Below are 72,089 nucleotides of genomic sequence, written 5' to 3' on the forward strand. Positions count from 1 at the left end.
GCTGAATAGTTTTAGGTGGTCCTAAGCTTTTCTTTGTGTTTAGGAAGGAGCAAATGGGACAATTTGTAACCATATAAGCCATAATGAACTCACACACACAGAGATGTTACATTCAATTAAATGTGAAATTTTTCAAAGTACATAAACAATGGGGCAGCTAGGTGGTGCAGTGGACCTGGTATCAGGAGTACCTGAGTTCAAATCCATTCTCAGACGCTTAATAATTACCTAGCTGTGTGGCCTTCAACAAGCCACTTAACCCCATTTGCCTTGCAAAAACCTAAAAAAATTAAAAAAATAGAAATAAAAACAAAATACGTGAACATCTATATTTTAGAGTTCTAGTTAGAATTATGGGCAACTTCCATTTTCCATATTTTCCTGTGATCAGTATGAATTCTTCATATGTTCTATTCTTAAGTGTGGGGGGGGGGGAATTTTCCACATAAAGAGTTAAATGTGACTTCCAAAGTATCTCTGGCTTCAGAAGTCTTTGGGGGAAAAATTTCACAATTCTATATCCCAAGACCTTTTCCACCCAAAAGCAAAGATACATATTGTCACTTTGCCATAGTATGGTCTCATTTTGAACACAATTCAGTGACATCACCCTCCAAAAACACATTATAGTCCCAATTTTAGTGTAGCGTGTTAGTGTAGCAGAAATATAGAAAGGCAAGTCGATTTGGCAAGTAGATTAAGAGCTAGTCAAAAAGGTTGAATACAAGTGTTGTTATGAGGATAGACAACTGATTACATAAGTGGGGTGAGAAACAGGAGTGAAGAATAACACCGCAGTTACAAACCCTATAATGGTGCCCATTTCAATAGAGAGTAGGAGGGAACAATGAGTTATGATTTGGAAATGATTTTCAGATGAATCCAGGTAATCTTGTTTGAAAATATTCCATAGAGGGCGCTAGGTGGCACAGTGAATAAAGCACCGGCCTTAGAGTCAGGAGTACCTGGGTTCAAATCCAGTCTCAGACACTTAATAATTGCCTAGCTGTGTGACCTTGGGCAAGCCAATCAACCCCATTACCTTGCAAAAACCTAAAAAAAATATTCTATAGAGAGTTGATAATTTGGAACTGATATTCACAAGAGACGATGGAGTTGTTCATTAAGATCTATGAGTCATCCCCATAGAGATGTTGGGAGAAGATATGAGGATAAAAATAAGATTTGGCACTAGATTGGATATGTGAAGTGAGAGAAAGTGAGAAGTTAAGAGATATTGTCAAGGTTACAGACTCTAAGATTGGAAGTTGGTGGTCCCTTTGATTACCAAAAGATATTCCAGTTTGGAATTGGGCAGGGATTGAGCAGGAGAAATAATAAAATGTTTAAATAAGTTTATAAAGGCAGAATATAAAAAGGATAAAACATGACAGTATAGATCAGCAGGACCAATCAACTCAGGTTTTCAACCAGGAAAAGCCAGTAAGGTCCCTACACATTTAAATAAGCAGTTTCTTTTTTAAAGATGGAGTTGGAACTATCCCTACACCATTCTTTCTGATACTTTAACAACAAAAGCAACATAATCAATAAATCAATCCAAAGACTTTACACCAAGTGAGAAAAGTCTTTGAAAGCTACTGGATGAAGTAAAATTAATCCAGACAGACACTGTTTCAATAGTCTGAGAAAACTTCTTCATACCCTTGGATGTCATCTACAAATTATCAAATGAGTTGAGAAAGGATTCATTCAAGAGTTTGGAACAAGTATGGAGTTCCAACACACTTCTGAAGGAAAACTGCTTGGGGATGGTTTCCCTCTCCTCTGGCCTTAGTTTCAACCTTAGCCAAGTCTTCTCCCCATTCCCCCTTGTCTAGAGAAGGACCAAGTGAGCTAGCTTCAAAGGGTTTGAAAATTTTTAGACTTCCCATTAGTGTTCAAGCAGCATTTTCAGATCATCTGGCATCAGGGTCTGCCCTGATATCCAAGGAGAGATGGAAACATTCACTGAGCTTACTTTTCTTAAGTACCCATGAAGTGGAGAAGATGACTATTAGCAAACAATAGCTGTGAGTTATTCCTTTACTACAGCATAGATTTCTAACTTGACCTCACTTTCCACTGTACCAGGTATGGACTTGTATAAATTCTGTCACCCAGACATTTGGGAGAAGGAGAGAATATTTTATAACAGTTTCTACTGTATCATTGTAGTAAATAATCCTTTCTAAGGTATGCTTATTACTAGTAGACTAATATTCTTAGCTGATACTCTTGTATGGTAGTACATCGGTGGGGGCTCCCTCTTGACTCTTGACTCTTCTACGTTATCCCTATAGAAAGGGGGAGATATACATAGCCAAGCCCTAAATATCTGATGTTATAAGAGTGGGAATTGGGATGAGAATCCTCAAAGCTTACATAGACACACTTTTTTAAAGAGTATTTTCATTTTAATATGGTTGAGTTGATCACATAAGTTTGAGTCTAAGGAGAACTATTTGTCTATTGTCTGAAGACTAACTATTTTTTGAGTGAGCTGATGACCAGTTTGGCCACAAAGGGATCAGTATTTCAGTGATAGAAAAGTCTTGAAATTCTTACAATCAGATTAAGAGGAATTGCGATTTATATCACAAAAGGGAACATCTAGACTGGCAAAACTGCACTTGAATTATTAAAGTGGAAAATTCAATACATTTGAAGATTGCTAGAATATAAAGTAAATTCATGACTATTTTTAAATTGCTTAAATTCAGAATTCTGCTAAGCAAAAGATATCTGGAGCTTTAACTTAGCATCCAAGAGAAAAGCATTTTCCAGATCAAGTGAAAATTTCCCCTTGAATTCCTCAACAATAGAAGAATCTATTTCAGTAAGTAAGAATATTGTCTTTTCTGTCAGTGGTGGCATACCACAAATTACTGAGAAGTGATCTCACAAAAAGATCTTGGGATTTTAGTGGACTATAAATTTCATACAAATTGCATAATGTGACATCTAAGAAAACGAATGCTATTAGATTTAATTGGCTAAATTAAGAGAACATAACATTCTGCAAGAAGAGAGTGACAGATCACATTTGATCTTCTGTCCTATGTTCAATTCTAAAGAACACATTTTAGGAAAGATAATAAATAAGCTTAAGAATCATCCAGGAAAATGATGGTGAAGGCACTCAAGGACACTCCCAAGAACTTTAAAGGAAAGTTTCAAGGAAATTTTCATGCCTTATAATGAGTATAATTGATGAAGTTTAGCCTAGAGAAGAGAATCTAGAGAACAATATATTGTCTTCAAATATCTGAAGGACTGTCCAGTGGAAGAGAAAATTATTCTGCTTGATGTCCCAGAAGGCAGAATTCAGTTTAGTGTGAATAGTGGGGTTAGTGGTACAGCCTGATACCCTGTGCTGAATAAATGTTTGCTGTTGGGTCAATTGATTGGTTGATTGAAACTAAGACCTAGGAGTCAAATATAGACTTGATATGAGGAAAAAATTTCCTACCAAAATTAATGAGCAGTTCTCCCCATCAGAAAGACTTTTGTTTAAGATCTGCCTCTGAAAAGTGCTGGCTATGTGATCTTGGAACCTTCTCATCATCCTAGGAGACTTCTTAAGACCAGAAAGTTGCAGAGCAATTGCATTGGTGAAGGAGTTTTCCTCATTGAAATTTTTCTGTACCAATGAAATCACCAGTACGGTCAAAATGCCCTTCCTCCTTCCCCTCAAAAGGTGGGTTCTCTGTCATTGTTTTTGCAATCAAAGGCTGAATGACTGCTTCAAATACATTGTAGAGAAGATGATTTTGGATTAGATGACCATTGAGAGAACCCTTAAGATTCTGTGAGAAATAACAGGACTAAAACAAATTCTGGGTTACATGGAGACCACATCAGTTATGTTGACCCAAGTATAACTAAAGGAAAAATTAGTCTAATTGCAACCCCACCATATGGATCAACCACACTCCTTTTATATTGTAAAATATCTGCAGAGCCTGAAATTGTCTCTTTTTTGCAGTTAATAATGTATAAAGTGTTTTCAGATCTATGCATTTTTGCCAGGTATGAATATCAATGCCATCCTTTATCCTTGTGTGTAGAGTCTGCAAACCATAGAAGTGATAGCAGATCCATATGCTTCTTTACCCTTTTTTCATACAGCAAAGTCCTATAATCCATACAGTAAGAGAACTACTATAGAAAACTAGGTAGTCAAAATTCACTGGGGGAAAAAATTGAATTCTGCAGTTAAAACTTGATTATTTCTCCATGTTTCCTAAGTGCTTATGAGTCAGTGTCCAGGTGGGGAAAAATAGTCAAAGAAAATGCTTGCAATTAGTGCAGGAAAACATGTGAAGTAGATTTGGAACAAAAATCATAAACACCGTCATTTAGGACCTAGATGTAAAATTCAAGATTCAAAGGTTGCAAAATGTGACCATAAGTAGAGAAAGACCTGAAGCCAAGGGCAGGATCTGCTTGCAAGCTAGGCATTTTGCTGAGAAAGTTGGGCATAGTTAATAGGTTAATTTCTGCTTATTGAATAAGAGCGCCCGATGCTGATGGATCTTGTAATTTCAATGTTGGCGATGGCAAATATTTAGCTCATTATCAGTTTTAATAGCATTTTGCCGAACAAGCCTTTTCTTGACATCCAGAAAATACTATTAAATTTCCCCACATAGATACATTGTTATGACATGCAATAACTACTTGAATATAAAGGGGATTAATAATTTAAAAGGTGTTAACAAATTAGGGCCATCATTAAAAATAGACTTTGAACCATTTTGTAGCAAAATCAGATTGAGGTAATGCTCTGCTCTTATGATAAAGAATTACTGCATTAATTCTGCAAAGTGAACTTATTGCTCCTATTTGTCTCCAAAACCCTGGAGCATTCAAAGACAGGAAGAATGAAATGATCACTGCGTGGCTTTTTTTTCTTTTCTTCTTTTTTTTTTTTTTTTTTTTGCCAGGCACCACAGCGCTAATATTTCCATCACAGTTTCACAACTTGGCTTGCAGAGTTGTGCTTAAGAGGAAACAAAACAAAAAAAAAAAACTCACAAATGTCATCTTTCCCCTTCTGTTTGCTTTAGCTGGTACTATAAAATCAGGTCAAATTTTTTTAAGATAATTTATAATAATAAAGAGGACAATGTTTAGCTTGGATGGTATTAGTGTTGAATTTGGAAATCTAATTGTATTTTGTACCCAAATTCCTTAAATTTAGGATGAAATTTTAGGCACTGTCTGTCTACTCCTGGCAAAATATCTATAAATAGAAATATTTTGCTTGCTTACAAGATGACTAAATTCTTTGAAGAAATAAGTTTATCAGTTGAAAGATGGGAAAAAAGCATTATTTGGGGACTTTAGGAAATGCAAATAGGGAGGTAATAAACATCTATTTTGAATGTTATCTTTGACCAGGCCATCAATAGAAAATATTTCTTTCCCTTCACCATTCTATTTTTCTTAACATCAACCCTTCTCTGTTACATGAGATTCTTATTCACAGGACCCAGAACTCAGATTATTCTTAGTTCATATTTTAAGCAAAAGGAACTTTTGGAAGTTGATCTGGGAGTCTTAATTTATAAAACACTGTTCCAAACCAACAAGTTACAAAACCTCATTATCTGGGGATTTAACTTCCATAATTAGAGATACGTGGCAGTCATCAATGAGACATATAGGCATTTCACTGACAATCAGCATTTCTCTCCCCAAGCTTTAAAATAAGAGAGTTGGATTAAATTATTTCAGGTCCCTCCTAGCAATGAATCCTATAATCTATGATACTGAATAATACTGCATTCTTATCTCAAAATACAATGGAGATTTACAGAGAATCACTGAAAGACATCTAGAAATTATCTGATTAAGCCTTCTAAATGAACATCCAGGAGAGATTCTTTTCTTTTTTTAAAAATCTTCAGGGAACAGCACTCCATAACCTCTTCTGCTAGAGCCAATCTCATTTGTTCTTCCATGAAAATGAAAAACAACTAATCAGCTACTACTTTCTCCTCCCTCTTAATTAGAACTTTCTGATACACCTGAAGAGTGAAATCTCTCCCATTGGTCTATGTTCAACAGTCCCAATAATATTCATTGTTAACCCTAGCACATATTTTCTAGCCCATCAACTATGTTTGGTTCTTCTTTCTGGATACTCTTGGTTTGGGGTTTTTTTTTTTATTTTTAGTTTCTTTTGGCAAGGCAGTGGGGTTAAGTGGTTTGCCTAAGGCCACACAGCTAGGTAATTATTAAGTGTCTGACTTTGGATTTGAACTCAGGTACTCCTGATTCTAGGGCCAGTGTTCTATCCACTGCACTATCAAGGCTTGGGATGGAAGTTTGAGTACTTTGCAATGCTCAAAGATTCAGAACTAGCAAGAAAATGATGGGGAAGGCTGTCTTATTTCCTTGTTCCCCATGAGACAGTTCTGGTCACTTTCTAATATGAAAATATGAATTCACAGTAAGTACAACAATGTAAATGAGGTCACTAAAGGATGTGGAACTCTACACAAATGAAAGAACAATAACAGCCCTGAAGAACAAAATAACGAAGTCTTCATCCTCAGAATTTTCTAAGAGTCGAATACGATGCTGTCCACAGTGTCATTTTTAACAATTGCTTTTGTTTGTTTTTTGTTTCATGAGAGTATTCAGTCTGAAAATAGAATAAAAGGAACTTTTTAGACATTTTTATTGTTCAGTCATTTTTCAGTTATATCCAACTCTCCATTACCCAATTTGGGGTTTTCTAGGCAAAAATACTGGAGTGGTTTGCTATTTCTTTCTCCAGCTCATTTTCCTGATGAGGAAACTGAGGCAAACAAGGTTAAGTGACTAACCCAGGGTCACACAACTAATAAGTGTTAGAGGCCAGATTTGAACTCACAAAGATGAGTCTTCCAGACTCCAAGTACATCACTCTCTCCTCTGTTCCACCTTTATTGTGATGACAAAAGACTTATCATTAAAAATAGTATAAATGAAAATTTAAATAACATAAAAGAATAATGCATTTGCTTTACTCTTATGTTGAAAAGTACATTTTGAAGCTTTCAATATAATTTTTTTAAATATTATAAACTATTAGGAAAGGCCCCTTAATCCTAGAGTCTTGATTCCCAGAGAATTTTTAAGCCACTATTAAACACCATTAGAAAGAGCATTATAATTAGGACCTAACAACTAATTATAGCAAATAGTCCAAAAAAAATGCCTATGAGGAAAAAGTGATCCACAGAAGCAGAATATGGTAGAGAATGCCAGTGACAAATGTGATAAGTTTAGATGATATGTTAGGTGTTTTTAAGTCACCTAACACAGAGATTCTGTCAGAAGCATATAATGTGTTAATTTTTTTCTTTTTTTGTTGTTTTTGTTTTTTTAGGTTTTTACAAGGCAAATGGGGTTAAGTGGCTTCCCCAAGGCCACACAGCTAGGTAATTATTAAGTGTCTGAGACCGGATTTGAACCCAGGTACTCCTGACTCCAGGGCCGGCACTTTATCCACTACACCACCTAGCCGCTCCATGTGTTAATTTTTTCAAAGATGATATTACAGTGAGGATTTTTGAGTATTGCTGAAAAGAACAGACGTGTAGGCCACTATGACAGTAAACAGATGGTTTTGTCCATTTTTTATTGCTCCCAGCTTGTAGATAGCTCCATTTTTTGGTTAAAAGCCCCATTTCCAAATTAAGGGTCTTTTCTACTTATTATTCAACCTAACTTTGAGTTTCTTTCACCAGATTTGTATTATTGATTTTTTTTTTGTACTTTTCAGGGTTTTTTTTTCAAGGCAATGGAGTTAAGTGGCTTGCCCAAGGCCACACATCTAGGTAATTATTAAGTGTCTGAGGCTGGATTTGAACTCAAGTACTCCTGACTCCAGGGCCAGTACTCTATCCACTACGCCATCTAGCTGCCCCTATCCTGTTTTTGCAAAAAAAAAAAAAAATCAACTTATTTTAGATCTTTTATATTCCATTCTAATTATACTGAATATTGATGATACTACATAAATGTAATCTTGGATAAATAATTTAATTTCTCAAGGCACATCATTATATGTTTATGGTTGGACTAAATGATCTCTAAGATTCTGATAACTCTTAACATTCTATGACCCTATGAATCTGATTAACTTTGAGTCAATTGGTCAATCTTGGATAATTCATTTTGCTTTATTTTGAGGGAAATTTTATGGGATTTTTTCCCCGACTGAATTATCTCCAGAATTTCCTGACTTCTGTACCTCACATTGCTGGTTCAAATACTGATTAACAATCAGTGAGCTTTCAGGCTGAGAATTAAATGAGGGATTAATGAACTGGCCCTATACATAGGGCTGGCTCTCCAAAAGAATAGAATCATATAGAATTAACTAAAAATTTGTATTTGAATATAAAAAACTCAAAGAAAAGTGATTTTTATTCCAGCCATCTGATAGGATTGAATAGAACATTCATAAGCCTTACATACTTTAATAAAGGTTTTAATTCTACCCAGTGAAACATGGCTGCATCCTCCAGCAGTTATGGCTCCTATTGGAAAGAGAACTGATGCTGACAATGATGATGATAGCTGACAATTCTATAGAACTTTAAAGTTTGCAAACTGTGTTACATATAGCACATGATCTTCAAAGGAGGTTCTATTGTTATCACCATTTTATAGGTAAGAAAACTAAAGCTTAAAGTGACTTGCACAAGGTTACATGTATAGTTTCTGAGTAGGAATTTGAACTCAAGTCTTTCTCATTCCAACCACTGCACCACTATGTCAAGTTGGCCAGTGGATCTGACATTTTATGACTTTCCAGCAGTGACCTGGACCCCTTAAGCCCACCTAAGGGATTCCACACTTTCTAATTTCACTCAGTATTAAAAATATTCAATGTGTCCTTTGACTTTCCTTTGTCACAAGAATCAGGACCCTGGCCAGCCCTGATTGGTCATGCCAGAAACTAAGCATTCCCTGGAGAGATATGCTTAGACAACATTTCAATCAGCTTTACAGAAAGCCAATTCTTATCCTTTAAATTTGCATTTATGAGATCAGGCTCCTCTTCCTAGCATGGAGTTTCATCCCCATTTAAATGGTAACTCTGGGTCCCTGCCAAAATTGTCCTGACTTCGTGAACGCTGTCTGTCGAATCAGAGAATTCCACAGGGTGCAATGCACCGTACCAAATGGACAGAGAGCCAGAGTGCTTAAGTGGAAAAATACACCACCCCACATCATCCTAGACCGAGCAGATAGTCCTCATCAAGAGATGCTTTCAGGAGAGAGTCAAGATTTCTATACAAATGCTGTGAATTCAGTTACCATTCTAGCACCCCTTACTTCCAAAGTCTTATCCCAATATATGCGGCTAAAAACTAAAACCTGAAATGTAGATTGTATGTGTTGTGTATGTGTGTGCCATGTGTGTAGGTGTAGATACCTATCTATAGATATCTCTCTATATCACAAAATCCATTTCTAAATGTTGAGCTTATTATGCAAAGATTCAGTCATTTTAAATATATATTTACTATAAAAATAGCTTTCTCTTCCCATGTTCATTTGTCATTTGGCTTACTTTTTTCCTAAAATTAGAATCTAAAGTCTAAAATAACAAAATGATATTATTTGTTGGTTTTGTTTCAAACCTGTGATAATTCATAGCAGAGTGGAAACTCTTCATTGATGCCAGTTGGTATCTAGGTTTCCTAGAGACAATAGGAGATCTCATTACTTGCCTATGTGCTCCTCAGACAGTATGTCAGACACAAGACTTGATCCCCAGTTCTTCTTCATTGCAATGTTAGCTCTATCCACTATACCACCCTGTCTCCTTCCTCTCTTCATCCATCTCCTTGGAAAACATAGAAGCCTTAAGTTAGAGAAAGTTGGTCATTTGGAGATGAAGTCCCTAAAAATCATCCAAACCCTTTCATTACCTTTTTGATCTACAGAAGGAGGATAGTTTGTTGAAAGGCTGACTTTCAATTCATAATTATTAGTAAAATTTAAAACATATATATATATATATATATATATATATATACACACAGCTCTATGGGAAGGGGAAGAGAGAGAGGGAGCAAAGTAGAGGAGAAGATGAGAGGGGAGAGAGAGAGAGGGAGAGTAGGGATAAAGAAAGATGAAAATGAAGGAGAGGGGGTGAGGAAGAGAGAGAGGGAAAGAAGAGGGATGAAAAGAGGGGGGGGAGAGGAGAGATGAAAAGAGGAGAGGAAAGGGGAAGAAGAGAGAGTGAGAGGAAGGTGGGTGAAAATGAAAAGAGGGAGAGAGAGAGAGAGAGAGAGAGAGAGACGATAAATAGCATTTGCCTGAAGGCCAGACTTAAAGTCAATGAGCCTGCTCATGAAAAATAAAATAATGTATCTAGTAAACGAGACGCTGATGATCTCTAGAAGAAAAATCTCTAGATTCTACCCCTTTTAGCAGGAAACAAGGGGGGAAAAAACCTACAGAGTGGCATCTCAGGGTTCAGTCGCCCTTTTAGAGCTGAATTTGTTCAAGTTACCCTTTTGTTCTTCAAGGCTCTATCTCCAAGCACTGCTTTAGCACAAATCAGAAGGTTCCAGGTCTGGCAGTCATTCCTTTATTACATTTTGATTATCTTCATATTAAATGTCAGGCACAAGTGATATAATAGAAGCAAATGATGCTTGTGTCTGAAGATGATCAAAAGAAAAGATGATTTGTTGAATAAACCAGACCCAGGCCTTTTCTACTCTCCTAAATGTATTTTTATTCTTTAATCCTTTTTATAAATTTCTTTTAATTACTTGTCCTTTTAAGATGGCTTGTAAATTCATTAAAGAGGGAACCAGATGTCAGTAGGATGACTTCAAGAATGCTACTTCTAGGGGGCAACTGGGGCTGGGGAGGTAGGAGTGACTCTGATACCTCCAAGCCCCAGGAGAGGGGATGAAGGCAGCTTCTCTCCTGAGGAGCCCCCGGAGGCTGGCTTGGAGCAGCATGCCTTCTTTGGAGGAAGCTGTCAGCCCTCTGGGCTACAGGAATACGAGGTTTTTAATAAGTAGATACCAGGGGGAGGGCTACCCTGGGAAATGTAGGTGATGTTAAAAACAAAAGATATCAATAAAAACTATTTAAGAAAAATCCATGGCCTGAGTCAGTTGCTATAAACGAGGACCCGTTTTCTCTCCCACATCCCTCTTAAAATTGGATGGATCACAACAGGCAAGCTGGCTTAGCTTAGACTTGACCAAAGAGTTGAAATCCATGTGTTAACCCACAGAAAAGGTGGCTCAGCCGGACTGCCTTTGAGCCGAAAGCTTGCCCTCAGCCGCAATGCATAGCTGCATTGCCATAAAGGAGAGGGCTGAATGGTGAGGCCGAGTTCAAGAAGCTGTCATCATTGTCCTCCCCTCTGGCTTAGCAATAACCAACCATGTTATTTAGTGTGATCTTTTCTCTAGAACAAAGTTTAGAACTTGCATGGAGGCGGCCTATAAATATTAATGTCCCATATTTGAAAAAGGAAAAAGTCACAGATTGAAAAAGAAGAGGCTTTCTGCCTTGGAGTCTGTTAGTACAGCAGCCTTGGAGGTCATTGTAAGAGACTTCCACTTTCAGGACTCACTTTAGATGGGATTAGGATAAAGAAAAGTGATATAGGCTTTATTTCCCAGTCTTCATGTTCCTCCTCTCTCCCCTCAATCAATTAGCCACTGAAGAGTTAGGTGCATTGGGTGTAGAGAAGTATGGGAAAATGTCACATACATACACACACACACACACACACACACACACACACACACACACACACACACAGTGTGTGTGTTTGTATATCACATAAATAAACACATTAAAAAGTTATTAGGTATAGCCGCCTATTGTAAGTGCACCAAATACAATTTGGACATGCTCAGTAGCAGTCTTTAAATTTGTAACTGAGAAAAAATACTTTTTAATACTGTGCCATAATGTATCTTCTGCATTACTGTCCATGTGCATCACTTGGTGAAATGCCCTTTGAGTTAGACTTCGTGACAGAGTAGAGTAGCCCATCAGGAGACTAGGAAGATTCCTCATCCCTTCCCCTAAGAATAAATGTGGCTGTGACGACTGATAGCAAAGGAGGAATGGAAAAGAGCTTCTGGATGGAAAACCAGAGAGGATAAAAGTAGTTGGGAGCAAACATCGAAGGATATAATTGGTTGGACAGAGGATAACTATAGGTCCTAACAAGCTCTTAAAAACTAAATACAGTATTGGCCCCATTCTAAATCAAAGTTCCAAGGAGGTACAGATTTAACCCTGAATATCTGGAGAGGTGGCCAGGACTGATCTTTTTAAAAGGAGAGACAGAAACAAGAGCAAAAGGAGGTGATGAGAAGATAAAGAAACCCACAAAAAAAAAAAAACCTGACCCTTTAAAATAACTATACACAAAGCACAGAAATAACTTTTATCTAATTTCTGCCCCGAAGATTATAGTTTTATTTTGATTGTTATTTCTAACAGTTGACCTTGATTGAAGGGCAAGATTTTGTACAAAAAAAAAATGGTCCTGAAATTGTTTTAGTTAAAATAGCATCAGATAGAACAGAGCTCTAAGTGCAGGTTTTCGCACTTGAAGCGACACCAACTGGTTGCCCCAGGAAGTGGCAGGAAAATCAACTTAGGCTGTTATCATTCTCAAAGAGAACCAATGACATCAGACACAGAACCCAAGAGGAGCTGCCTCCAAAAACAGGAGGGGAAAAAAAACCCATCTGGCAGATTCTTACTTTACCTAATTCTTCCTAATAATTAAATGCTAAACTCTGGTACTTTAAGGATTTGGGGTATTTTCAGAGCCCACTAGCTTCATCACCCTACAATGAAGCCCCAATTGCTCCATTCTCCTTATTTCTTTGAGTTTTAGAACAAGTATTCCAAGTTGAGAATTCTTAATGACCCCGAATTCCCTTCATGATGACTTTTCTTTGACTGAATTTGCTCATTTGCAAAAGGATGTATATGTGGAATCAGCATCCAGATTCTGCAGAGCAACATATCTTTAAATATATATATAATATATGTTATATACATATACATATATTTGCTTTTATGTTTATATGCACATATGTATTATATGTGTTTATATTGATATATATGTAAGTAAATACATGCAAATTCACACTGATCTATTTACATATAAACTTATATGTGCATAAATGTGGCTGAATTCCCATATACATACAAAGGAAGTACTGCGGTGGTAGTATTTTTAGAAGGACAACTTTTCAGGGGAAAATAAAGCAGTTCAAAAGAAATCATCCCATATCCCCCAAAGAGGCAGAGCAGTAACCGATTAACCGGTTGAAATAACATGTTTTCCTTAGATCCAATTAGAGCAGACTGAAGTTAAATAAATCCTCTTGAACGCACACAGAGTGAGGAACCTTTTAATAGAATTAATGCTCCTATGTATTTAGCACTTGTCTTCTCTCGGCCTCATCGAGGGAGTTGTTCCTTTGTTTAGCCTAAGTAGCAGTGGGATCCCAGTAAAAGAGATGGCTAACCCTCCTTGGCTGTCTGCAGAGTAGATTGCCTTAAGAGACATGGAGACTAGCAGAGAGAAAAAAAAGAAAAAGAAATTACACTGATCCAATAGATATACTGCTGAGAGGTTTCTATTATATTCCTACCTCAGACGTTGTACCACCATTAAATTCACACATTCAGGCCCTGGGAATCAGGCCAGCATGACAGAGAAGTTGGGCTAAAATGAATCTACTATATTAGTTTTTGTGAGAATGATTAAGCTCGATGGGTTCAAGATCAGTCCTATTTTTCAAATAGTCAAAGCATTCTGAAGCTAGGCAAATAAAGCCTAATTCAAGAGCAGAGGAGAGGAAAGAGAAGACAGGCAGAGATAAAATCAAATAGCCAAGACAGCTACTGGAATACCAAATCTCAACCAGAAAACAACACAAGGTCATTTATTTGGCATAGTAAAAAAAAAATAAATGACAACTCAGCTAGCAGGCATTTTTTCTTTATATCTTTTAAGGAGCCTGCCCATCCCAGAGCATAATTATAATCAGAATTCCTAAAACGTTCCCCAAATTCCTAAAGGCAATCAGCTCCACTCAAATTAGTAACTCAGATAAATCACCATTAATTAGCTAATATAAGCCAGCAGGTGGTTTTGAGCCCAGAGACATTCCCTAGTTATTTAAATTATGTATACAACACTACCCAAAGATGGAATAAGTGAGAGAGGAGCAACAGATAACAAGTCTATACTTTAGAAAAGAAAAAATAATCCTGTTTATAAATAATGCCCAACTAAAGTCTCCAACACTAACAGATCTTACCCAAAGGACTACAACACAGCATTTGACCCTCTCCCAAGACCACTCTCAGCTCCAATCAGATCATTCCACATCCTTCTATACCCCTATCACCACAATGATTATGTATGAAGTGTACAGACTATGCAGCAGAATCTTACATGAATATATTTATCCTAGAAAGATTACCAGTTACAAGAGGATGGGTCCAGGAGAATTCTCTATGTTGATGCCTCATTTCAGAGGACATAGGAGAACAATTTACTCACATTTATATAATGGAGGTTTACTTACTAAACTACATTAAGAGATAAACTGGCCTACCTTATAAATCAAGCTGTTACTGTTCCTACTAGCACTGGATTTTGAAGGTGTCTAGAATTAAAGATGTGTTGTTTTGATAGACATTCTGTTTGACCATGGATGATGCCAACCTTTTTTCAACATCACGGAGATTGTGTCAAGCTTATATTTATAATAATGTTGAAAACCTTTGGACAAGCAACTCACAGGACAATCACCAATCAAGATATATATATAGCCAAATACTTATCTTCATTCTATTTTTATTTATGCTTAGCTAATTGAATTTTTTTTAAAATTTCACATTTGCACAGCTCTTTAATTCTCTTGTAATGGCTAATATAATACATACAATATGATACAACATAGTAAAATGTGACCAATTGAATTCACTCCTAAGAGTTAACCTGAGAGCCATTACCTTTATCTAGCTCCTAAGTGGTTCAATGGACAAGAATGGTTGAGTCAGGAAGGGTTGAGTTCAAAATCTTTCCTAAAATACATATTTGCTGTGTGACCCTGGGCAAGTCACTTAACATCTTCTTCATTGTGTTTCCTCATCTATAAAATGAGCTTTACATCACAAGATAGTGTTGAAAATCAATTGAGATCACTGATATACAGTACTTTTCAAACTATAGAGTTATATAAATGCTAGTTAGTTTACTATTCTCCTATAAAAAAGAAAAAAAATTATAAGGGTCCTATGAAGGACATAAAGGAACATGCTAAGTTTTAAAAAATTTAGAGAAAAAGTTATATGATAAATACTAATCAAAAAATCATAATGCATGAGCATAATTACAGTAGGGGTTGACTACACAGAAAATTAAGACTTTTAATTTCATAATTTAAGATTTTAATATGCTACTCCTAATCACTTTATTAATGCAAACTGTAATGCAATATTGCAAAGCTGATTACAAGGCTACATGGAATTGACAAAAAGTGTATTTAAAAGTTGGGATATTTTAATATCAAAGTACTACTCCCTTCCTTTTTTTTTATAAAATCACATCAACCAGTCATGGTATTACATGTTACTCAAAGCATGTTGCCTTGCCCTTTGATTTGGGGGGGGGGGGTAGTAGAGGATCTTGTAATAATTCTATGACTGCTGCTGCTGCTGCTCACAAATATTTTAATTTAAAAAAATCTTCCTACTGGGACAGCTAGGTGGCAGAGTGGATAGAGCACCAGCCCTGGAGTCAGGAGGACCTGAGTTCAAATTTGACCTCAGACACTTAATTGCCTAGCTCTGTGACCTTGGGCAAGTCACTTAACCCCGCTGCCTTAAATTTACAAAAAATAAAAATAAAAATCTTCCTCCCCAGGGCTAGTCTTGATGATCTATATGCTGAAGGCTAGTCAGTAAATTCTGTTCACTCTTGGATAATAACATCAATGATTGATATTTGATGATGTTTGTCCTTCATTCTTGAAGAAGACCATGACATTGGGGAGGTAATACCACTACAAGCACTTGAATTGGACTAAAGTGAGGGTGTGCTGTGCTAAGGTCACCAACCTCACTTTCTTTTTCCAGAGCCATCTGGGTTCAGTGACCAGATAGATATTTACTAGCTGTGTCTTCCTAATTCCATTACATGAAGGAAAAGCATCACTCTTTGAATAGCTCGACCTTTATCTTCCACAATGTGATGTCACCATCACTTCCAGTGATGGTGAACTTGGCCAGTTCTACAAAGAACTATCAAATGGATACTGATGATTAGGAATAGACTAGATTAGTCTCCATCAGGAGCAGAGCAGGACAGGGTCAGAGTTGGGAAAACAGAAAACAAAAAGCAAGCTACGTTGAAAAGAAGCAGAGATGTGGGGCAGCTGGGTGAATGTAGTGGATAGAGCACTGGTCCTGGAGTCAGGAGGACCTGAGTTCAAATGTAACCTCAGACACTTAGTAATTGCCCAGGTGTGTGACCTTGGGCAAATCACTTAACCCCACTGCCTTGCAAAAACCAAAAAAAAAGGTAAAAAGGAAAAGAAGCAGGGATGAAATCCAAAAGACTGAGGCATATTGCTAAGGCTAGAATTCAAACTCAAGGGGTCTGTGGCAGTTCTGGAAACCAGAATTTAAGTGCCAGTAATAGGATCATTTATATGACTCAATTCAATTTCCCCAAAGCATCAGACTTTTTTCTAGCAACTACTGCCATCCTTGCTCCCCAGCCCCCAAATGCTTCCTGGAGCTGACATGCTGATGTCATCTCTTGCTTCTTTAATCCCAGAGAAAAAGTTGGCTAATTTGGAGGACAGAGTGTGAAAAAGGGAGCAAATGTCCAGTTAGGAAATATAGTAGTTTCCATTGGATTCTGGAGGCAATAGAAAGTCACTGGAAGTCAAGTAGTCAGACCTGTAACTTAGGGAAATTCACTTCTGAAGCAATGTGAAAATGAACTGGAGTGGAGAGACTTGAGACAAGGAGATCAATCAGGAAGCTGTTGCAATACACTGGATGAGAGGTAATGAGGTCCTGGACCTTGTGAAAGAGAAGGCAGAAATCACAAGATTTGGCAACTAATTAGGGTGGAAACTGATTAGGGGTGCTGACTGAAGGAGAGTAAGAAGCCCCAAGATTATGACTAGGGAGACTAGAATGATGGTAGGGGTCTTCAGGGAAGTCTGGAAGAGGGGAGGATTTAAGGAAGGGTCTAAGGTATCTCCAAGATTCTAGTTTGAGATATCCTACAGACAATTGATGTGATATTGAACTCAGGGAACAGTCTAGGGCAGGGTATATATATATATATATATATATATATATATATATATATATATATGTCCATCTATGCAGAAATAATGGTTAAATCATCAATGGGGTCCAAGTCCAAGGTTCTTGTGTCCACCATGCCACCTAGCTGCCAAAATAAAAACTCCACAACACATAAATAACTTACCATTTATAATCAATAAAGGAAGTAGAGTGATAAATTCCTCAATATTTTACTGTGATTTTGTTGAAAATTGTTTAAATAAACACAGCAGTGCTTTGCACTGTTGTCTAGTAAAAAGAGCATTGTCCCAGGAATCAGAAGAGATGGCTTCTCTAAAAGTCAAGTAATCAAGCATGTATAATGATCTACCATGTAAAAGTCACTGTGCTAAACTCTAGTGATAAAAAGAAAAACCATGAAGTTAGCAAGCTGTCCTTCCCCATGACCAAATCCCTAGCTATACTATACATTGCTCAGAACTCCTTTTCTAGTTTTATTTTCTTTTTTCCCCTGCACCTCAATATCCAGAAGGTATCTATTATATAGAATTCATATTCTACCTGGCAGCCAAGGTAGACTCCTGTAGACAAATACCCCTCCACTACCTGTAGGTGTATTTTTTGCCATTCCTTTTCCCGCTGACTTAGTTTTGGGCAATTGTTCTCTCTTCTATTTCTTCAAATTCAAGGAATAAGTCCTCTCCAACACACACACACACACACACACACACACACCTTTCTCCAGCTCCTATTCCTCCATCTCTAGCAACATGCCATTTGTTCCAGTGAGAATGTAGGATACACAGCGCTCCCCCCAGACATTGTTTCTCCCTATCCACCACTCCCAACTCTCTGCCTGAGCCATCAGCATGACCTGGGCATCAAGGAGGAGCCCGTCTCCCTTCCACCCTTAACAAAGTAGAGTCAATTCACAACTGGCAGTGCCCACCTATCCTGTCCCCTAACTCAAGGGGGATGAGAACCAAAGTAGATGTTTATTTATAGAACCCTGGTGAGCTCATTAGGATCATTGAATTCTTTGTCTTTGTTATACACTGCTCTCCTCTATACTTTACTCATCAGCCTGGAATAATTTGTCACAAATTCTTCCTCATTTAGGATGAGTCACAACCCCAGTTTCTGTTCTAAACTATCTCATAGGCATTACCAGAATCTCAGGTTCCCAAGTATTGAAGCTGATCAAGTTTCGATTCTCCTAAAGATCTCATATTTTCAGTTTCATCTCATTTCCTAATTCTTGGTCAAATAACAAAATAGCTGATATAACAGTCTTCCATCTTTTTTTTTTAGGTTTTTGCAAGGCAAATGGGGTTAAGTGGCTTGCCCAAGGCCACACAGCTAGGTGAGGCCGGATTTGAACCCAGGTACTCCTGACTCCAGGGTCAGTGCTCTATCCACTGCACCACCTAGCCGGCCCCAGTCTTCCATCTTTAGAGAGACTCAAACATTATAGTAGTCTTCTCCAGTAGACTGCTTCTCAATCACCCCTTCCCCCCCCATGTGGTCAATCTCCCCCATCCTTCAAACATGCTCAAACATCCCTCAGTCTTTAAGGAAAAAAAGCCTTCAGAAGACATTAACCTCTCAAGCTATCATCCTACATTCTCTCCTCCCTTTCTCAAACCAAACTCCTTGAAAACTTATGCTCACTGCTTCCAATTCCCCTGCTCCCACTTCCTCCTCAGTTCCTTTCCCAATCTAGCTTTCAATCTCAAGTTTCAACTAAAACTACTTTCTACTCAAGTGAACAATAATCATCTTAATCTGATGACCCTGGACCCTTCTTAGTCAGCTGCTTTCTCTTTAACATAAGAGAATCCTCACCCCCATACCATCTCATCTCTGGGCTTTTGTGCATTAAACCAAATTTATTATCTTTTCCTGCTAAAATCTTATCCATCTTCCCTATTTCTGTCAAAGCCATTCAAGTTTTTCTAGTCTCCCAGGTGTCTACTCTCAATAATATCTTTTGACTCTTCACTCTCCCTCACTGTATCCAATCAGTCACCAAATCTTCTGATTTTTACCTTCACAGTAGATTTGACATCCAACCCCTTCTCTTCTCCCCATTCTCACAACTACCACTTCTGTCAAGCCCTCATCATTTCTCTCTCCTATTTGGTCTCCCTGCCTCAAGACTCTCCTTATTCCAATTCACTCTACTTCACAGTTCAACCAAATTACTTTTCCTTAAGTGCAGATCTGATCATGTAACTCTTGAAACAACTTCCATGGCTTTCTATTCCCTCTGGGATAAAACAAACTCTTCTGTTTAGCTTTGCAAGCTCTATAAGAATATCTGACCCCAATCCATCTTTCCAGCTACATTGAACATTATTACCTATCCAAGCTCTGTGAGATCAAGCCAACTTGGCATTCTCTCTTATTCCCAAACATCACATTCCATCTATCATCTCTGTGGCCTTTACCTTGGCCAACCCCTCCTGCTTGGAATGCACAGCATTCTCACCAACCCCTTCTAGAACCTCCTCCTTTAATATGCAGCTCAAACACCATCTTTTTCATGAAGCTTTTGCTGATGCTTTTCCTCAATTGCTGGTGACTTTTCTTCCAAAATATCCTATATTTAACTATTTTTTGTATATTTATATTTAGGGACTTTATTATTTGTCTCCCTCAATGAGAATTTTTATTTCCTTCACAATGTTTGTCACATAACAAGAACTTAATACTTGCTTGACAGCTCTCAAAGAGACTTGTAGGTCAGGGAAAATGCTATAGATCTAGCAAAAACATTATACCAAAACTTTGACAAGGATAGCATCCTATTTATGAAAGAAATATACAGATAGATGGCATAGTCAGATGGATTAAGTTCTGCTTGAGTGGCCAGACCCAAAGAGTAGTCATTAATGGCATGATATCAACTCAGAAGGTCTCTAAGTGATATGTTCCCAGAGATCTGTCCTTAAATCTCATTTTATCAATGACTTGGAATAAAGGAGTAGATTTTTGTAAAATCTGTAGATGAAATAACTGGGAGGCATAAAACCCTGAGTGACAGAATCAGACTCCAAAAGAACTTGACAGACAATAGAGACAAATATAACATTTTGTGTGTTTGAGTAAAACAATTTTACAAGTAAGATGGAGGAATTTTTACTGGTTTATCCAATAAAGGATCTATATGCTTAAGATGAGGCAATGATGTGACTGATCAACAAAAAAAAGGCAAATGTGGGGGAAAATTACTGTGTTGATATGTGCAAGGAGAGAATCTAAGAACTAAGGAAGATCAGTTCTGGAATGTTCTATTTGGCTCTGAGCACCATATTTTAGAAAAGTCATTATGAAACCAGAGGAAGTTGAGAAGATAGTGACCAAGATGGTGAAAGACCTCAAAAGCATTTAATATATGAGATTAGTGGAAGAATCTAAGGATATTTAGCCTAGAAAGAAGAATTGAGTACAGAATAACTAAAGGTCAACAAAGTGTGTGTGTGAGAGAGAGAGGGAGAGGAAGAGAGGAAGGGAGAAGAGGGGAGGGGAGGGGAGGAAAAAGAGACTTAACTTGTTCTGCTTGGTCTTTAGAGGCAGAAAAACCTACAAAGGAGGAAAAGTTAGAGAGGGATAAATTCTGGCCTAATATAAAGAAAACCATAATTCAAGCAGTCCAGAAGTGGAATGAATAGCCTCTGTAAGGGATAGATGTCCCTTCATTAGAAGTCATCAAATAAAAGCTGAATGACAACATGTTTTAAAAGGGATTTATGTTGAGGTATGGGTTGGACTATGAAATGATCCCTGAAATACTTTCTAATTCAGATTTTGTAATCTTGGTCTATATATATATATATATATATATATATATATATATATCCATTTTGACTATCTATGCTGTCAAATCAATTAAAGAAATTGAATCCCTAAGTGACTTGCCCAAAGTCATACAGGTAATAAATGGAAATCAAATAATATATACAAAAATGATTGATAAACCATATAAATTATCTCACTAAAAAGTTGGGGCAAAAGTTATTATATATTATATATTATATCCTTTTTGAAATGGGGAAACTAAATCTGAGAGTTAACAAAGTTTAGAAACATGGAATTTTTAGAGCTGGAGAAGGACTTGGAGGTCCTATCTAATCCTTCCTCCCATTTTACAGATGATCATAATGAGACTGCCACCCAGAGTGATGAAGTTAATAAATGGCAGAACCAAGATAAGAACCCTTCACTCTACTAGTGACACTTAAAATATCTCATTCCCCTGGTCTTGTCTGCAAGTAAAATTGGAAAAATAGAGATATTCCATATTAACTAAGCTCACCCCTTTTCTAAATGGTAGGAGTGTGAATAGACAACCTTTTCAATACGATCCTGTGACTGGGGGATGAAAGATCCAAAAGCCTTCTGAAGATTCATAGAAGCGTGAAGGGCACTGCCCACCACCACAGCTGCCAAACTTAGCTCTGACACTAGCTGGGTGCCATATAGCAAGTTCTATAACCTCTCTGAGCTCAATTTCCTCCTCTTGTAAAGTAATAAAGTTGACAAGATTAAGGTCAGATCATAAGAGTATGACTACTGCCTAGACAGCTGGCACCCAAATTTTTTTTTGAGATCCCTTTGAATAAAGTTTTAAAAGTTACGGGAATTGAAGGAGCATTTTGAAAAATGTTCAAATACTTTAACATCTTATTTCACCTCAACTTTCTACAAATGTTCATCTATACATGTATCTTCTTATAGTGAATAGGTGCTATAGGTAATAAAACACAAGACCTGGAATCAGGAAGACCCAAGTTCAAATCCCACCCTTGGGTATTTACTAACTAGGTGACCCTGGGAAAATTAGTTGATCCCTCTCTCAGCCTTTATATAATAATTTAACACTTACTTCAAATGAGATAATATCAGCAAAGGAATGGTGAGAAAAATCTCAATGTGCAAGTATATGTTCCCTTAGAAAACCACATTATTTTCAATTTTATTTTTATTTGATTTGTTAAATGTTTCCAAATTACATTTTAATGTGGTTTGGGCTTCACTTAGGAATGTTGCTTGGATGTTTGATGCTTCATTATCAATATAATACTCTATAAAATAATAGCTAACTTTATCCTCATGGATCTTCTGTCTCTTCCCTTTGATAGAAAACCACACAGTGCACATTCTGTGGTGCCATGGAAAGAGAGTTGGATTTGGAATCTGAGCACATGAATGCATATACCAGACTAGAAAAGCAGGGGGAGCCAGCTTATAAAAGACTTTGAATGGCAAAAGAGATTTTGATCCAGGAGATATTAGGGAATAAAGGGAATGGGAAAAACATAGTTATACCTGTGCTTTAAAAAGACTATTTTCACAGTTGAGTGAATGCATGCAGAGTTATCCAAAGTGACTCTGGAGAAGAGCTGAGATCTAAGGTTTTCTGAATCTGGCACAATTCTTACTATCTTATCACCAGATGTCATATCAGCTAAAAAATTAAGTAACTGAGTCTTTAAGTGACTTGAATCAGATAATATAACCAGATGTGCTTGATAAACCATAAAGTGATACATAAATGTCAGTTCTTAATAAATGCTCACCATTACTATCATTACCCCCATCATCCATTCTCAGCAGCCTCTAAAACACATAGGAAAAGGAAAGAAAGAACATGAGGATGGTAGTTAGACAGTGTGACTGGTTCGCTCTTGAATTCGTTCACTGTAAACCATCCACTTCTAATTCAATCTGACACGGCTAATTTTGGCATTAGAGTTTGGAATGAAAATCAATATCCATTTTGAGCTCGAGAAAGAGTTACTGTACCTTGGGTCGAGTAGGGCATTGCATTTATTCTCAGGGATCTGAAAAGGATGGCAATAGAAATTCTTCAATTGCTCTGCTTTAAGAAGTTGAAATGATTATTCAGATTAAATTTTTATCATCTTGAGGAAATTCCAAGAATCAGGTTGAGCACTCTTCCAAACCTCTGTAAAAGGCAGAAGTTGACTCAGGGGTCAAGTGCTGTTGTTGGAGTCAGGAAAACTTGAAAATCTGTTCTCACTTACTAGACTATAACCCTGGTCAAATCACTTAACTTCTGTTTGCCTCAGTTTCATCATCTATGAAAACAATGCCATTATAAGGATCAAATGAAATATTTGTAAAGAGTTAGAATAATGATAGTAGGTATTTTATAAATGAGAATTCCCTTTAAAATATTTCTGACTATGCTGTTTTTTTAATGTTATTGAATAAGTTTTTCACAAAGTTTAGAGACGTTGACTAGTTCATGCTACTGGTCTGCAGGTAGATAACAAAAAATGCTCGGGGCTTAAGAATTGATTTCTCTTAAGTCAGACCAAAACTATCAAATGATGCTCTTAATGAAAGCTTACTAGGGGAATTTGTTTACCTAGTATTTATTTTTTAATTCTTGTTTATTCTTATATAGTAAAGAGTGCTCACTCTAGAATTCAAGGACCTTCTTTCCAATTTGGTCTCTGTCACTTTTATCTCTGTGACCTTGAAACAGGTCTCTTGGCTCCCTTGATGCTGTTTCCTCCCTTGTAAAATGAAGGGAATGAAGCTAGATTCACCCTATAATCACTTCCAACTCTATATGATTCTAAGAACTGCTTTTTCATCCAATCTATACTCATTAAATCTTTGCTTAAATTAATTATCTAAAACCAGCATCAGTACAATGAACACACAAAGCACCTACTATGAACAAAGTACTTGGGCTTGTGATGACAAATATATATATATATATATATATATAGTCTGCCCTAAAAAGGCTTGTGTCCTTCTATACATTCAAGGTGTCAGCTCAACCTACTGGGTACCCACTTCTAGTTTTCTTGAAATTGCATAGATAACAGTAGAATTCATGGTCCCTCCAGCAGTCTTCACTAAAAAACCAAATTTCCTTTTCTAATCATCAAATATCCTTTCTGATACCTTTTCATGCACTACCATATACAAATGTATACATGATACAACCATTTAAAAGCCTTCATAAACAAGTCTCTCTCTTCTTAGATTCCTTTGGTTGGCATCACCCAACCTTTTTAAGTTTTACCTCACTTCCAAGCTTCAGACAAACTGAACTCCTAACCATCCCCTATGCAGGCTTTCCATGCTTTTTTGCTCATTCTTTAATCTGTCTACATACTAAACTCTAAATATTTTAAGTATGTGAATATGCATGCATTCAACTAAATATATATTAAAGAAAACCAATTCTTTTGATATAGTTAACCAGTTCTCAGGTCATGAACCCTTGCATCTAGAATATCATTGCTCTTACCCATCCTTTAAAGGCCAACTTTAGTGTTCCTTCCCATCCATAAAAGCCTTCTCTGAGTTCCCCTCAGAGTTCATAAGGCATTTTGCTCTTTACTCCTATAATTAGACATGGGTCAAAGTCAGCTCTTCCAAAAATAGATTTACAATTCAAAAATCATCTATCAGAAACAAATCAGGCTTTATTGTTTTGTTTTTCTCTGCTTAAGAAAATGGAAAAAACCCTAGTAATACAGACTAAAAAGTGTGTCATAGATAACTGGTTCATTCCCAGCACACCATTACCTCTAAATCATTTATCATTGATTGCTTATAGTCAAATGTATTGGATGTTCACTGTGTAAATATTGTGAACCCCACTGGAGAGCTGAGAATGTGCCTTCTCACGTTTGCTTTTTTCCAAATCCCTATCATCACACTATTCGCTCTTTTACAAAATGGTTGTCTAATAAATGCTGGCAAAACTGAATGTGTGTGTGTGTGTGTGTGTGTGTGTGTGTGTATAGAAATAAGTCACTCAAGGAAGTTCTTTTAAAAATAGATTGTGACCATTAATAAATTGTGACCTAGAATGGTGGTTGGGAGAAGGCTAAGAAGGGGACAGATTACAACTCTATCAACAAGACTTGCTGACTAACAGGATATGTGGAACATTTGAGGGATTGAGAGTAGACAAGTTCCAATAGGTCCCAGTGGTTTAGGACTTAGAGGTTTTTCACTAAAGTATATTATAGGCCAGGCCAATAAAGCTTAAAGTAATTTTTCTTAGAGGAATTCTGGGTGAAGGGCATGGGGGAACTGAAATCATAAAATCATAGATTTAGACTGAGTGACTATAAGAACATAAAATCTCACTCACAGCTAGACAATGTCTGAAACAAGATTCAGTGTCAATATTTTTGAGTTTTTGAGCCTTGTTGCTGATCAGAGCTAAATTTTCAGTAAAAAGTAGACTTTCTTGTATAGGGGTAGGATATTGTGTCTCCAGGGGAGTAGAGACCTGAAACACTAGCTTCCCATGGACAGAAACTAGAGGACATCCCAAAGCTTCTGCCAAAAAGGCTTTGACCCATGAGAGCCCATTAGGTAGCTCCCTACTTAATGTCTCAATAATCAGGTACACCAAGGTTGATTGTTTCTTCATATTCTGCACCTAAACCTGATTTCTAGAAGTGGAATGAGGTTGGAACTCTTTCAAATAATAGTCAAAACCACTCCCAAACCCTTTAATTTTCATGTTGAAGGCAGTCTATATTAAACTCTGACAGAAAATGAAACAAAGGCCCCTATATATACTATATAAGAATAAACAAATATTGAGAGAAGGAAGCCAGGGCCAGATTTCAGCTTCTTTCCTCTTCCCTAAGCCGGGTCCCACTCACTTTAGCAATAATGCCCCTCTCTCTTCATTTAGCTAAGGAACCCCATGAGAGAGAGCTGCGGATAGATCCATTCCTGATTCCAATCTTGTCACTAGCTCTATGCTATCTTCAGATCTCCCCACATGTTCTACCTTTATGAAATACAGGTGAAGCTCATCTCAGCCTCACCTGCCACCTACTTACTGCCTGCCGTCCCTGATCAGGTCTATCACCAGTCCTTTAAATGACCCATGAAACAAAATTTTTTCCCTAGAATCACTACAATTCAAAGATAAGGAGGGAGAAAGGGAAGTCAGAGGGTAGTTTTATAGAAAGGTATCTTCTATAGAGCTTGACCTATACAATCACCCCTCTTAGTCAGTCAGTGGAAAAACAGTTGGATCCTTTCTCACCCTCACCCTAGGGCAGTTTGGTTTTGATAGGGAGGGAAGAGTTTTGAGTTTTTATTCAGTCATATCTGGTTTTTATTCAGTCATATCTGGTTGTTTTCTCATTTCTGATGTCACAAGCATCATAAGGGAGATGCAAGATGTCATTAGGGAGACAACTGTTCAGGGTTGGTTGCCAAGGCAAGGGTCAAGTTATGTATATATAGGGAGGATGAAAGTTTCTAGAAAGGGGAAAGGCAGAAATAATAGCTAGTAAAAGGAGATTTAAAAAATCAGAGATAACAAAGGAGATAAAAGTCAGCTTTTCACAAAAACTCAGAGGTCACCAAATCCAGAGAATTATTTGGATTCTCACAAGATTAAAAAAAAATTCTAAATAGTTTTCTATACCAAGATTCATCCTGTCTGACTTTAAATCACAGTTCTGGAGAAAATCTTTCCAGATAACCTTATATGTAAACAATTCCAGAAAAGTTCAAAGTTTCCTTATTAATCATCCAAAGATAATTGTAACATATTACGGCTGTAATTTTTAACATTCAATGAAAATGCATCCTGCAATCTGGTAAACCTAATCCTTTTAATTTTATCTTCAATGAAAATGAACACATGAGTACTGTCACCTCTGTAAGTCTAGCCTTAAAATTTTTTGACAAAGAATTTTAAAACTAAAAGGGACCTTAGAAGTCATCCAGTGCAGTGTTCCATTGAGAATACTCCCTGTTCATCTTAAACTTTACTAAAAGTTATGACCCTATGGGTAGTCTTTTCCCGCCATGTGGGCAGTTTTTTTTGCCCCTATGTGGACAATCTTTTTTTTCCTCATATGGCAGTCTCCCCCCAGCCCATGGGGATAGTCTTAAGGATTTGGGATGGAGATAATACTATATTTGCTCTTGGATTTTGATTCCAATAATGTCACCATCAGTTTCTCCATTTTGATTGACACCCCCAAATCACTGGAGCAGCCTAACTGGAAAAGGGGGATTGTTGATCAAGAGTAAATTATGCAGCAAATAATAACACAGAAGGAATATTGCTACTTGGGCTCAAAAAATATTTCAACCTGACCTGAGTAGAGGTCATTCTGCAAAGGTGGCTATTTTTTTCCTTCATGAAATGTTTAAGCCATATTTAGAAAGGATCCAGCCCAACCATAATAACCTTCTTCACAGAAAGGTTGAGATATATCAAAGGAATATTGCAATGAACTTATTTTTTCTTTTACATGTGGAAAAAGGTGGTTGGCTGAACGTGGATTCGTATGAAGATCTGAACAAGGTCAAATAAATCTCAAGCTTCACACACTTTATTTAATGTTTCTTTAACTAAAAAATGCTGTATTCCAAATGTGAAATCTTATTATCTTTCCACCAAAGCCAGCCTTCTCCTCCTTCTGATTTTGATATGACTGACAGCGGCACTATCATTCCCCAGTCTCCATGTTTGAAACCACACTCCTATCTTTCATTCTTCCTGAGTATAATTAGAGATTTGGATCAAAGCCCTTGAGTTCAAATCCTGACACTCATATTAATAGCCATGTGATCATAGTCATTTAACCCATCTGGACCTTGTTTTTCCTATCTATAAAATGAGGATTTCAGTCTAGATGCCATCACTTAGTTTTCTTCTATGTCTAATTCCTATTTCCCTTTACCCTCATATTCAATCATTTTCAATATTATTCCAAAATATCTGTCATCCAGACTCTTATATTTATGTCCTTATCACCACCACCCCCAGACTAGTTTCCAATTCAAATAGAAAGGGGGAAGGGTGGAACTTTTGAGGATAAACCATACATAAGAATTCCTATGAGCCACCATTGACTTAGTTTTAAAATACATTATCTTTGCTTAATTGTGTATTTATTTTGTTAAAATATTTTCCTGTTATATTTCTATCAGGTTTGGACCACTCTGGGGAGTGCTGTGGGCTCTATGTGATCCAAAGGCTATGTATTTGAAACCTCTCTAACCTAGACTACTTCAGTGCCCTCCTACTACATCTTCTTACCTCCAATCATCCTTCTTAATGCTCATTCATAGCAGATTGATCCTCCTTATGCATAGACCTGAACTTGTTAACCCTCTTCCCCAAACTCTGCAGAGCTCAGATAGCCTTCCAAATCAAGTTATACCCCTGTTATTTATTCAAGGAGCTTTACAATATAGTACCATTTTGTATTTCCAATCTTATCCCACATAACTTAGCCATATCTACCCCATATTTTTCAGTCTCCATAATTTTTCTTATGTCATTCCTTATGCATGAAATACTTAACCCTTCCTCCATCTGATTTCCTAACCTATCTGGGAAGCTCCAACTTATCAGCCATTTTCTCTATGAAACCTCCTCTGATCAACCCAATCTGTAATGAACCCCCTTGCCCTTAGACACTTCACAAAGCACTTTGCTGACACCTGACCATACATTTGGATAAAAATTTAAATATCAAATTCCTTAGCCTGTCTAAGATGTATTCAAGTTATTTGTGTTTGGCTCTTATCCTTTTGGAGTGTAATGTCCATGGGGGTAGGAACCATGTGTTTTCTCTACTTTGAGTCATCCCCAGTACCCAACACCATACTCAGGACCTGACCCAAGTATTTAATTAGTGCTTTTCAAATTAAAATTGTTGGATTCTCAGTAGAAGATAATGATGAGAATTGGGGGGGGGGGGGGGTAGAAGGGAGAAGCACAGGTCATGGTGTCATTTTAACTGTAGACTCAAAGAAAGCATAAAGAACATGGAGAAATGGTGTGTCCTAGAGATGAATTTAGAAACATGGAAGACTATGTTTGAACCCCAGCTCTACCTTTTCCCAGAAACCTCGGGCACTTGAGCATCAAGACTGTCATTCTCTATGAGCTTCAGTTTCCCTTCCTACAAAATGGTGGTGTTAATGTTTCCATTACTTGGATTGGGAGGTAATAAAGTGCTTGGAAGACCTGAGTTTGAATCTGTCTCCAATACTCAATAACTATGTAACTCTGGGCAAATCATTTCTTTTTTAACCTTCATCTATAAAATGGATATAATAGAGCCTATCTAGGGTTGTTGGAAAGTTCAAATAATTCAGTATATGTAAAGGTCTTTGCAAATCTTAAGTGCTAGCTACTGTTATCTTATTAGGACATTTTAGGACAGAGAAAGCAGGTTTTAATATTAAATTTATTTAATAATATATAATATTTAATGACATTAAAAAGGAAAATCAGATTTCAACAACTATATTGCCTATTCATTTAATGAGAATAACAAGTTAATACCTAAGTCTGAAAGTTCTATTTTACATTATATCTGTAATTTTCACATTTAGTTTTCTATAAAATCTAGGCAAGTTTTTATAAGAGCTAGTAACTCTATTCACTATTTTAAAAATTAAAATACTATGTTAATCATCTGGGCATATTAAGATCAGATTAAAGTAGCCAAGTAGGGACAATAGGGATGTTGTGAGGAAATTGCTTTGTAAACTGGAAAGTCTTAGGACATAAGTGAGTTTTTATTATTAAAAACTATAGAATAATTCATGCTTCCTTTGCTGAATTTAATTCCTTCATTTGCAACTATTGACTCAGTGTCTGCTATAGACATGAGATAGCACTAGGCTCAGTGGAGATCATGAAGAAGTAGCTAAAGCATAATCCCTGAAGGAATTATAATCTAACAGAGAAGATAAGATGTATAGAGAAAACTTTAATATAAAAATAATAATAACAGCAAATATTTATATGGTGTTTTAAGGTTTGCAAATGCTTTTACTTCTATGATTTTTTAAAGAACCTTGGTTAACCAATGTGAACATGAGATACTAGAAGATATCATTGGAAGAAGAGACCCTCAAACTTTAATGATTATGAGAGACTTTAAGAGAGTTCTGAAATGATAAGGATGTGTTGTTGTTGTTCAGTCATTTCCATCATGTATGACTCTTTGTGATCCAGATTGGGATTTTCTTAGCAAAGATACTAAAATGGCTCATTTTACAGATGAGGAAACTGAAGCAAACAGGGTGAAGTGCCTTGCCCAGGACCACACAGCTAGGAGGTGTCTGAGGTTGATTTGAATTCAGGAAGATAAGTCCAACACACTTTAGCCCCCACCACTTAGCTGCCATAAGGCTATGTAGTTTCCCAAAGATGGAGATTGAGGGAGATTTTAGTTGGATTCTCAAATAGCTATAGTTGCATGAGGCATTCAGTAAAGATGGTAAGGAGGCAGAAACTGTGTTTGGAGAGGGACCATTAAACCAAGTTGTGTGAAATGGAGGATGGATACTGTCAATGAATAGCAGGAGATATGTTCAGGAGCAGAATAATGAAGAGCCTGGAAATCCAGGCTACAGAGTATGGTTTTTTTAGTTCTGCAGATGAGGAATCATTGGAGGTTTTTAACAAAAGTACAAACATTATCAAAGCAATAGTTTGGGGAAATTATTCTGGCAATAAGTAGTATGACGATTAGATGAGAAAGGGGAAGAATTGTAAACAAAGACATCAATGAAGAGGTTATTGCAAAAGGAAAAGTGCTCAAGGCTGTAGCTGGTGTGTATGATCAAAACCTACACACTAAGAAAATTATTTGTTTTAATTAAAAACCAGCATATTTTTCCTGTGCAAATATAATCCTTGATTTAAACAAATAATACTACAGGTATTAGGGGCATTACAATACTTTATACATAAAGAACTAGTTATAGAGTTAACAATCAGAGAACTCTGATTAACTGCTCTTTCTTACTCCTTCAAAGAGACCTCAGTGAATGTCTCCCTCTTTAATAATGCTCTCTATGTAAAGAGACTGTGCTCATTTTCCTTCCTGCAAGTTCGGAGTCCTTTACTAGACCTAGTTTATATTTTATAGTTCAGTAAAGGTGGCCTCAGAGAGCCATCATTGATATGCATAAAGCACTAGATTCTCTTTAACACCATTCAAAATATGTTGTTTGTATAGCATCTTAATGAAAAGTATCACTCAACACCAAGCAAGATAACAAGTGCCAAAGAGAAAAGGAGAATTTTATGATGAGATTTAAAACAAGGAAACAGGTCAGCAAGAGGGAAAGAAACTAGGGAGCAATCAATTCAAGGGCATAGTTGAAATCAAGTGTCTTAGAGCCAGAATGTCCTTCAATAGATTATGGAATATGGAATCTTTTGGCATTAAAATGCCTTCTTTATCCATACACTGGATTTATTTTATTTATTTTACCTATACTAAAAATAAATCATCAGAAGAGGATTATGGGATCATAGACCTGAAATTTTAAGGGAACGTGTACAGGGTGTGTGTTGGTAAATATTTAACGATCAGCTCTTCTTGGGGGGGGGGGGAGAATTGTGCACATGAATTTAAATCACATTGTTAACATTTTCTTCATTATTTTAAGTCTAGAGAGGAAAAAACCATCAAGCCTTAATTTATAGCATTTGCCAATTTCTTTTTTTTTTAGATTTTTGCCAGGCAAATGGGGTTAAGTAGCTTGCCCAAGGCCACACAGCTAGGTAATTATTAAGTGTTAAGTGTCTGAGACCGGATTTGAACCCAGGTACTCCTGACTCCAAGGCCAGTGCTTTATCCACTATGCCACGTAGCCGCCCATCCCTGCCAATTTATTAAACATAAATATCGATGGTGAAAATTTAGTAATAGACTTTAGCATCCAAGAAGTGCTTAGAAGTCTTTCTGGCCATCTCTACTGCATGCCTTTCCCAATTCTATCCCCACTGGAACCCTGTACTTCATTCCCTGGAACTACACTAATTTCTGATTGGTGAGTTTCCACCTTATCTTACCTGGATCCAAGCTTCTACTGTACTTCAAAATCATCTGTAGAACATGTAACTATTCCCTATTCTCATCTCTTCTCTCCTTCCCTCTTCACCTTTACTCTCCTTTATATGCTATCACCTCTTCTCAGAATGTGAGCTCTTTGAGGTCAGGGATCTTGCTTGTTTGTATCTGTATTCACCTAACCCCTTAATAAGAATTTAACAAATGCTTTATCTGTTTGTGTTCCAAACCCTATCCTTCTAAAAAGTCCTGGAAGTATGAAGGGATAAGATTTGACTTAAGAATCTCTGATTCCAAGATCATCATACTAGAAAAATGTAAAGTATATTGATTTCCCATTCAGTATTCTAAACTAGGTAATGGTGAGTATCTGAGAATATTCACATAAATGGATTTTTGAAGATTAGTCAATATTGCCATTTCTTCAAGTTTAACTTACTTAAATAGTATAAGCCATGAAAATTGCCTTTTCTTTATCCTTAGTTCTCAACTGGTGAAGAAATATGTCTATTTTGATATCTTGATAGTCTGAAAAAATTTATTAAGGGCTTGATAAAACAGGAAGAGATGTCAAAACCAGGAAGGTATAGATTCAAATTCTTCCTTTGATGCATATTTCCTGTGTGACCCTAGAAATGTCACTTATTCTCTCATTGCTCTAAGCATCTCTCTAACACTGTAAATTACAAAGAAGGTGCTGACCTTCCTTGGTGCAGGGAGATTCCTCACTTGGAATTTCCTTATCACAAAGAAACCGCAAGTTTAGTACCTATCCCCCAATATGAGTATTTTTGAATACTCTTTCTCCATTTCCTCTTTCTACTACCATTATTGACTCTACAAAAAATTCAAAATTCCACTAAAAGCTCACCAGTACCCTTTAAACAACACATACAATTTTCATCCAATACATCCAATTTTCAATGAGTCTCATCCTCACCTCCCCCCCATGACCAATATAGATTTCCACCCTCTTGGAACTACCCTAAGGGCTTGGACTCCCTCTCAAAAAATGAAAGGGGCTGTGGGGTGCTAGCAAAACAACCTCTTTTCATTGGACCTGCCCCAACTCAATGACTCATAGTTGTAGCCAAGGGAAGAATCTACAGTAATAGTTTTTCCATGACAAGGTCCTCCAATTCCAAAGTCACATATTTGAGAGTTATTCTCTTGAAGAACTCATCACTGTCCAGATATTCTCTTTCCCATCTTTCTATAAAGCTTGATCCTAGAACATGCTAGATACTTACCATTCTTCAGGAATACCACCTTCCTCCTCCCTAAACTCTATCCATATAAGCAAATAATCAATTCATTTTGAGCAAATCCTCAATTTGACCCCTTTACTATGGTCAGATAAGTGTGTTACTAGTGTAAGGTGTTGAGGCTCAGTAAGTACAAGTTGAATGAATGAATGAACATTGAGTGGCAGTCACAAGATCAACATCAATCAACCAATTAATTAAACATTTATTAAATACCTACTGAGGATAAATCAGTACTGAGGATTTATAAAGATGTAAAAGACAGTTCCAACCCCCAAGAAGCTTACATCTAATGGAGGAGATATCATGCAAACATATATATACAAAGCAATCTATATGTAGGATAAATAAGAAATGATTAACAGTGGAAAGGCACTAGGATTAAGAGAAGATAGGGAAACCAGGAGAGATCTTTCACCATATTCCTTGTAAAACAATTTCAATCAATGACATGTCAGTGACATCAAACATTATCAATTCTGTTGACATTGGGTTATAAACATTATATTAATATTCTAAGATCAGTACCTTAAGATAACTGTCTCCAAAGCTTCAATTTATTAATCATGAAGGGAGGTCAATGATGGATAAAAGTTCATTCAGAAAGTTAAGAAAAAAAGTGAAGTGACATTTCCCCTTGAACACCTGGGTTGCTGATAAGGCTCTGCAAAGTATGGGTAGTAATGACCCAGGGCAGATCTAAGATTTCAGGAAACTCTTAGTGTGTGGTTTTTATTTCTCATTGTCCTCATCTTCCTGGAGAAGAATGACGGATAGCCTTTCTTCATAGTATCCTGGCTTTTAAGAGGACAGTTTTATTTATTTTTTATGAGCAAACTCACACTTGTTAAGTGTAATTTTTGCTTTATGTAACATAAAAAAGCACATCTGTGAGACGGGGGCCCCATGAATTAACAAGAGTGGCTGGACATAAGACAAGAAATCTTTTTTAAAATGAATGTCTGCATTAAATACCTTGGATAGGTCAGCCTTCTGGGGATTTTTTTTTAATGAAACCCCAAGCACACCGTTTCTGTTCTTCAGAAATAGTTTCTCTCAGGTTTATATTGAGCTTGTCTAACGGCATATTACATAAGTAAAGGCTTAGTTTGGACCTTAGGATTTTATATACTGGATGCTTCTTAAATCCTTTTTTTGATCATTTTGATTTTGAACAGATCTCTATTGATTTCTTCTACACATGTTTATGGTATTTATTTTGATATATCTGGGATAAAAAGGCAAATTAACAAGCATAATCAATTTTCTTGGTGATAAAGAATAACCTCCTTAGAAACATTCTTCCAAGGGGAAATACACACACACACACACACACACACACCAGCAACAATAACAACACTAAGGAGGTGTTGTAATAAATGGATCGATTTATTCAATCTTTGGATATAAAAACATTAGCCCTGGGAAAGAGCTTTCCTCCAAGAGCTTTAGCGGGTCAGTTTCACTTGTGTGGTACCAAATGATTTGCATTTTTAGAGAAATTTCATGTCTGCAGTGAGCTCTGTTGAAAACATGAATAAATTGCTTTCTTTCCCTCTTTTTCTGACTTTATGAAGCTGAATCCATTAGGGGTTGAGTCAAAAATATAATGAAAGGAAGGCAAGAGAAGGACTAATGGAAACCCTGAATTCGGCTTTGTCCTAGTTCAAAGCTCAGCTATTCTCCAGTTGAAGTTTCAAGTTTGTGGTCATGGGAGAAATGGGGTCCCCAGGTACAGAGATTGGGGAGGAAAACATTTTTTTAGCTATTAGATTAGAAACATGTCTCAAAAGCAACCAAAAATTAAATAATAAACCAAAGATTAAGAATTAAATAGACCAGCAGCAAGCAACTCCCCACAGATTAAAACTCCGGTGCATTGGTACTGCCTCACTTGTTAATGTGACACAGTTGCCTAACAGGCTCTTGTGTTTCCTCACCTTGCTTCCTTTGTGCATATGGAATTATCCTGGTGTCTCAACTGTACAGAAGACAGGTGCTGACTGATCTTGTTACCAAACATGCTGGTAGGCTCTTTTGTAAAGCAGTCAGTGGAAATGAACCAATACACATATCACCCTGGTAGAGATTAGTCTAAAGATCATCATTTCTTAGGTCCTATTTTCCTCCTTTTATGTTTGGAGCATGAAAGACTTTAGAGGTCATCTTGGACAGCCTCATTTTACAGATGAGAGAACTGAGGTTCAGAGAACTTAAGTAACTGGCCCAAGATTACACTGATATTAAATGACAAAGTTTGGATTTGAACCCGGGTCTTCTGAAACCTAACTCATCACTCTTTCCTGTCATTATCTTTTTTGATTGCCTCACATCCAGAGCCATCTCCAGTCATCCTGATTCATATCTGGCCACTGGACCCAGATGGCTCTGGAGAGAAAGTGAGACTAGTGACTTAGCACAGTCCCATCTCATTCAAATCTAATTCACTTGCTTAACATAGCATCACCTCCCTGATGTCATGATCTTCTTTGAAAATGAAGAACAAAAAAAATCTTTATTAGATTCATTTCTATGAAAAATTAAATGGAGGGAAAAGTAACTCACCTGGGAGCCAAGGATACTGAAGGAGAAGAGGCTTGAGCTAGAGTCCATGCTCTACCACTAATCAATTGTGATCTTGGGCAAGTCACTTAGTCTCTCTCTAAGTCTCAATTTCCCCTTCTGTTAAACTGAGATGTTAATCCTTACCTTGCTTATCATTATAAGGGCAGTGCTTCATAATGTCAGCATTACACCATTTATGTCTATAACTTAGCAGATTTTTAAAACCACCTGAGAATCAGAGGTTAAATTCCCAAAGTCACTCAGAAGCAAGACTGGAACCTAGATATTCCTGACTTCAAATAAAGCACTTCATCTCCTATTCTCCATTATCCCCACTGTCTCTCTTAAATTGTTACCTCAAATAAATAAGCACTTAGGCCCTTGGCAGAAAGTATGTTTGCATAGCTTGCTTCATTTGGGACCGAATAAAGTAGTCATCTTACATTTCTATAGCACCCTTTATCTGAAGCACTCAAGGGACACTGGATAACTCAACAACTATGCTCAGATAAATCCAAGAGATCCATGATCTCTCATTACAGATCAGTATACCTCTACATCTGCCCATCCTATGCCTCTTTGCCTATGTCTTCTCTTATATTCACCACCTGGAGATCCATCCACCCACATGTGAGAGACCTTCCTCACTCTTTCTTGGCCTTACAATAGAAAATGTGGATTGTCCAACATAATTATCCCTTATCATGTGACCAACCCATTTTTTCTCACACTTTTCTTCAATGTCATCTTTTACTGTTCTTCAATTAATTCCCCATTTATATTATTTAATAGCCTGTATGTATCCACTGTGAATTTCCTCATCATTTCTTGGATGATTTTCAATTTGCAACCTTTGAAGAAACTCCTAAATGGATAATAATAAGCACAGTGCTCCTAAGAAGTTCAATAAACATAAGAGATGAATATGAAATCAGTTTTACTCTTTATCCTATTCCCAAATCCTATTCTCCTCAAATAAATGAGGCATAAAAAGGGTGAGCCTTAATGGAATTTCTCATTATCTTATACAACTTCTTTTTTTAAGATCACTGAAAATATTTCAAATGAATCTTTCTTTCTTTGTGTTCTAGGTTTTTATTCCTTGCACCTCAAACAATTTAATAAATGACATAAATTCTCAGGTCAAGGATGATGAGAATGACAGGTCTGGATCCCTCCATACAACTAGGGGGAACAATGGATATGGATTCAGGAAGACCTGAGTTCAGATCAGCCTAAATGCTAGTTTGTTGTTATGATATTGTTGTTATCATTATTGCATCTATTCCAAATCAGTTTAACAAATACATATAAAGTACTCATCATGAGCCAGGCTAGACAACTGAGATCCAAGGACAAAATGAACAATTCCGCTCTCAAGGTTATATGCTACCAGAAAAAAAAAGTATATAGAGTAATTTAACTGGAAGCCATAGAAAGCATTAACAAAGGGGAAGGAATCAAGAAAGGCATCATGTCCCCAACTGATAAATGGTCAAAAGATATGCAAAGGCAATTTACAGAGGAGGAAATCAAAGTGATCCATAGTCATGTGAAAAATTGCTCTAAATCACTACTTAGGTACCACCCCCACACCTCTCAGATTGGCTGATATGACCAGAAAGGACAATGATCAATGTTGGAAGGGATGTGGGAAATCTGGGGCACTAATACATTGTTGGTGGCACTGTGAACTCATCCAACCTTTCTGGAGAGCAATTTGGAATTTCACCCAAAGGGCAACAAAAGTGTGCATACCTTTTGATCCAGCAATACTACTACTGGGCCTATACCATGAAGAGATGATGAAAAAGGGTAAAAATATCACTTGTCCAAAAAATATTCATAATGGTTCTGCTTGTGATGTCAAAGAATTGAAAATTGAGTGAATGTCCATCGATTGGGGAATGGCTGAACAAACTGTGTATATGTTCATTAAGGAACACTATTTTTCAATTAGAAACCAGGAGGGATGGGAATTCATGGAAGCCTGGAAGGATTTGCATGAACTGATGCTGAGCAAGATGCTGAACCAGAAGAACATTGTACACCCTAACAGCAACATGGGGGTTGACCTTGATCGACCTTGATGGACTTGTTCATTCTATCAGTGCGACAGCCAGGCACAATTTGGGGGTACCTGCAATGGAGATACCATCTGTATCCAGAGAAAGAATTGTGGAGTTTGAACAGAGGCCAAAGACTATCACCTTTAATTTTTTTAAAGAATCCATGATTATATAATTTTACTATCGCTTATACTTTATTTTTCTTCCTTAAGGATATGATTTCTCTCTCATCACATTCAACTTAGATCAACATATGCCATAGAAACAATGTAAAGACTAACAGACTGCCTCCTCTGGGGGGGTGGGGTGGAGAGAGGGAAGCAAGATTAGGGGAAAAATAGTAAAATTCAAAATAAATAAATAAATAAATTTTAAAAAAAGAAAAGATAGCATTTCTACAGCAATTAAAAAAAAAAAAGAAAAGGCATCCTGGAAGACAGTTGAACCTCTTTAGTCACAGCGTAAAACCTATGGATCACTTCTCAGAATGAATTCTTTTAATTTACAATGGAAGGAAATACTAACTTTCAGTTAGAGGTTAATGAGAATAAAGATGACTTTTTTCTTTCTAAATTCACAAACCACCACCCTCCCTCCAAAATCTATCCATCCCAGGTTAAGAACTCTTGTCTAGGGGGCAGCTAGGTGGTACAGTGGATAGAGCAACAGCCCTGGAGTCAGGAGTACCTGGGTTCAAATCTGACCTCAGACACTTAGTAATTACCTAGTTGTGTGGCCTTGGGTAAGCCACTTAACCTTATAAAAACCTAAAAACATTTTAAAAAAGAACTCTGGTCTAGCAAAAAACAAGTTGGAACCAGATTGCAAAGGGCTTTAAATGACACAGAGAAGTGCTTTTATTTTATCCTAAAAACAATGAGCCACTGATACTTCTTGAATAAGTTGTGGATAGTTCTTCCTGACATGATCATACCTGTCCTCTTTTTATTTTATTTTTTTTAGGTTTTTTTTGCAAGGCAAATGGGGTTAAGTGGCTTACCCAAGGCCACACAGCTAGGTAATTATTAAGTGTCTGAGGTCGGATTTGAACCCAGGTACTCCTGACTCCAAGGCTGGTGCTTTATCCACTGCACCACCTAGCCACCCCACCTGGCCTCTTTCTTTTAAAAAAATTCTTTTTCAAATGTCTTGAATGTTTTTGAGATACTAATTGTAATCAAGTCCTAAAGATGTATTCATTTCTGAACCTTTTTCTTTTCAATCAAACTAACCACAAAGGAAAGAATGACAAAGACAAGACAAAGAGTCAGCATAACAAAAAGTTAATTTTTTTCCATTTGGATTATTGTATCTGTCAGTTTTGAGATAGTGGGGGGGGGAAGCCCAGAGATGGCAGTGTGTGACAATCATATGATCCAAGATTTATAGGGTGGCATTAGATGGCAATTCAGGGGATGGGATTTGGACTCAGTCATCACTAAGTACACTTTCTCTTCTAAATCTATAATTCTATGAAACAGAGGAGGAAGAAAGTCTAGAGAAGTGAAAGGGACAACATCAAGATCTCTACACTCCAGTTAGTGCTTAAAAAAGCTTCTAAGGCTAATGGGGGAAATTTGTAATGGGTTTTCTATTTCTTGCCTTCTCAGGGGATAAAGAAAGGAATGGGAGAAGGGAGAGAATTTGGGAATGAAAATAAAATAAAATCTATTAGTAAAAAATGTTTAATTAAAGATTTTTTTAAAGATAGCTTTCAACCCTATGGAAGCTACAAGAAAAATCAAAATGCATTAGGAAATTCTTTATGGTTTTAAAGTTTCAAGGACACAATAAAACCAATCCCATTAGAGTTTGTGGTTATCATCTCTCAGATGATAGCACTAAAGGAATCTAGCAGTCTTGCTCCATTTGACCTGTTTTATATCATAGGTACTTAAGGTAGCAAATACCTATAATTTCATCTTAGGATGTGCTTCTGGTCCTCTGGGAAACTTGCAACTTAGCAGGGACAGAAATCTTTGAGACAAGAACTGCTATGGGTTATGTATGTATGCAAGCAAACAAGAACCTAAAACAGCTCAGAGTTGGTCAAAACCTTGGAAATGAAGACCTGCCTAAAAACAGATCAGCCTGTGCTTATAAATCACAGTTATTCAAGCTCCTTTGCAAGAATCTTCAGACAAAAGAACCTCATTGCCAAAGGAAAGGAACTATATATATCCCACCTTCAGACAGCATCATTTTGCATGCAGTTACCAGATGTAGAGCTAGTCTAAAGACCTACAGATCAGGTAAGATCTGTCTTGACAGCTTGGAATTACCAATAAGAATATCCAAGACCATGTTCAACCATCATTGTTGCTTACATAAGTGTTAGATGATGTGTTTTTCAGTTGTTTTCAATCATATCCAACCAACTCTTTGGGATGCCATTTATGGTTTTCTTGGCAGAGATACTGGAATGATTTGCCATTTCCTTCTCAAACTTATTTTTAGATTTTAGATTTTTTTTAGAATTAGATGAGGAAACTGAGGGGTTAAATGATTTGCCCAGGGTTACACAGCTAGTAACTATCTAGGGTTGGATTTGAACAAAGGTCTTCCTGACTTCAGACCCTGCATTTTATCTGCTGAGTCACTTAGCAGATAATGATGGATAATGTCTGGTGATGCCAAATACACATCTGTGGTGAGCTATCAAAAGAGAAAAGCAAACAGAAAACAGAAGCCTTCCTGTCAATTGACTCATTGAAGTCAGATGAAAAGTTTGGCCCTGCTTGGTGGCTTGATAAGAGTGATAAGTGTTAATTCTGTCAAAGCAATTTGGAACTATGCTCCTCAAGTCAACCAACTGTGCATAGCCTTTGACCTGGTGATATACTACTGAGCCTATATCTAAAGAAAGGCAAATAACCTACATAAACAAAAATATTTATAGCAACTTTTTTGTGATGGTATCAGTTGGGGAAGGATTAAGCAAATATAACTGCAATGAATATTGTCATACAATAAGAAATCACAAGGGGATGTTTTCAGATAAATCCAGAAAGACATGTATATACTGAGGCTGAGTGAAGTGAGAACCACCAGGAAGACAATTTAAACAGTAACGATAATATTTTAAAGACAAGCCACTTTGAAAGACTTCAGAACTCTTTTCAATGCAATGGCCAATCACAATTCCAGAGGACCAATGACAAGTGAACTTTTTGTTTGTCCTTCATTCTCAAAGAAGACCCACAACATCAGGGAGGTGAGGCCATGAAATTAATGTTTGTCAAATTAATTATATAAGTCCCATGACAAACACATGAATTGGATTTGAGTGAGGGGGACTGTGCTAGGTCATCAGCCTCTCTTTCTCCTCCAGAGACATCTGGGTCCAGTGGCCAGATAGGAATCATTATGACCAGAGATGGTTCTGGAAATAAGGCAGTCAGGGTTAAGTGACTTGCCCAAGTTCACACAGCTAGACAGTGTTGTGTCTGAGGTTGGATTTGAACCTGGGTCCTCCTGACTCCAAGATTGGTGCTCTATCCACTGAGCTACTTAGCTGCTCTGAGATGCAGAACATTCCCTTGCAACAAAGAAAATCATTTTAGGAAAGTGAAGCAATGCAATTGCACATTGAGTCATATTCTTCCATCTCTATACTAAGAAGAGGGAAGTGTGGTTCATCATCTCTAGAACTGTGATTAGTCATTCCAATCAATAAATCTGATAGCTTCTTGAAATTATGTTCCTTTATATTATTGAAGTTATTGTGAATTTTTCTCCCCAGTTTGGTTTCCTTTGCTATACATCAGACTTTGTAAGTATTCACAGTTTTCTGAATTCAGTTTATTATTCATTTCCTTCCAAGGTAATAATAATGTGCTATAATTTGTCCAGCTCTTCTCTAATCTATGGGCACTCACTTTTTGCAAGTTTTTAAGTAACTTTATTCTTAAAGGAGCATGAAAAATATTTCACCTATATATACTTCTAAATTTCAGAATAAGGAACATAAAACTATTCCATAAATAAAACAATGAGACATTGTCAGACATGGCTAATTTGGACCCATTTTTTTTTTTGCTTAACAATATATGTTACAAGGAAAGGATATTTTTTTAAATGAAGCAAAGGGAGATGGTGAAAAAGTAACCAAAAGAAAAAAAAATCAAAAAGGCATCAGTTTTTCCCTCCCAACAGAGAGAAAAGAGGAAAAAAAGGAGAACAGAAGGGGTAAAAAAGGAAGAACAGACAAGCAAGACTTCTTTGGAAACCATATGTTGTCTTTATTATATATTTTTTTAAAAAGCAAACTAAATATGAGATCTACAGCTTCATGTACAATCTTTTCCTTTTCTACTATGATATATATATACATACATATATATATATATATATATATATATATATATATATATATATATGAAAGTATTCTATTTGGTGTTTAGGGTCTAAATAAAAATTAAAATAATCTTTAGAAAAAGTGAGAAAGGACTGAACCCAATCCTTGGCCAGCCAGAGAAAAAAGAAAGGATTATCACTAATCCATTACCACTCCTAGAAAAACTAGTCCACAAGTGCATTCCTAATTATTAGGTATTCACCATTTTCATTTTTTACATTTTTACACCATTTATATTTTTTTTACATTTAAAAAATCAGCTAACATTTCCAAATCAGTTGATCACTTCTCAAAATATCTCTTTATCTAAAGGTGTACTTTGATGCAATTATTTATTTATGATAAAATAGGGTAGGATTCATACTTATCCATCCTAGCTTAGGCATGCAAGTCCCAGGAGGAACAGGATAATCTCCTGTTTTTCTCCTCCTGATTTCTTGACAAAGCATGAATTCTTTGGTAAGGTGTGAAATATCCTCATCCTGGGTCCTTGTTAAAACCCTTTTGACATGGTCTTTTGTTTTGCCCTGGTTGGGATAGCCCCACACTTAGTAGAAAGGAGACTGAGATGAAGCAAGCAAAAAGAACAAACAAGAGATAGCAAGTTTGTGGATGCCAAGGAACAAGAGGAAGAAGGTGGCATCAAAGGCTATAGAATAGAATGAGAACAGAAGGGGGAAAGCCAGCAGATTTAGGAGAGCGTTCTGATTGATTGATAATGCAGGGTCCAATAGAGTATAAACTTTTTGAGGTACTTTTTTTTGTCTTTACTTGTGACTGCATTTAACATAGTATATTTTACAAATTAAGTGTTGAAATTAATGTTTGTCAAATTAATTATATAGGTAACTAGGGAGATGGAAGTAGAGGTCCAACAAAGTGGGAAGAGGAATCATCTTGACTGTTTATGAGCTAGGGTATGAGACCATTGCATTTTCTGCTGAGTTAAAAGGACTTGTCCTATATTTGATTGTTTGTTAGCCTGAGTGCTTGCATGGGAACTAAGGGCCTTAAAGAGACATTAGCCAAATTACTATGTTCCCAGGAGAAATCCTAAATAAAGGCATAAGCGAAAGAGATTTTGAAAGGAAGTCATCAAGATCAAACCCACTTATGATAAAGAATATTATCCAGAGTTGAAAACAAATTGAAGCAGACTTTTTTTTTTCCACTTTATTTTTTCTTGTGGTTTCTCCCTTTTTTTTAGGGGGGGGGGGAATAATGTTAACTTTTACAATATGATTATTGTGGTAATGTTTTTTCATGACTACAACTTTTTAACCTATATTAAAGTAACTTGCTTTCCCATTGAGGGAAGAGTGGGGTGGGAGGGAAAGAATTTGGTACTCAAGGTTTTGGAAGTGAATGTTGGAACCTGTTTTTGCATGTAACTAGGGGTAGAGGGGAAGATCAAGCCCAGAATTCATAAGTCCATAGCATACAGGTCATACTAGTCATACTTAAAATTGATAATATACTAACCTCATTCCTCATATGTTTTTCCATTGTTGTGATTAAACCAGTGAAACTATATGGACAATATCTGAAGAATAAACCAAGTTAAATATTTATTCAGCCATGGGAAATAATTTTCTAATTATCAACCCCACTGACAGGTTTTCCTCAAAATAAAGCTTGGGGTTTGGGATTTGTTTTTTGGATTTTTTGTTTTCTTTTGGAGGACTATTGTTGTTGTATAGCTGTCTTATAAAGCCTCTCTCTAATTAGGCTGTTCTTGGAGCATTGATTTACCATCATTGATATATGGTGCCACTTTCCAAAGAGATAACATAAAGTGATTGAAATACACCCAGAAAAACCAACTTCAGAGAAGAGTTCTTGAGACTCTTCAGCTCTCGGCAAGGGGAGGTATCGTTCTGCTCAAGTAGAATCTACTGCTCTAAATAAAATCTCAACTACAAAACTAAAATCTAATCTCACCATTAATACCAGCAGCATGAGGCAAATAGTTAACATTTCTTTGGTGTAGTAAAAGTGTATTTGCCCCATAATCAATTTCATAGACCATAATTTGTATTTTACTTTTGTTAATAATCGCCCTCTGAATCATTGTGATAAGGTTGGTGAAAAGTCCAGGCTTTTAGCAATAGGTGATCAACTTTTTGACAATAGCAGGGCCCAGCCTCACTAATGGAATAATAGCCTGCAGGGTCCAGCTAAATGATATACGGATATAATCAACCTCTGTGATGACTATTCAAAAGTAATCCCTTTAGCTTCCAACTGCAGCATATATCTCACTGAGGCAAAACCACACAAAGTCTCTGCAGACCTCAGGGATACAATACAGCCTTCATATCTCTACTCTATGTATGTGTGTGTTGTGGGGGGGGGCATGAGTTTTAAATTTAAGGTAATGGCCACTGTATATTCAAGTGAGCCTAGAACAATACCTTTGATTTGTTGGAGAAGTGGGAAATTAGCTACCAAGGGCCCTATTCAGTAAACTCTGATGCAGCCCTTATATATGGTTAACTGTTTGCACTGCTCTGGGAGGAGGCTGCTCAAAAGGCTTTACATGGCCAAATTATAAAAATCTATTCATCTGAACATCTGCTAAAGCCCCAAGGAATATCATCTCACATGTCATATAAACATTTTTTTTTCCTGATGGCTACCTGTGGTTTCACTGGTGTGAAGAACTAGCAATAAACATTCCTTTTGATATAGTTCTGCAACTTTTAAGGAAGCTGTCTTGGATCTCTGAGAGACTAAATGAGCTAGTCCCATTTACTAGTGTCTGAGGTAGGATTTAAATCCAGATCTTCCCATCTATCTTCCAGTCTTTTACAATACCCCCATGTTTCCAGGTCTCCCAGTTGTACCTCCTCACTCCTTACTGGCTCACCTCCTTTTCTGGTGTCAGAGAATCAGGTTCTCAGAGTGGGAAGTGGCTGCTGAGATCATCTGATCTAACCCTTGCTTAGGACCCCATGTCTCCAGAACTCCACTGTTGCATCTGAAGAACGCAGTGTTAGGAAACTTTTCCTTATATGCAGTTCTCTGACTCCATCCACCACTCACAAGTTGCCTGGCTTCTATGCTAGTTCTCAAGGACAACTCATTAATGACAAGGTTCAACCTACATATATCCAACTTGCCCTATAGGTTACTTGCCATTCTGATTGAAACCAAAGTAGCTTATAACCCAAAGAACACAATTTTTAAGATGAGGTTACTCAAAGGTATAACTGTATTACAGAGATGTAAGCAAAATGGTATGTGAGGTCCAGAGAGTGGGGGAAGGAGGAGAGGAGGAAGAGAGAGAGATCTTTATTGACATGGAAGAGAAGAAAATCATTATATAAGGGGAAACATTTGACTGGAGCTTTAAAGGAAGGGTAGAAATTCAGTGGATATAGAGGCAAGAGATCCAGGTATAGGGAGTAGTATAATCAAAGAGGTTTTTAAAAAAAGACATTTTTGTGAGACAGTGAATTCTTAGTTTGATTAAAGAATAGAGTAAATAAAGATGAGTATTTTAAGACTAGAAACAAATGAATCAAGGAATTAATGAATCAGTGAATCAATGAATGAATAGTATTTATTTAAGCATTAATGTCTAAAGCATTAGAGATGCAAACAAGAAAAGGTACTCACATTTCAATAAAAGGTTTGCATGGCAAATAGAAAAATTCCATCTTTCTTGGGGTGCAGAGGCAAAGCAGTAGTACATTATCTCCACTGATATCTGTTTTTGATGGTGAACCATTTGACAAAGCCAAGGAATTTGGTGGCAAAAACTTTCTCTTCTGGGTCTTCAACAGCCCTCCAGAAGCACTTGCTCATCCACATCTCCAAGAGGAGTTTCTTCCCAGATGATGGCCAGAACCAGTAACAACAGTCAATCACTCCCAGGGTTCCTGGGCTAAGCTACCCCAGGACCAGTTGCTCAGCAATAGGTGCCTGGTGATAATGAGGGAGATGGTTGCCTTCTCTACAATGACTTCTTCCCTAATGACTGTGAGGGCCCAGGAAAGAAGTAAGACTAGAAGTCTGGAGTTACATCCAGACCTCTTAGCCTAGATCTCCTGTGGGATCTAGAGGGAAGTGGGGGTAATTTGCTTCAGCCATGCTGCCTCCTGGTTGGTTAGCAATTGATGTTGATGACTGGCCCCTTCTCAACAGCTTCCCAATGATGGTTTCAGGGCTGGTGGTCTACTATTCTCTAGACTCTTAGACTCAAGGTCCTAAACTACTCAGAATATCAGGGAAGATAATGGTAGAAGTTGTCACCTATTTTCTCCTTAAGATGACTTGCTGCTTCAGGATAGCCTTGAATGCTAGGATGAGACTGAACTTTTTACTAGTCAGATAATGAAAAGTCATTGTGGGACTTTAAACAGAAGTGACCAACTCTTTCACTCACCCCTCAGAAAGGTTCATCTAAACAATGGTACAAAGTATTTATTTGACATGAGAAAGAATGCAAGAGAGCAGAAATTAGACATTATTACTAAATTAGAAGGCAGTAATGAAGCATTATAGGAGTGTTGTAGCAATGGAACTTACAAAGAAAGAAAGATATATGGTAGCAATATTATGAATGTGGAATTAATCATATAAATTCAGTGGGATATCAATGGAATATGATGGAGGAAGAATCAATGATACAAAGAACTGAATATTTTGCTCTGAATGATATTGTACTGGCCAAGTAATAAAGGATAAGCAAAAATATCCTTGCTGAAATCAACTAGAATACAAACTAAAACCACCTTTAATTCCACATTGATTTAGATCATATTTCCTAGATTTGCTTGAATTACAGACCAAAATTCTCCAGAAGGGGGAATTTCCAGTTTCCATTGTTTGGTGTTTACTTTCTATTCACAAATGACTATGATTTTGGCAAACCTTTAAATGTATTTAAATGTCAACCTCTCTCTCTCTTAACAGAGCAGTCTGATGACCCCAAAAAGAAAACACATCCTAATGTACAGTTGACCCAGGAGTCTAGCAGTGAAAGGTATGGCCCTGCTTAGGAAAATAAAAAGAATCACCAGGTCTTTATTAAGCATCTAGTGTGGACAAAGCAGAGTTGGAACACAGTCTTTGTGTGATTTAGGCACTATTCTTGCATTGTATCCTTTCCTTCCCGGATCCCCAGCTCTTTCTGAGGGACACTGAGAGATAACATTTTTCACTGTAAGACATATGACTTCCTTAGTATAATAAATATATTCACATCATGAAGATATTCTAGCACTTAAAAATGATGTACCTAATACTGGTGGAGGCAGTCCTAGGCAGCTGCCATATTTGCCTATCATAGCCCCAGCTCTGAGGCAAGGCACTGTATATTCTCATCCTCCAAGTGCCAGAGAATCAATCAGTTTGATCTTGTATTGAAAAATTGATCCCAATTCAAGATACTTTCCTTTAAATAAGGGTTCTTAGCCTATGTGCCATGAACCTTCTTGACAGTCTGGTAAATAATATAGACACCTTTTCCAAATAAGATTTTTAAATGCTTAAAATAAAAATATATAAATTTGGGGTGGCTAGGTGGTACAGTGGATAAAGCACCGGCCCTGGAGTCAGGAGTGCCTGGGTTCAAATCCAGTCTCAGACACTTAATAATTACTTAGCTGTGTGGCCTTGGGCAAGCCACTTAACCCCATTTGCCTTGCAAAACCCCTTAAAAATACATAAAGTTACAAAAGAAATCAATTATACTGAAATATAGTTCTCAAAAAAAATTTTTAAGCTTATCAATCCCCAGGAAAGGACCTCTTTTCTAAAAAGAACTTCAAACACATGTTTACTTTCAAACACACAAAGCAGGAAGTTTTTACACAATAGCTATTTTTTTTAATTTTCTAAGACACCTCAGAAACTGGATTTTTAAAAATCATATTCAAAACAAGTCTTTTGCTTAATGCTTCAAAGTAAAATGAACTCACATAATTTGTTTTTCTTTCAGATGTCAGGAGTCTAAGGAATGTGATTCTTGAAGTGGCTTGAACAGCCTAAAACCAAGATGAAGTAAAATCTTGAGAATTTCCTTAAAAATATCAGTGTAGGTATTGACTGGCACAATAAAATCCATCTGATTATGTTTTTATACAATTGTGTAATTCATAGGAATCACTAATATGGTAGTCTAGACTATTGAAATCCAGGAAAATAAAATTTCCCTCCCCCAAAAATATTTAAATTAAGTTAAAAAAAAAAGAAAATGCCCCCAAAGATTAGGGGGGAAATGTCTTCTAGCAAGAAAATGAAAGACTTAAATTTAAGCTGTCATTTTTTTTCTTCTGTCTCAAGAATAGTGATACTAGGAATAAAAGTTTAGTTAGACTGTTTTAAGTAGCAAAATAATCATAAACAGATCCATTTAAGACTTCTTCTAAACTTAAAAAAAATAGTACTTGCTAAAATTCCAAAGATGTTTTTCTGTAAGGAATGAATCTTTTTGTAAAAAGTACCACTATGTTCTAAAGGGCTATTGCAAATAATTCATTGTCCCTGTGTAGAAAATCCATTGTCTGTTATCTTAGCTAACAATATGTAAGCTTCTCTGCCCAGATGAATAGTGATCAAATGCAATAATGACTTATAGAATTCTAGAGTCTGGAGATCCTTAGGAAAATCTTGGGCCACTCCCCCTTTATAAGCCCAGAAGTTTAGAAGGTTTAGTTGAAGTGAGTAGTAGAGTGACTGATGAATTTTTTAAAGTACAGGAGATGGTTTGTTTGGGTATTTTTTTTACCATTTATGGGGGTGATAATGCTAGAGAACTCTATATAAATTTGTAAATCTCTTAAAATGATATTATACTACAATAAAGACTTTTTGGCCCATTTAGTCTCTTGTCTTTTGCTATATCATCATTCTTTTTTTTTATTTGACACTATGACTTAAAGTCACACCAGAATCCATTCTCATATTTCCTTTTGTCATTGAGAAGACTCCTAAAGACCATGCCAGTGGTAAGCAGCATTTCTGACAGGTCCTTCTAAACCAGAAAGGCTCTTTTGGACCCAGCAATAGACAATAATGGTTTCTGCCTTAGAGACAAATCTAGTATAATTCAGAGGGACTCCTTCTCAGGTTGTCCAAAAATCTGACACTGGCCTCAGGAACAGTCAACCAGGGCAATGAGGTGACCAAAACACAGCAACTTCAACAGTCTGTGTACTAAGAAAAAGAGGGGTCACAATCGGCTTCAGTGAAGAAAATAACTACGAAAATTAAATCACCTGCCTTTTAAAGTATCAGTGATGATTCAGGGGACTAAACTGAAATTCTTTGACCCACTGCATATAAAAAAGTACTAGTAGCCTTAGGCTATCACATTATATACTAAGAGAGTTTAGGAGGCATATTATCAATTATTCCAAATCATAAATACACCAGAGAATAAAAGTATGCAATCAGGATATTGAGGGGTTTTAGATATGATCTAGCACACACACACACACACACACACACAATCTTTTTATAAGGAAAGCCTAGAATGAAAAAGTAACCCTTGGCTAACACTTCACTGATTTTCTATGCTGACTATTAAAATGGCAAAACATAGCTTCTGAACAGACAAAACTAAAAGGCAATTTTTGGAGTAGTAGAAATAATACTGAATTTGGTAGGAGAGGATCTGAGTTTACATTCCAGCTGTTCTACTGTGTAATTTTGAGTAAATCCCTTAATCTCTCATTTTTCTCATTTCTAGATTATTACATTCTAGCATTCCTTTTTCTCTCTCTCCATTCCCCTATCCTAGAATTCCAGTGTCTTCCTACTGGTCCCCATCTTCTAAGAGTACACCATACTCTGAAACTTTCATTACCCTTATGCCTATAAGAATTTGCTTGACCTCATTCTACTTTCCAGACATTGGATAAATGTTTTATTTGATTTTTTTTACCAACAAACACTTTAAAATATTATCATCATCAAAATTTTTCTTAATAGTATAATATTAAGATAAAAACAGACTGCATGCACAGCCTGGACATGGACTATGTCTGCCATCAGATGCGGACCAGCCTAGCTACTAAATTCAGAGAGGTTTGTTACCAGAACACTAGTCATCAGGTGATGATATATATTGGAGGGCATAGAAACTCAATGACTTATCTGCATTCTGGGCAGGAAGTAGTTACACCAATTAAATCATGAATCTCTTACATACCAAAGTATATGTCTTATCTTGCAAAATGAAAAGATTAGTTTCAGGGATTATATTGCAAAGATAAAGGAAAGGGGTTACCTTAAGTCCTAAATTCCATCTGTTTCTAAAGCAAGTTTCTAACAACATCATTCATGCTTGTAGGTCTAAAAATGGAACTTGAAGACAGGCTAAATATTAACTCTGGTCAAAATAGAGGGGGTTCTGTTTTGAAAGGAGTTTCACTATTTACATAAATTAGGAATGTGAGCCAAAAAAGATCAAGAACTATGATATGGCTTCCTCCGTGTAGTGTCCTCTTAGAATCCTTTACAACTCAATCCAAAATCTCTTGGAAGTAAAATGAACTCTAAGTTGTTGTGTGGGACCTTCCTGGAACCTATTTTATTCTATTGTATTCATTCTATCTCCTTTCTCCAAAACTTGATACTGACTATTCTCTTACTTCCCACTTTACCTCCAAATCTTTAGTATCCCATTTCCTTCAAAACTCCAAACACCACTTCTTACAGGAGACCTTTCTTATACCCCCAACCCTTAACTAATGTTCTCCCTATCTCACAAAAAAATGTCACTTATATTTGTTTTTAATCTATCTTGTAAAGAAAAAATAGATCTAATCAAAAGAAGCCATCAGAAAAATTATATTTTGATAAAAGGTACCATAAACAAAGTAATATCAAAAGTTTTTATAGACCTCTTCCCTACATCACCTTCCCTTGGAAGCACCAAAAACTTGCAGACCTTTAAAATTAGCTCTGAAAATAGCATGAAAAGTCTGAAGCTTGAGACAGTGCCTCCCTCTCCCAAGGTAAGCAGAGTCTAACTTTAACATAAAGTTCAAAGGCAAGAAATAGGCTGAGAAAATGAGCAGGCAAACAATAAAAAAGAATTTTACCATAAAAAGTTACAATGGTGCCAGGAAAGATCAAAATGTAAATTCAAAAGAAGACAATGTAAAAACTGCTACAGTGTCACCAAAAATGCTATTTGGACCCAAGGCCAACAAGAATTCCTGGAATAGTTAAGAGGAAAAGAGAGGAAAGGGTGGAGAAAATGAGAGTATTGCAAGAAAATTCTGCAAAGAAAATGCTTTGGTAAAAGAGAAAGTAAATACTGAAGAAAATCAAATTCACAAGTAAAAACTCATTAAAAAGCAGAAAGGGTCAAATGGAAAAGGAGGCACAAAAATCAACTGAAGAAAACTGATTTAAAAATTAGACAAATGGAAAGGTAAAAAATCTCAATTGAAGAAAATTTCTTAAACATTAGAACAGGTGAAGTGGAAGTTAATAACCCCATGAGACATCAAGAAACAAAAACAGGGAGGCTAGGTGGCATAGTGGATAAAGCACCAGCCTTGGAGTCAGGAGTACCTGGGTTCAAATCCGGTCTCAGACACTTAATAATTACCTAGCTGTGTAGCCTTGGGCAAGCCACTTAACCCCATTTGCCTTGCAAAAACCTAAAAAAAAAAAAAAACAATCAAAATAATGGAAAAAGTAAAAGAAAATGTAAAATATCTCATCAGAAAAAACCAACTGACCTGGGAAATGGGTAAAATAATTTAAGCATGAATAGGCTACCTGAAAAAGAATGATAGAGCCTAGACGTAATTGAAGACACTATCAAGAAAAGTCCCAATATCTTAGATTCAAAGGATAAAATAGAAATAGAAAGTTCCTTTGATCATCTTCTGAAAGAAATCCCAGGAATATGATAGCCATATTCCAAAGCTCTCAAGTCACCAGAAAGAAACAATTCAAATATTGTAGAGTCACTGTTGGGCTTCCCACATGGGAAGCTTGGAATATGATATTCTAGATGGCAAAGAAGCTACTATTACCACCAGGAATTACCTATCCACAACAACTGAGTATAATCATTCAAGAGGAAAAGAACAGATATTTAGAAAGTATTCCTGATGAAAAGACCAGAGATGAATTTAAAAAGTCATTCAAATACAAGACTGGAGGAGCATAAAAAAGGTAAATAAGAACCGGTCTTAATAAGGGCAAATTGTTTATATTCCTATACAGGAAAATAATTCCTAAGAACTTTATCATTATTAATTAAAATAAGTTTGCATAGATAGAAGGCATAGGTGTGAGTTTATTATGTTGCAATGATCTTCAAAAAAGGGTGAGGAATGTGGGAGAAGGGAGAAGGAAGAGGGAAAGGGGAAAATTTTCTTACATAAAAGAAACACAAGGAAGCACTTTACAGTGAAGGGGGAAATGGTGGCAGAAGTTGGTGGCAATGCTTGAACCTCACTCATTGAAATTAGTTCGAAGAGGAAAACATGCGTGTGTGTGTGTGTGTGTGTGTGTGTGTGTGTGTGTGTGCGTGTGTGTGCATATACACATAAATTAACTTACCCAAAAAATTAAAAGGAGAGAAGATCAGATAAAAGAAGGGGATAATTCAAAAACAAGACAGATTAAGGGAGTCAGTGGATAGAAACAATACATGCTTTTGAACAGAAAAGCAAAGAAGGAACAAGAAAAATGGGATGAGATGGGGAGAAATCCAATGATCATAACTGTGAATGTGAGCTCAACCATATAATAGAAGTTGATAGCATAGTGCATTAGAAACCAGAATTGAACAATATATTTTCAAGACACACTTAAAACAGAAAAAACACAAACTGAAAGAACCTGAGCAAAATCTAATATGATTCAGCTAAATTTTTTTAAAAGGCAAGGGTAACCATCATGATCCCAGACAAAATAAAAGCAAAAATAAACCTCATTTAAAAAGATAACCCATGTGGGAAATCTGGGACACTATTACACTGTTGGTGGAGCTGTGAACTCATCCAACTTTTCTGGAGAGAAATTTGGAACTACGCCCAAAGGGCAACAAAAATGAACATACCCTTTGACCCAGCAATACCACTACTGGGTCTATACCCTGAAGAGATGAGATGATGAAAAAGGGTAAAAACATCACTTGTACAAAAATATTTATAGCAGCCCTGTTTGTGGTGGCAAAGAAGTGGAAATCAAGTAAATGTCCTTCAATTGGAGAATGGCTTAGCAAACTGTGGTATATGTATGTCATGGAACACTATTGTTCTATTAGAAACCAGGAGGGATAGGATTTCAGGGAAGCCTGGAGGGATTTACATGAGCTGATGCTGAGTGAGATGAGCAGAACCAGAAAAACACTGTATACCCTAACAGCAACTTGGGAGTGATGTTCAACCTTGAAGGACTTGCTCATTCCGTCAGTGCAACAATCAGGAACAATTTTGGGCTATCTGCAAAGGAGAGTGCCATCTGTATCCAGATAAAGAGCCATGGAGTTTGAACAAAGTTCAAGGACTATCACCTTTAATTTAGGAAAAAAACAAGTATCTTATTGTCTGATCTTATCTCTTAGACTTTTTGTCTCTTCCTTAAGACTGACAGATTGCTTTCTGTGGAGGGGGCAGGGAGGGAAGTAAGATGTGGGGGGAATTGTAAAACTCAAATAATATCCTTAATAAAAAAATAAAAATAATAAATAACCCAAACAAAATTATACTTAATTTAAAAAGGTAATCCAAGAAACTTAAAGATACTATAGAATTTTGCTAAAAGATACTATAGAATTTTTACAGCAAAATTCTCTGATAAAGACCTCATTTCTCAAATACTTTTTGAGTTTGGAACCAAGCTAATTCACAAAAATAATTGATAGGTTTAAGCAAAACTATTATCAGTTTCAAGAAAAAGAAATCAAAGCTTCTATAGTCATATAAAAATGCTCTAAATCAAGATTAGACAAAGGCAAAACAATTCTGAAGTACCACCTCACACCTATCAAAAATAATATGCTGGGAGAATGAGGAAAAAAAAGAAATAACATGCTGGGGGAATGAGGAAAAAAGATATGATAATGAACTGTTAGTGAAGTGGTGAGCTGATTCATTCTAATGAACAATTTGGAACCATGCCCTTTGACCCAGCAATACCACTACTAGGACTATTTTCCAAAGACACCAAAGAACCTATAAATATACCAAAAAAATTATAACAACTCTTATTGTGCTAGCAAAGAATTGGAAATCCTGGAGATGCTCATCAATAGGGGAATGACTGATCTCCTTGTTCCATATGATTGTGATGGGGTAATCTTGTAAAAGAAATGATGGGGAAGATGATTTCAGAAAAACTGATGAAGACTTCCATAAACTGATGCAAAGTGAAGGGAGCAGAACCAGTATATCTTTGTAAATAATGACAATATTGTAAGGATGATCAACTATGAAAGACTTAGCTACTCTGATTAATATAATGATCCAATAAAATTCCAAAAGACTCACAATGAAAAATGCTATCCACCTCCAGATAGAGAACAAATGCAGATTGAAGCATAGTTTTTTCACTTTCTTTTGTCAGGATTTTTTCTTTTTTGCAACATGATTAATATATAAATGTGTTTTGCATGATTTCACATCTTTAATTGTTTGCTTTCTCAGTGAATAGGGGAGATATGGGAGAGAGAGAATTTAGAATTCAAAAAATGTAATGTTTTAAAATAAATATTTTTGAAAAACATCTATTTTATAATTATATATGTGAATGTTGTACAATCTATATGTGTATATTTATTTACATGATATCTCCCCTATATAATATCATCTTAATAATAATAATAATAATATTAATAGCAATTAGTATTTGTATAATGCTTTAAAGTTTGCAATGTTCTCTACAAATATTATCTCATTAATCCTCACAAAACCCCCCAGGAAGGAGGTGAGATTGTTATCTCCATGTTGGAGATGAGGAAAACAGAGTCAGAAAAATGCTAAGTCACTGGACGGCTAGGTGGCGTAGTGGATAAAGCACTGGCCTTGGAGTCAGGAGTACCTGGGTTCAAATCCGGTCTCAGACACTTAATAATTACCTAGCTGTGTGGCCTTGGGCAAGCCACTTAACCCCATTTGCCTTGCAAAAAAAAAAACCTAAAAAAAATGTTAAGTGGCTTGCCTAAAGTCTCACAGCTAGAAAATGTTTGAGGTTATCAAGACACTACACCACCAGCTACTGCAAGGGTAGGAATTGTTTCATTTTTATCTTTGTATCTCCAAAATCTAACACAGAATTTGGAACGGAGAAGGCATTTTATAAATTCATATAGAATGATTTATTTCCTTAAATGGCCATTTTTCAAAGTTGAACTTTTAAAACATTTTTTTTATTTATGGAATAGTCTTATATTCCCTGTTCTAAATTTTAGAAGCATATAGGTAAAAATTTTTCATGCTCCTTTAAGAATAAAATTACTTAAAAACTTGAAAATAGTGAGTGCCCATAGATTAGAGAACAGCCAAACAAATATAGCACATTATTATTATTACCTTGGGAGGAAATGAGTAATAAGTTGAATTCAGAAAACTCTGTGAAAACTTATACAATCTGATATATATATATATATATATATACATATATATATATATATATATATATATATATATATATATAGCAAAGGAAACTGAACCAAGGAGAAAAATAAAGTTACTTCAATAATATAGGGAACATAATTTCAAGAAGCTATCAAACTTTGATTAACTGGAATGACTAATTTCAGTCCTAGAGACGATGAACCACACCTCCTCTTTAAGTATAGAGATGAAAGAATATGACTCAGAATATGCAATTGCATTGTTTCATTTTACTAAAATGATTTTATTTGTTACAAGGGAATGTTCAATAGAAATGATTATGTGGTTTAAAAAAAAAGCATCAATAAACTTAGTTTTTCTGAAACTTAAGTTTTTTTACCACCATGGTAAAAAAGGGTGTTCTTACCTAAAAAAAAATGTGCCCATCAATCAAAGAATCCTCTTCTCTAGCCTCTTTAAGAATATTTCTCTTCATGGGGTGGCTAGGTGGTGCAGTGGATAGAGCACTGGCCTTGGAGTCAGGAGTACCTGAGTTCAAATCTGGCCTCAGACACTTAATAATTACCTAGCCATGTGGCCTTGGGCAAGCCACTTAACCCCATTGCCTTGAAAAATCTAAAAAACAAATTTCTCTTTTTCTTTTGTACAGTCAAAACCACTATAACCAAGATCAAAAGAAATGCAGTAAACTGAGAAACAATCTTTACAACTAGTATTTCTGACAAAGGATTCATTTCTAAAATATACATAGAACTGAGTCAAATTTTTAAAAAAGCCATTCTCCCATTGACAAACGGCCAAAGGATATGCAAAGGCAATTTAGAGATGAGATCAAAGCAATCCATAGTCATATGAAAAATTGCTCTAAATCATTACTTATTAGAGAAATGTAAATTAAAGCATCTTTAAGGTACCACCTCACAACCTCTCAGACTGGCCAATATGACCAGAAATGACAATGATCATTGTTGGAAGGGTTGTGGGAAATCTGGGACACTAATACATTGTTGGTGGAGCTGTGAACTCATGCAACCTTTCTGGAGAGCAGTCTGGAGCTATGCCCAAAGGGCAATAAAAAATGTGCATACCCTTTGATCCAGCAATACCACTACTGGGTCTATACCCTGAAGAGATGACAAAAAAGGGTAAAACATCACTTGTACAAAAATATTCATAGCAGCCTTGTTTGTGGTGGCAAAGAATTGGAAATCAAGTAAATGTCCTTCAATTGGGGAATGGCTTAGCAAACTGTGGTATATGTATTTCATGAAACACTATTCTATTAGAAACCAGGAGGGATGGGAATTCAGGGAAGCCTGGAGGGATTTGCATGAACTGATGCTGAGTGAGATGAGCAGAACCAGAAAACATTGTACACCCTAACAGCAACATGGGGGTGATGATCAACCCCGATGGACTTGCTCATTCCATCAGTGCAACAATCAGGGATAATTTGGAGCTGTCTTGCCATGGAGAATACCATCTGTATCCAGAGAAAGAACTGTGGGGTTTGAATAAAGGCCAAGGACTACTACCTTTAATTTAGAAAAAAAAATTGATATTGTCTGATCCTGCTATCTCTTATACTTTTTCTTTGTTCCTTAAGGTTATGATTTCTCTCTCATCACATTCAATTTTGATCAATGTATACCATGGAAACAATGTAAAGACTGGCAAATTGCCTTCTGTGGGGGGTGGGGAGGGAAGTAAGATTAGGGGAAAATTGTAAAACTCAAAATAAAAATCTTTTTTAAAAAAGTGAAAATTTAAAAAAAGAACATTGCTCTTTTTTAGAAGGATAAAGTTATTCATGGTAAAGGTCTAAATTGGGAATAATTTCAATGAGGACAGCATATGCTTTATTTAACCCAGAAGTCTTTTTAGTAAAAGCTAGCTTATTCTGGAATCTCCCTTTGAAAGAATTTTGAGGCTTTGACAGAGATCTGAAAAATGGTGTGAGAATATCCTTATCCCAAATGCCCACATCTTTGAAAACACTCCAGAAAATTAGATGTGCCAAAGATAAACCCGTCAGGAAGGTCAAAAGAAATCAGTATTTATTCTCAAATGCTAAGTAGCAACACAGTTATCCCTTCTGTTAGATTTAATCAAAAGGTTTCTCTGTTGCTCCCTCCATAAATTTCAATTTGACTCATCTTTATTTGTAAAAGTGAAAACAAATCTGAAAAACAAAATCAAGGTTTTATGGATCACAGATGCAAATCACAATAGCCTCATATGTGAGTTCTCATCCATAAAAGGTCTCTCACTCATCCCATAAATAATGCAGTGCCAACCACTGGCTCATAACCCAGGACTCTTTGCTGTGGCCTCTAATTTCTTTTTATCAAGATGCCTAAGGTATAACATTCCATTGTGTAGCACAATTATTTCACTTTTTACTTTTTTGAGACTAGACAATTGATTGTGGAAATACAGTCCCTTCCCATTTTTTTCTATGCCTAGATAAGATTTCCTAAAATTGCTAAAAGATAGCTTCCTGTATCCAGATATGTGAATAATATGAATATTCTACATTTTATAAAATCCTACAAATATTCTGGTTGACTGTACCACCTAGCTGCACCCCCGTCTCTATTTTCTTGCACCTCTCTTTCTCTCTGTCTCTCTGTATCCCTGTCTCTGCATCTCTGTCTGTCTCTATCTCTGGCAATGTGTATATATATATATATATATATATATATATATATATATATATATATACATATATATGTATGTATATACATATACATATATATATATATATTAGATATAAAACCTCCCTAAAATCCTGCTCTGATTCCAAGAAAAGTGACCCTTCTTAGACTCTCAAAAAGGACATTGGAACATAACTTCTGGTAAGTACTTTTTAAAAAGTTGGGATTGTTTTTCTAGCTTCATAATTTAAAAAAATATTTTAAAAATATATATTTGTCTAACTTCTTTGTGACATATTCAGTTCAGTTTAACAAACCAAGACAAAAAAAAGTCTCCAACCTTGTGGAGCTTACATTTTACTGCATAGATAAGAAAATATACAAAATAGTTTCAAGAGGAAGGCAGCATTATCAATCTGAGAATCAAAAACTATCTTTATTAGGAAATGAAATTGTAGAGAACTGCCAGGAAGAAAAGAATTATAATGTCTACTAGGCAGGAGAGTTTTAAACTGCCTTTTTCCAGTGCTATCCTATCTAATCATTTACAAAAAAGATTTTGCCATTCTTGATGATTTACCATTCACTTTTGAGTCCATGTACATTATAAAAATGATAAAAATAACTCCAAGGCTAGTTGGGACTATGACATCAGACTACTGGGGTTTTGCTTTTTTGTTTTGTCTTTTTTTTTTCAACAGATGAAGTTTAAAACTGATGCAAACCATATAAAATTAAGGGGAGAAGTCTTATAAGAAATGACAAGCAGGATGTTCTCTGAGAACCTAGAAAGAATTATGTGAACTGATGCAAAGTGAAATGAGCAGGACCAAGAAAATATTGTACACAATATTGTATGAAAATCATCTCTGAATAAATTAGCTATTCTCAACAGTACAATGATCCAAGACAGTTCTAAAGGACTTATGATGAAATATGCTGACAATTTCCAGAGAAAGAATTGGTGGAGTCTGAATGCAAATCAAAGCATACTTTTTCATTAAATTTTTGGGGGGGATTGTTTTTTTTCTTTCATGATTATACAGGTATAACCTATGTTTAATTATTTATCTTCTCAATGTGGTGGGGAAAGAGGGAAAGAACTGGGAACTCAAAATTTGGGGGAAAATATTAAAATTGTTTAGTTCAGTACATGAACTGTTGAATGAAGTGAGCAGAACCAGGAGAATATTATACACATTAGCAGCAACATTATGTGATGATCAGCTCTGATAGTGATCAAATACAGTGATCAAAGACAATTCTAAAAGACTTGTAATAGAAAATGCTATCCACATCCAGAAAAAGAAATATGGAGTCTGAATGCAGGCTGAAGCATGCTATTTTCACTTTTAAACATTTTTTTTATTTTTTCTTTCTTGTGGTTTTTCCCTTATATTCTAATACTTATTTCACAATATGGCTAATATGGGAATAGGTTTAACTTGATTGTGTATATATAACCTGTATCTGATTTCTCACTGTCAGGCCAGCTAGGTGGTACAGTGAATAGAGCCCCAGTCCTGGAGTCAAGAGGACCTGAGTTCAAATTCAACCTCAGACATTTAATAATTGCCTGTGTGACCATGGGCAAGTCACTCTTAACCTCTTTGCCTTAAATAAACAAAAAATTCTTTAAAAAAAGATTACTCGCTGTCATGAGGGAAGAGGGGAAAAAAGGGAAAGAGAAAGAAAAATGTGAAACTCAAAATCTTACAAAAAGTAAATGTTGAATGTCCCAGTTACATCTTTACATGTAATTGGGGGAAATTAAATTAAAATAAAATATAATAAGTTCAAAATAAAAATATAAAATTTACATTAAAATAAAATGTCAGGTTCAAAATAAGTTCAAAATAAAAATATAAAATTTTACATTAAAACCAAATGTCCAGGGGCATCTAGGTGGTGCAGTGGATGGAGCATTGGCTCTGGCATCTGGAACACCTGAGTTCAAAATTGATCACAGCCACTTACTAACAGTGATTCCACTTTACTCCAACTTCTTCCACAAAATAAAGAAAGTTTCAAAATTCAAATGTCTACCTCCACAAATCAGGAGGTTGGTTTGATCAATAAGTACTGTGTGGCTAATTTTCTAAATATCACATTCCAACTTCTTCCATCTTATTTTTCATAGGCGAGGTTGTGAAATTCAGATGGGCGTTTTTGTCTGTATTGTTTTTCTTTCTGGTTGTTGTAGGATTGCCTCCTTGGCAACAATGATGACTCTGAGGAATTTGAATTTGGGTTTTTCTTTGTTGAAAAATAGCTTTCTCTTTGACCTCTACCCTTCAATCTCCTGCCTTTTCCTTAAGGAAAGAGGTCTACCAGTATCAAAAATGAAAAGGGTGAACTCACCACCAATTAGGAGGGGATTAAAGGAATAACTTGGAACTATTTTGCCCAACTGTATACCAACAAATCTGACAATAAAAGTGAAATCGATGAATATTTACAAAAAAATATAAACTATCCTTAATGAAAGAGGGAGAAGAAAATCTGTGGGAAGCAGAATTTCCATCTCCTGCTGAGTCATTTTCCTACCTAATTTCTAGCCTAAAAGAGATAAGAAATATACTGAAATAGTGATCATTTGACTGCTTGCCTTCCTTCTTACCTCCAACCTCCTTTGGGAAGGGTTGCTTCAGCTCAGTGATGAGCATTCTCATACCCAGTATGTAGGGTATCTACATCCCAATAATTTTGAGCCCCTGTAGATCCTCATGCAAATTCCATTCACCACCCCTCCAGCCCTATATCTTATTCCCCACCACTCATTCACATCGCAAAATTCCAACCAAACCCATCTTATGCTTCTACTGTGTCCTCAGGAATGCCTATTTCATAAGTTAAAAAAAAAACCTTCCTTGTATCCTAAATCTTTTATTCTCTCCCTTCTTCTATCTTCTGCCTATTACTGAAACCTAGATTCCTCTCTGAAGAGACAATTTTTCTGAAAATGATCACCTTTTCCAGTACTGGCTGCTTCACTCATTCTTCTCAGCTCACTAGTAGAGGTTGGACAATTAGAATTCTCCTAGCTCCATATTGTGTCTTCTGAATTCCCTCCTGACCTTCATCACTCCCTTGATATTCATGCTGTGCATCTCTACCATCCATTCAAAATTCTGGTGGCTGTTATCTATAGATCTCCAGATCTATACCCTCTCTTCTACAATGAGTTTGTAAATGGTAAATGGTTCACATTTTTCTGTCCTCTCTAACTCTTTGTCTTTCCTGTGACTTCCAATCTCTTTAAGTTCTCAATTCTCTTCCAGGTCATCTCTCCTGCATTAGCCACCCTCTCTTCTTTTCCTCATCTTGATCTCTTGGTCACACAAGCCAACTCTATATTCTTGTCTCCTCTTTTTGGGGTCCTCCATATCAGTGCTGATAATTCTCAAATCTACCTACCTTGCCCTAACATCTCTTCTGACCTCCAATCTTCAACTGCCTTTCAAATATCTCAAATTGAATGTCCAAATTCTGTTATTTTTTTCATCTTTCATATTTCTAGGAAATTTTCTTTGGTATATTATTGAAAAACAATATTCATCAAATCTCTCTTTCGTGATTTTTCATTAATTCCATAGTAGTTTGAGCACTGTGTATGGAGAGCAATAAGTTCCTAATAACTCTTATATTTTTTCTCTTTGATCTCTTCTCCAAATCCATTACTTTTATCTCATTAACTTTCAAAACTCTTTAAAAAAAAAGTTGAATAATCTGGGTTTTTTTGTCTGCTTCCACCATCTTTCTCTTTTATCTTCCAGTAAAGTAATTCTTTTAATTGACTCCATTGTCCTTTACTTCTTCTCATGCATTTCTAAACTCTTGTTTCATCACCTTGTTCTATGCCTCATTCTTAGTATTTATTTATTCTTTTGTGTGTGGTTTCTTTAGCTAATTCCATTTCCTCCCTTAATTCTTTCATTGACCCTTGCTTTATTATCATGTTTTGGAGAAAATTCTTTGGCACAATGCTTTAGTATATTTTTCCTCTGATATTTTTGTCCTGCATTTTTTAATCCTTATTCTTTTTTCATAGTATTAGAATTCTTTGGTTTTCTCATTCCTGTTAGATTACCTTTTGAGGATTTCTGGTAGTTTGCTTCTTTTTAGTATTTCTGCTGTATTTGAGTGGAATATTGAAAAGGTAGGCTCCCTTGTGATTTCTCACTGTCCTATTCACAGAAGCAGGATAGACTTTTAAAGGGGACACTTTAAAACCTCTTGCACAGAATTGCTAAGACAGGTGTAAAGTAGTATATGTTCTATAGATGCATTATTATGCTCATAAGTTAGAATGCTAGCAAAAATTATCATATTAAAAGCATAAAACCAGTAAGAATCAAAATGTATTGTGAATCAGTATTTGAGTGAGTATTGGAATCCACACATCTCTATTTTTGGAGGTGGGGAAGAAGAAAGCTCTAACCTATAGACATGTCCTTTCCTTGCTTCTTAATTCCTTCTCTCGAATCTTTCCATGCTACAATCTTTCAAACCTAGTAGTAGACTAATTTAATCAACAATTTGTGTTTCCTTTCTGCCTCTCTTGATCTAGCAAGGAATTATTTTCTTCCCCTTTTCTAAGTTCCTACTCTACCAAGAATCAGAAATAGAATTCCTGATAGGAAAACAAATTGTAAGGGTCTGAATGAGATATACCATACCCCCTCTCAAAAAATAAACTGCTGCCCTCTGCCCTTCTTGCTGACTTGGCCTAATAAATGGAGAGTCAGCAGAACCAAATACTTCATCCATAAAACTGGTAGGAATGATGAGAATGTGGTATAAGTTAGGTCCTTCAGTTCCACAGGATAGCATCCTACAAAGCCAGTTTGATTCCTGTCAGGCCCTAGCAGCTGACTAAGACCCTGAAAATATTGGTGACTTTATCCCTTCCCTGTCTTGTCCTCCCCTATTTTGGAAGTATTGGCCAAAGACCTAATTTGTATATTGTTCCTAGTAGAGTCTTTTCATTGTAGCCCCTTCTTCCCACTCTGTGTCTCCTTTCAAAGATGTCCTTCTCCAAAATCCCAAGCCTTCCCTGGGAGAGAAGATAAAAATTTGAATTAGACTTCTTGTTTTGAATATAATTGACTATTGTTCTATAAAGCTCTACCCCCACCACCTTTAAGTCCCAAGGTAGCTGCAATGGACTAGAATATACAGAGTAAGATATACAGAATAAGAAGAGGAAGTAACTATGTATTTTACCCCTAACCAATGACTAATTTTGAAAAGTAATGCCTGAATAACTGAAAGGTCATTCTTTCCTGCAGAGAATCCATTTATTCATCTCTTTGCTGTCCAATGTAAATATCATTAATATCCTTCTTTATTGTTAGAAGGCAGAAAAGAAATGGAAAAAACAGATTCTATTTGCAAATAGAATGCTATACATTGATTTCCTTAATCATTCATATCACATTCAGAAAGACTTTTCATATTTCATGGGAAGGTCAAGGACAATTAATAAGCACAACTTCCTAAGTGATATTCATCATTAACTTGATCTGACAATGAAATAATTTTCTTTCCCTTTTGTAAGTGCCTATCCTGCCAAGCATTGTCAAACATCTTTTAATAGACATATAAACATGTATAAGAATATCTTAAATATATTCAGATATGCATTTATTTTTCCTTGGCTTGGCATATAAAGTCCTTTACAATACAGCTTCAAAGAATTGAGGCTAATTTAATATTGTTATCCTAATGCAATGCATATTCCTGCATTGCAACTGGTCAGTTTGATGTTTCTTGAATATAGTATCCTGTCATGTTCAATGAGGTGGCTCAGTAGATAGAGCATTGAAGTTAGGAAGACTTGAATTCAAATCTAACTTCAAACACTTACTAGCTTGGTTGCCCCTGGGCAAGACACTTAACTTCTAATTCCCTCTGTTGTTTCAACTGCAAAAAGGGGATAATGAGAGTACCAATCTTTCAAGGTCATAGTGGCGGACAAAAGAGATATTTGTATCTCACTTAGCAGAGCTTCTGGCACACAGTAAGTGCTTAAAATGTTTATTTTCTCTTGCCTCCCTTGATGTTCTTATAGCTCACATTTTGAAACAGTTTTTAAGTTTGCAGAGCACTTAATATATGTTTTAATTTGATTCTCACAACAAAGCCTGGGAGGTAAGAGTTTATATTATTACCATTTTATAGATGAAGAAATTGAAATTAAGTGGCTTGATCAATGTCATACAGGAATGTGTGACCCTAATCAAATTGCTTAAATGTCTGAGGCAGAAAATAAATTTTGGTCTTCCTAACTACAAGTCCAGTATTATATCCACTGTACTATCCAGCTCGTATTTAAGAAAAATGAGGCTGTATGCCAAAAAGATCATAGAAAAGGGGGGAAAGGATCAACATGTACAAAAATATTTATAATAGTTTTTTTTTGTATTTATAATAACTTACTTCTATGGGACCAACCTGGTGATAAGGTTTTCTAATATTACCTAAGTTCATTGTCCATTATGAAAAACAAAAATTTAAATGGTACTCAACTGCATTTTTTTCTGGTCTAGTTGGAATCTTCCATTAAAAAAAAAAGACCTAAATTGCAGGACCCCCTCAATCCCTCCTCTTAGCATAAGCGATTAGAGTAGACCTTGGGTCTACTCTGATATACACATATATTTCTATTCATTGTTCATATATATATATATATATATATACATATATATATATAAAATATATATATACATACAAATGTATGTATTTTTATATGCCTTATAAATTAGAGGAAAATTTACTGTGACAATTTCAAATATGTAAATATTAGGATTATGGATTTAGAGTTAGAATTAGTCAAGAAATGATTTTTTGATCTAAAAAAACAACTAAACCAAATTTTCTTTTTAAGCCACCATTAACCTGTTACCACATGGCTACAATAATTAGATTTTTGTCTATTTTTACTATCCAAACATTTTGCCTATGGCTTAAATTTTCCACTATAAAATATAAGTATCCCTTATCAAGTGAACTTTCAAAGTGCTGTGTTCAGCAAAAATGTGAGAAATTTTCATTTGGAGAAGGTCTCGCCAAATGAATTAAATACTAGTAAAATGAGTCCAAGCAATCCCTAAGGAGCAGAAGAGTCTTCCATGTTTCCATTTGCATCCTGTTAAGGGAAGCATGAGCAGAAGGGCTCTCAGTCCAACTCATATGGTCAAAAGGGTTCTACCACTACCCATCACTAACAAAAAGATGTGCCTTCCAACTCAGAAAGAGATAGTGTCATTTGGAAAGATATTTCATTTGGTGATTAGGATATCTGTGTGGTAGTGTGAATTCAATACCAATCTCTTTTGTGCCAAGGACTGTGGTAGACTCTGAAAATACAAAGATAAAAATGAACCTATCCCTGACCTCAAGGTCTAATGTTCTGCTATCATGGAGCCACTTATATATTAGATACTAGATTAAATAAAGTATTTATTAAGTGCTTATAAAATGTCAGCTACTTTACTAAACTCTGGGAATACACAAACAGGCAAAAAAGAAAGACAGGTTCTGCCTTCACGCAGCTTCCATTCTTAAAAGAACTGAAAAGGGAGAAGAGAAGGAAAAGACATTCACTTACATGAGGTGGAAAAGTAGTCCAGAGAATCAGGAGCTAAACCCATAAGTGATGAGCATGGTGGGTTACTTCTTCACATGGAGGTTCCAAAGAGAGAGAGGAGTGAAGGGAAAGGAGGTGAGGATAGAAGCATCTACACAATCAGAAGATCATTGTCATATCAACTGCTTGCTATTTCCTGAAGTATCTACTGCTTAATATGCTTCCAGGACTTGGAGTTCTATGGGTATGAGTGCTGCCTTTAGGTGGACAGCCTCCAAGAACTTGATATTTCCTTAAGGTCAAGCTTCTGAAGATGAGCTTCCCTGAATTTAAGCCATGAAATAAATACTAGGATTTAGCACTGGAAGGGACCTTAAAAGTGATCTCCCACAAGTTACCCCATTTTGCAGGTAGTTGAGACTTGAAGGCAAATCTTTGGCTGAATTTCCTGACCTTTCAACTATTGCATGCTTTCTTCACCTTGACCTTTATCATCTTTAGATCTTTAAAATTTCAAAGTCAAAAAAGGAGAAAATGAGAAGAGGCAAGGGATGGGGAATAGAGTGGTATTATAGTAGTAAAATTTCCCCCAAAATATGATTTGTTTTCTTCTTGTTAACAGCAATGTGGCCCCAAGTCTTTTCAACAGAAATTATTGTAGCATTCAATGTTATTTTTGTATTTGAAAATTGACAATTCATATTTATCTGGTGTACTTCTAACAAGTTTGTTTTAAAGTTCATTTTAGGAGCAGCTAGGTGGTGTAGTGGATAAAGCACTAGCCCTGGAGTCAGGAGTATCTGGGTTCAAATCCGGTCTCAGACACTTAATTACCTAGCTGTGTGGCCTTGGGCAAGCCACTTAACTCCGTTTGCCTTGCAAAAAAAAAAAAAAGTTCATTTTGAAAATCAAGCCTTGCCTTTTCCCTTCAACCAATATAACAAATTATGGTAAAACATATTTGATTTTTACTCTAGGATCACAGTTACTTTTTTAAAAACTTTTAAAAAGAGAATTCTATCGTTCATGCTGTCTGTCTTTGAAATGTCTAGTTAGAGAACCTACCCTTAAGGGTAAGACCATTTAAATTAATATTAAGGAAGATTACAGTAGTCTGGGTGCTGATCTTAGACTGTGATGGATACTCCTATTGGTACTCCAGGGAAATGACCTTCAAAAACCCAAAGTCAATTCTATATCACAATGAGACATAAGAGGAGGCCTTGACTATCAGGACACAGTAGAAACTTTAAAAACTAAGTAACATATATTCTCTAAATCTCTTCCTCAAATAGGGAAAATAATAACTTTAATACCTACTCACAGGATTATTATAAGAATTAAATGGGGTTGTGTTATAAAGGACTTTTCCAACTTTAAAATTCTTTAATCTGTCTGTTAGAAACATTCCTGAAGTAAGTCAATGACAGGGGAGGGGGAGTTCCATACGCTAAACTATTCTGAGCAGCAAATTTTTATAACATTAAAATAAAACAAATTGACAAAATATGGGTGCCCATTGATTGAGAAACATCTGAACAAAATTGTCATGAATAGCCATAGTGAAATATTATTATGCCATAAGAAATGAAGAATATGAGGAATTCAGGGAAATATGAACTGATGCATAAAAAAATAGAATAATAGACTCAATGACTATAGCAACATAAATTAAAGCTATATTAAAAGGCATTTAAAAATCAAATCAATATACTCCAAGATATTGTTGACAAAAGATTATATAGAGAGATAGAGATAGAGATAGAGATGATAGAGATAGAGATAGAGATAAAATAACTGTAGCAGCATTTTTATGCTAGCAACGAACTGGAAACAAAGCAGAATTGGCTAAATTGTGTCATATAAATAATTAATATATTGAATACAAAGAAATAAGGAAAATTTTTCATGAACTGACGAAAAGTGAAATAAGTAGATCCAAGGAAACAATATGCACAATGACTACAATTATGTAAATGAAAAGAACAACAATGGCAAAGCAAAAGTGAATTTTGTAAAATTAAGAAGCACAAAGATAGTCCCCAAATAAAATATATAAGAAAAACCTCCCACTCCATTGCAGAGATGAGAAAGAGGGAATATCCATGGATATGAACATGTATTATCAGGTTTTATATATTGACATATATATATATATATATATATATATATATATATATATCAGATTTTATTTTTTGCTGACCTTTTTACTATTAAAAAAAAGTCTCTGTCACATGGGATGGCTCTCTGGGAGAGAAAATAGAGGAATTCAGGAGGAAATTAGGCAATGTAACAACAACAAAATTTATTTTTAAAAAAAGAAATCAAATTAAATGCAACTTCCAATCTTGGTTCCAGAGGATGAAAGTTGAACTACGTTTCCCTCCTCTTAGTAGAAAGATTGGTTCAGGACATAGCATTTACTTTTAGATACAAGAATTGTATAAATTTGTTTTACTTAAGTATTTTTCTTTGTTATGACAGAGGGTTAGGTGATGTTATCAGGTTTATTGTTGTTCAATCTTGTCTGACTCTTCATGAACCCATTTGGGGTTTTCTTAGCAAAGATTCTGATTTTTATCGATAAGGAAACTGAGGCAAATCAGGTTAAGTGACTCATCCAAAGTTACTGAGTATCTGAGGTTGGATTTGAAGTCAGGTCTTCCTTATAGACCTAGAGTTCTATCCATTGCCACACCTAGCTGCCCTAACAAGAAGTTACTATGTTTTATTTATTTATTATAAAATAAAAGTAAAAAAATAAATAAAAATTAAGTGTCACACAAATTACTTGTATTTTTACTAGTGATAGAAGTTATTAACATTCCATCTAAGAGCAGAGTGTAAGAATTCTATTTTTCCATTGTCAACTGTACAGTTTTGTTCAATGAAACTTCATATACTTCCTTTGCCTGCAGGCATATGCTCAAGTTAGGGTTTGGATAGTCAGAGGGATCTTTTAAAGCTTCAAATTATCATAATCTAGTATTACTGATAATGTGTGTGTGTGTGTGTGTGTGTGTGTATGTGCGTGTGTGTAGGTAATCATAATACAAATTAGGATATAAAAAGGACAAATAGCATTTTCAAGTAAAGTATCATTTTAGATTTGAGATCATTTCAAGAGAAAAAGAGTAGCCAAGGGATGGATAAATGTTGATAATGGAAGTAGATACTGAACTGAAATCATAGAATTCTTTCTATACTTCTCTGAATCTTTCACATTCTTCATTTCTTATGACACAATTCCAACAGATGGAGGAGGTAAAATCCACTCTAAATGTAACCCAAGTTCAGAGGTTCTTTATCTCATTTCCCCTCAGATTACTTTTCTAATGTCATCAGCTCAAGAGTCTGCTTGTATGCGCCTAATTTAGCCAGCCAAGCCTTTAAAGAGAGACAAACTAAAATGGAACAATTGGAATAGTTGGTATAAAGTCTCCCACAAATGCCTAGGACACACTCTTCTACAAGTACCTACAAAGTCTAAGGGAAAGTGACCTCCAGCAGTCACCACATGTGGTAAAAGAATAAACCTATTGGGAGTTAGAAGTTCTTTTCTCCCATTCATAGGTATTCAAGGATTTCTCCCTTAATATAATAAATCTGCATGGTTTGGTTCCCCCTACAAACACTGAGGCTAACTGATGGAAGGACACCATTTAGGACACTAATGGGAAATGAGAAGTCATTTCTCCATTCATTTCTAATACAAGTCAGTCACTAAAATCATCTTTTGAGCTAAGGGCTCAAAAATGTTTGAGAGCTATCCTCCTCAGGAAGAGTAAGAAAATGGACCAAATGAAATAAAAGTCATCTCTAGTAGAGGAAACTCTTAATATCGTGACTGAATTCTATGGGTTAAAAGAATTCCAATACTTCAGAAGAGAATAACATGACAGCAATTATAAGTGGGACACCAAAAAAAAAAGAGAACAAACTGACCACAAAGTCTCTAAGAGTAGATAGAACACCTTCTAAAAGAAGGTATAGAAGAGCAGGAAATTGAGTTAAGAGCCCTAGAGCAAAGACTTGGAAGGAAAACACTGAACTTAAAAATAAAACCTTATGAAGGTAGTTAATTCCTTGGGAAAAAAACAGAATAAATAGAACTCAAAAATTCAATGATAGATGATAAAGCATTCTATTCATCTCCTGATAGAAAAGTCAAGAAATCAAGATGCAGGGTGAGACATAGATTTTTTGACATGGAAAACAAATGGATATTTTTGCTACAATGATTGGGCTTTATATTTGTTTATTGGAGAACAGGGAGGATTGGGGGAAGAAGGAATCTAGCAAGAGGAGAAGAAGAAAAGAAGAAGGGAAGAGGAAAAGGAGAAAAAGTACTTTGAAGCACTTTTTATATACATAGAAAGCAAAGAAGGAAGTTTAAAAGAAAACAGATAAGCAAGAACAATTTTGAAAATAACATGTTGAATTTATCATATATTATTTTAAAAACAAAATTTTTACAAAAGAGATTGAAATTCCACAAATATCTTTTTTGTGTTACTCTTATTTTTTTGGTGGTTCATCAAATTCAAAAGTTAAAATTAAAAAATAAACAAGAAGAAATATTAAAGTTGGAAAAACAAATGAAATATTTGCTTTTAAAACCAATCTTCATGGAAAAATAGGACTAGGAAAGAAAATTTAAGTGTCATACTTGAAATCTTCAAATGTTTCTATAAACTCATCAGTTCTGAAATTTGTTTCAACAATACTGGTCTAAACCCATCTATTCCTACCTACCCAATGATATTCTAGTTCATGTCCTCTTGAAACAGGGATTGTTAGTCTAGGTCCTGTGTTTTTTTTATACATTGATAACTGTAATTGGTTTCCTTTCTAATCCTGTATACTTTATTTTATACATTTAACAACATTATTCAGAAGAGTTCATAGATTTCATTAAGCTACTCAAAGAGTTCCTGGAACATAAAGAACCCCTATCCTAAAATTTCATCACAAGGAGTCTGTCAAGTGTGTTTGGGGACCTTCCCTGATTTCTCTGGACATTGAAAGTATACTACTGGAACATTCTGTCGACCCTAATCCTTGCCACATGACCAACCCATTTTTTTCATCTTATCAAACAATTCCTTGCTGATGTCTTTTACTCTTATTTCTTGCAAAATCTGATGTGATATAGTGTCATGTTACATGACCCTAGATTCTCAAAACTTATATCATCAGAGCAGGAATTCTGCCAGTTTCTACCAGGCTGGAAAGATTCCAGGTATGGTCTCAGTAACAAAACAAATCAATTCTGAGGATCAGCTGAGCTAAGTACAGAAAGATATTACCATTATATTGGTAACCTGATGATGAATTTTATAATAGACTATGACAATCCATGAGCTGATGACACAAAAAGGATGATGAAAGGAAATACCTGAACAATAAATTCAAACAAACCATAAAAGAAAAATATCCCAATGTTAGTGGAGAAGGGAAGTCAGATGGGAGAGAGATTGTGAAGGAAAAATCAATAAGATTTGGCAGTTAATTGGACATGAAGAAATGGAGGGAGTGAGAGAGTAATGAGTGAATGAAAAAAGTACTTAAGAGATTACTACTGTGTGATAAGGATGTAAGAGATAAAATTAAAGAAGTTGAAAATAATTTAAAGTTTCCAAACTTGGGTAAATGGCAGAAGTTAGGAGTAGCCTCACAATGTATGCCTACTCTCTAAAGATTTACTATCAAAATCTTAGAATTTAATCTTAGAAAATTAAATCTGATTCTATAAGATCACCTGGAGAAATTCTACATGGATAAATAATTACATTTATGTAGCACTTTATAAT

At 35.9% G+C, this 72,089-nt stretch overlaps 2 long non-coding RNA genes across 2 annotated transcripts; one reads left to right on the forward strand and one right to left on the reverse strand.

Annotated features, from left to right (window-relative positions):
* Positions 1-13,443: 13,443 nt before the first annotated feature.
* On the reverse strand, positions 13,444-23,448 carry LOC141516221 (uncharacterized). Its single transcript, XR_012476638.1, has 3 exons — positions 23,161-23,448; positions 22,935-22,974; positions 13,444-13,587 (listed from the first exon to the last, which is right to left on the reverse strand). It is a non-coding gene; the product is annotated as an uncharacterized LOC141516221 (long non-coding RNA).
* Positions 23,449-46,982: 23,534 nt separating this feature from the next.
* LOC141516222 (uncharacterized) lies at positions 46,983-48,565 on the forward strand. Its single transcript, XR_012476639.1, has 2 exons — positions 46,983-47,462; positions 48,420-48,565. It is a non-coding gene; the product is annotated as an uncharacterized LOC141516222 (long non-coding RNA).
* Positions 48,566-72,089: the final 23,524 nt, after the last annotated feature.

Source organism: Macrotis lagotis, chromosome 3 (genome assembly GCF_037893015.1).
Source record: "Macrotis lagotis isolate mMagLag1 chromosome 3, bilby.v1.9.chrom.fasta, whole genome shotgun sequence".
Lineage (NCBI taxonomy): Eukaryota > Metazoa > Chordata > Mammalia > Peramelemorphia > Peramelidae > Macrotis > Macrotis lagotis.